Source organism: Sceloporus occidentalis, unplaced genomic scaffold (genome assembly GCF_023333645.1).
Source record: "Sceloporus occidentalis isolate IW3139 unplaced genomic scaffold, rSceOcc1.0.p SCAF_4, whole genome shotgun sequence".
Lineage (NCBI taxonomy): Eukaryota > Metazoa > Chordata > Lepidosauria > Squamata > Phrynosomatidae > Sceloporus > Sceloporus occidentalis.
Window position 1 is genome coordinate 1,433,605 of NW_028316984.1, and position 72,089 is coordinate 1,505,693.

The 72,089-nt window shown below is 39.9% G+C and overlaps 2 protein-coding genes across 5 annotated transcripts in view; both read right to left on the bottom strand.

Moving 5' to 3' along the window:
- Window positions 1-18,906: 18,906 nt before the first annotated feature.
- On the bottom strand, window positions 18,907-46,293 carry LOC149313401 (insulin receptor substrate 2-like). 3 transcript variants are annotated; one of them, XM_089519044.1, is made up of 3 exons: window positions 42,356-46,293; window positions 28,522-28,572; window positions 18,907-22,199 (listed from the first exon to the last, which is right to left on the bottom strand). In XM_089519044.1, the coding sequence occupies exons 1-2, from the start codon at window positions 45,588-45,590 to the stop codon at window positions 28,565-28,567; spliced, it is 3,243 nt and encodes a 1,080-aa protein (XP_089375170.1). In that variant the 5' UTR covers window positions 45,591-46,293; the 3' UTR covers window positions 18,907-22,199; window positions 28,522-28,564. The 3 variants fall into 3 exon arrangements, with proteins under 3 accessions (XP_089375170.1, XP_089375171.1, XP_089375172.1); XM_089519045.1 differs by having other exon boundaries at window positions 28,517-28,572; XM_089519046.1 differs by lacking the exon at window positions 28,522-28,572 and having other exon boundaries at window positions 42,356-46,292.
- Window positions 46,294-58,196: 11,903 nt separating this feature from the next.
- LOC149313402 (uncharacterized) overlaps window positions 58,197-72,089 on the bottom strand; it is a 162,781-nt gene continuing 148,888 nt past the window's right edge. For both annotated transcript variants that reach the window (XM_089519048.1, XM_089519050.1), the window contains 6 exons: window positions 70,364-70,462; window positions 68,755-68,967; window positions 64,728-64,905; window positions 62,923-63,037; window positions 60,215-60,387; window positions 58,197-59,354 (listed from right to left, as the gene is read on the bottom strand). In XM_089519048.1, coding sequence (XP_089375174.1) covers window positions 59,273-59,354; window positions 60,215-60,387; window positions 62,923-63,037; window positions 64,728-64,905; window positions 68,755-68,967; window positions 70,364-70,462 — 860 coding nt within the window. In that variant the 3' untranslated portion in view covers window positions 58,197-59,272. The remainder of the gene's footprint in view (window positions 59,355-60,214; window positions 60,388-62,922; window positions 63,038-64,727; window positions 64,906-68,754; window positions 68,968-70,363; window positions 70,463-72,089) is intronic.

Here is a 72,089-nt window from a genome sequence, read left to right on the forward strand (position 1 = left end):
GAACCTTGATCTGAATTGTTTTTCTGAACCTTGATCTGAATCCTTGGTGTTAACATTATCTGAATCCTTAAAATCAACCTTGATCTGAATCCATCTAATGAACCTTGATTTGAATCCGTGTTCTGCACCTTGATCTGAATCCTTGTTGTGAATCTTTATATGAATCCTTTGTATGAAATTTCATCTGAATCCTTGTTCTGAAATGTGATCTGTATCCTTGGAATGAACCTTGATCGGAATCCTTCGTCTGGATGTTGATCTGAATCCTTATTCTGAACCTTGAATTGTTTTTCTGAACCTTGATCTGAATCCTTGTTCTGAAACGTGATCTGAGTCCTTCGAATTAACATTTAAATGAATCCTGCGTCTGGACTTTGATCTCAATCCTTGGTCTGAACATTTATATTAATCTTTTCTATGAAACCTGATCTGAATCCTTGTTCTGAAACGTGATCTGAATCCTTGGAATGAACCTTGATCGGAATCCTGCGTCTGGATGTTGATCTGAATCCTTATTCTGAACCTTGAATTGTTTTTCTGAACCTTGATTTGAATCCTTGGTGTGTACATGATTTGAATGCTTGGAATGAACCTTGATCTAAATTGTTTTTCTGAACCTTGATCTGAATACTTGGTGTTAACATTATCTGAATCCTTCTAATGAACCTTGATCTGAATACGTCTAATGAACCTTGATCTGAATCCTTGGTCCGCACCTTGTTCTGAATCTTGGGTCTGAAACGTGATTTGAATCCTTGTTCTGAAACGTGATCTGAATCCTTGGAATTAACCTTTATATGAATCCTGCATCTGGACGTTGATCTGAACCTTCATCTAGACCTTGATCTCAATCTTTGGTCTGAACATTTATATGAATCCTTGGTCTGCACCTTGATTTGAATCATTGGTCTGAACCTTTATATGAATCTTTTCTATGAAACTTGATCTGAATCCTTGGAATGAACATTAATCTGAATTGTTTTTATGAACCTTGATCTGAATCCTTGGTGTTAACATTATCTGAATCCTTCTAATGAACCTTGATCTGAATCCTTGGTTTGCACCTTCATCTGAATCCTAGGTCTGAACCTTTACATGAATACTTTGTATGAAACTTGATTTGAATCCTTGGTGTTAACATTATCTGAATCCTTCTAATCAACCTTGATCTGAATCCGTCTAATGAACCTTGATCTGAATCCGTGGTCTGCACCTTGATCTGAATCCTAGGTCTGAATCTTTATATGAATCCTTTGTATGAAACTTGATCTGAATCCTTGTTCTGAAACGTGATCTGAATCCTAGGTCTGCAGTTTGATGTGAATCCTTGTTCTGAACCTTTGTATTAATCCTTTGTATGAAACTTGATCTGAATCCTTGTTCTGAAACGTGATCTGAATTCTCAGTCTGTTCCTAGATATGAATCCTTGGTCTGAACCTTTATCTGAATCCTAGGTCTGAACCTTTATATGAATCTTTTGTATGAAACTTGATTTGAATCCTTGGTGTTAACATTATCTGAATCCTTCTAATCAACCTTGATCTGAATCCGTCTAATGAACCTTGATCTGAATCCGTGGTCTGCACCTTGATCTGAATCCTAGGTCTGAATCTTTATATGAATCCTTCGTATGAAACTTGATCTGAATCCTTGTTCTGAAACGTGATCTGAATCCTAGGTCTGCACTTTGATGTGAATCCTTGTTCTGAACCTTTGTATTAATCCTTTGTATGAAACTTGATCTGAATCTTTGTTTTGAAACGTGATCTGAATCCTAGGTCTCCACCTTGATCTGAATCCGTGGTCTGAATCCTTGGTATGAACCTTGATGTGAATCCTTGGTTTGAATCTTTGTCTGAAACCTTGATTTGTGCATTGATCTGAATCCTTGGTCTGAAACTTTATCTGAATCCTTGGTACAAATCTTGATCTGAATCCTTCGTCTGAACTTTGATCTGAAACATGTGTCTGAATCTTGATATGAATCCTTCATCTGAACCATGATGTGAATCCTTGGTCGGAAAATTTATCTGAATTTTCTGAACCATTGTCAGAATGATCAAATCGATAAAGAAACAACTGGAATTGGAGGCATCAGACGAACTAAATAGAAGACTAATGATATCTAGACAAAAGTTCTTCGAACATGCAAATAAAACGGGAAAATGGCTAGCCTACAAATTGAAGAAAGAGAAAGAAAAAAAAGCTATCAACAGGATTAACCCAGCAAGAAGAAATTAAAGAAGTTTTTGTGAAATTTTATCAAGAACTCTATAAAGAAATCCAAACTGACCAGGAAGAAATTAAAAAGTATGTGACATCGTCAAATATAGGAGCCTTAACAGAGAACCAGACAGCACAATTAAATCAACCAATAACAATTCAGGAGATTTGGGATGCAATAGACTCGAGCAAATTAGGCAAATCACCAGGCAATGATGGATTATCGGCAAAGTTTTATAAAACATCCAAATCTGAATTGGGAATTATTTTACAAGAGGTTATGAATAAAGCTTTAGAGGAAACAATCCCAAATTCGTGGAGAGAGGTGGAGATAATAATGATCCCAAAAGAGGGAAAAGATACCCTGGATCCAACGAATTATCGCCCAATCTCACTTTTGAATAACGATTACAAAATCTTTGCCACAATCTTAGCAAACCGCTTAAAAGCCTGTTTCAAAGACCTAATTGATGTTGATCAAAGGGGATTCCTACCCCATAGATTTATGAGAGATAACTCAAGAATTCTATTAAATATCTTACAGTATTATGAACACCACAGTGACAAACAATTAGGCTTACTATTCGTTGATTTAGAGAAAGCCTTTGACTCTGTCAATTGGCATACCCTTGTAGAAGTACTAAATAAAATTCAAGTTGGACCAAATTTTCTTAATTGGATAACCAAAATCTATAAAGATCAAAAAGCTCAAATTAGAATAAACGGAGAAAAATCTAAATTTATCAATATAAGGAGAGGTACAAGACAGGGTTGCCCTCTCTCTCCCCTTTTGTTCTTACTAATTATAGAGTTGCTACTAAAAGAAATCAAATTTAAAGATCGAACTAAAGGGATAAAAATTAAGAACCGAAATTATAAAATTAGAGCGTTTGCCGATGATTTGATCCTCTTTCTGGAAAATCCAAACGAAAACATAGAGTTAGTAATGGAAACGTTAAAAAAATTTGGAGACATAGCAGGTTGTAAAATTAATAAAACCAAATCAGGTTTGATAACAAAGAATATGAGAGAGAGGGAACAGAAACAACTAGAAGAACAATCAGGTATCAAAATCGAAAAGAAAGTGAGATATCTGGGGCTGCAAATCTCAAATAAACTAAATAATTTATTTGAGATTAATTATAAAGCAACTTGGGCAAAAATAAAACAAGATTTGATCAAATGGAATAAATTAAACCTTTCGCTAACAGGAAGAGTGGCTACTATAAAAATGATGGTATTGCCACGAATCTTATTTTTGTTTCAAATGCTCGCAATAATTACATCAGACAAACCCTTTAGAGAATGGGACAAGGACCTAACTCAGTTTATTTGGAAAGGTAGGAGACCTAGAATTAAATATAATAACTTGCAAGATTCAAAGGAGAAGGGAGGATTAGGTTTACCAAATTTTAAATTATATTTCGAAGTTTGTGTCTTACTGTGGCTCAAAGAATGGATACTGCTAGAGAATTTAGATTTATTAGAGATTGAGGGTGATGGTAACAATTTTGGCTGGCACGCTTATTTGATTTATGAAAAAGATAGGTCTAACAAACGTTTTAAAGAGCACTGTATCAGAAATCCTCTTATGAGAATTTGGAACAAATATAAATCCAGAATCCAAGAAGCATTCTATAGGAAAGAGATGATAATAGATTTCGAATGGATTAGATATAGGGATATTTTAGAATTGAGAGGAGGTAAACTAAAACTAAAATCAAAGGAACAACTAAAAGAAGAGGGTTGGAATATTAATTGGTTCAATTATAATCAAATTCAGTCAAGATTTAAAGAAGATTCTAAAGGACAAAAATTATTACCCTCACAAGGGAATTCGGATTTAGGGAAACTCCTTTTGGGAGAGAATCCAAAATTAATTGGGAAAATTTACAAAATTCTGTTATCTTATGAGCTAGAACAGGAAGTGGTGAAAGAAAATATGATCAAATGGGCAAGACTGGCAGGTCACTCAATATCCATGCAACAATGGCAAAACTCTTGGAAAAACAACTACAAATTCACAGCATCTCAAAATTTGAGAGAAAATTATTATAAAATGTTTTATTTTTGGTATATGACTCCAGCCAAAATGGTGAAAATATATAAGTTAAGTAATAACCTTTGCTGGAAATGCAAAAAAGAATTAGGAACTTTCTATCACTGTTGGTGGGGATGGAAAGAGATAACAAACCAAACTGATCTCATTATGGGTAAGAAAATACAATGGAAACCGGAAACATTATTATTGGGCATCATAGATGATAGCTTAAAGGGCAATGAGGGGAAAATCCTATACTATTTAATTACGTTTGCCAGAGTAACCTTCACTCAAAAATGGAAAAATTCAAAATGTCCAACTATAGACGAATGGATTCTAAAATTATACGATGCTATTGTGATGGACAGACTAACACAGTCACTTAACAACAAAATCGAGACACAAAAAGAAAATAATTGGTCGAAGGTGATTAAATTTCTGGAAACGAATTGGGGTAAGATCGCCACAATATCATTTCCATAAGCTATCTAGACTTGGTTAGTATTATTTGTAATTGATACACTTTAAAGAAGAAAGGGAAATAGGATCCACTAAGAAACTAGAAATACGGAAAGTCACGAGTCAGTAGGTAAAATCAAAGAAGATAGAAGGAAGTCACTATAAGCATGTCTGTTGGAGTGCGAAGTGAGTATGTATAGAGAAAGAATGAGTGAAGGTATAAGTAGAAACTGAGAATAAGAAAGGTAAGATAGTCAAGAAAGTAGTCGAAGGAAGAAGCAAGTGTAGAAGGTGTGAGTAAGTAGTTATTGGGAAAGGGAGAGGAGAGGAAACCGAATGGAGGAAATAGGTAGAGATAGAGAGGATAGAGAGGATAGGGAAGAGAATATTATAGAATGGGAAAAGATGAGAGATAGACTATATGAAGAAACAAGAAATAGATGGCTTGATAGATAGGATGAGGGAGATATGAGAAAACAAAATTAATGAGGATTTGTATGAATTTGTATCGTAAACAATCGTAAATGGTTGTGAATATGTTATATGTTATTATTTGTTTGTGTTTTTGCTTTTCCTTCCGTTTTTTTCCCTTTTATATGTGAATATGTTTTTTTTTAATAATAATAAAAAATTAAAAAAAGAAAAGAAAAAATAAACAGGGAAAAAATAAATAAGTACAGATTGGAAAAATTACACAGGGAAAAAATAAATAAGTACAGATTGGAAAAATACACAGGGGAAAAATAAATAAGTTCATATCAGAAAATATAAACTGGGGGAAAATAAATAAATACACATCGGAAAAAATAAACAAGGGAAAAAATATAAATACACATTAGAAAAAACACACAGGGGAAAATAAATAAACACATATCAGAAAATATAAACTGGGGAAAAATAAATAAATACACATTGGAAAATTAAACAAGGGAAAATATATAAATACACATTGGAAAAAATACACAGGGGAAAATTAAATAAGTATACATGGGAAAAATACACAGGAGAAAAATAAATAAATACACATCAGAAAAAATACACAGGGGAATAGTAAATAAATACACATCAGAAAAAAAATAAACAGGTGAAAAGTAAATAAATATACATCAGAAAAAATAAACAGGGGAAAAATAAATAAAAACACATTGGAAAAAGTAAAAAGGGGAAATATAAATAAATACACATTGGAAAAAAAGAACTGGGGAAAAACAAATAGATACACATTGCAAAAACTAAACAGGGAAAAAAATAAATAAATACACATAAGAAAAAATAAACAGGGAAAAAATAAATAAGTACAGATTGGAAAAATACACAGGGGAAAAATAAATAAGTACAGATTGGAAAAATACACAGGGGGAAAATAAATAAGTTCATATCAGAAAATATAAACTGGGGAAAAATAAATAAATACACATCAGAAAAAATAAACAAGGGAAAATATATAAATACACATTGGAAAAAATACACAGGGGAAAAATAAATAAATACATATCAGAAAATATAAACTGGGGAAAAATAAATAAATACACATAGAAAAATATACACAGGGGAAAAATAAATAAATACACATTAGAAAAAACACACAGGGGAAAAATAAATAAGTATACATGGGAAAAATACACAGGAGAAAAATAAATAAATACACATAGAAAAATATACACAGGGGAAAAATAAATAAATACACATTAGAAAAAACACACAGGGGAAAAATAAATAAGTATACATTGGGAAAAATACACAGGAGAAAAATAAATAAATACACATCGGAAAAAATAAACAGGGGAAAAATAAATAAGTATACATAGGAAAAAATACACAGGGGAAAAATAAATAAATACATATCAGAAAATATAAACTGGGGAAAAATAAATAAATACACATCGGAAAAAATAAACAAGGGAAAATATATAAATACACATCGGAAAAAATAAACAGGGGAAAAATAAATAAGTATACATAGGAAAAAATACACAGGGGAAAAATAAATAAGTATACATCGGAAAAAATACACAGAAGAAAATTAAATAAGTACAGATTGGAAAAATACTTTGGGGAAAATTAAATAAATACACATCAGAAAAAATAAACAGGTTAAAAATAAATAAATACACATCAGAAAAAATAAAGAGGGGAAAAACAAATCAATACACATCAGAAAAAATAAACAGGGGAAAAATAAATAAATACAGATCAGAAAATATACACAGAGGAAAAATAAATAAGTATACATTGGAAAAAATACACAGGGGAAAAACAAATGAATACACATCAGAAAAAATAAACAGGGGAAAATAAATAAATACACATCGGAAAAAATAAACAGGGGAAAAATAAATAAGTATACATAGGAAAAAATACACAGAGGAAAAATAAATAAATACAGATTGGAAAAATACATTGGGGAAAAATAAATAAATACACATGAGAAAAAATAAACAGGGGAAAATAAATAAATACACATCAGAAAAAATAAACAGGGGAAAAATAAATAAATACACATTGGAAAAAATACACAGGGAAAAGTAAATAAGTACATATTGGAAAAAATACACAGGGGATAAATAAATAAGTAAATATTAGAAAAATACACAGGGGAAAAATAAATAAGAACATATTGGAAAAAAAGAACAGTTGAAAAATAAGTAAATACACATCAGAAAATAAACAGGGTAAAAAGTAAATAAATACACATCAGAAAAAATAAACAGGGGCAAAATAAATAAATACATATCAGAAAAGAAAAACAATGGAAAAATAAATAATACACATCATAAAAAAGAAACAAGTGAAAAATAAATAAATACACATCAGAAAAAATAAAGAGGGGAAAATAAATAAATACACATCAGAAAAAATAACTAGGGGAAAAATAAATAAATACACCTCAGAAAAGAAAAACAATGGAAAAAATTAATACACATCAGAAAAAATAAATAGGGAAAAATACATAAATGCACATTGGAATAAATAAACAGGGGCAAAATCAATAAGTATACACCAGAAAAAATACACAGGGGAAAAATAAATAAGTACAGATAGGAAAAAATACAGTGGTACCCCGGGATACGAATTGATCGCGTTACGAAATTTCCGGGGTACGAAAAAGTTAGATTGGAAAAAACTGTTCCGGGTAACGAAAGATTTTTCGGGTTACGAAATTCATTTCGGCGCGTTTCAGCGCGAAATTCAAATGCGAAGCGCGGCTAGCGGCTTTCCAGCGCTAACGGAAAGCCTTTTCGGGTTGCGAAATGTATCGGGTTACGAACGGCGCCGCGGAACGAATTAATTTCGTAACCCGAGGTAGCACTGTACACAGGGGAAAAATAAATAAATACACATCAGAAAAAATAAACAAGTTAAAAATAAATAAATATATATTGGCAAAAATAAAGAGGGGAAAATAAATAAATGCACATCAAAAAAAATAAACGGGGAAATAAATAAATACACATTGGAAAAACTAAACAGGGAAAAAGTAAATAAATACACATCAGAAAAAATACACAGGGGAAATATAAATAAATACACATCGGAAAAAAGGAACAGGGGAAAAATAAGTAAATAAACTTTGGAAAAAATAAACAGGGGAAAAATAAATAAATGCACACTACAAAAAATAAAGAGGGGAAAAATATTTAAACACACATCGGAAAAAATAATCAGTGGAAAAATAAATAAATACACATCGGAAAAAATAAACAGGGGCAAAATCAATAAGTACACACCGGAAAAAATACACAGGGGGAAAATAAATAAGTACACATTGAAAAAAATAGACATGGGAAAAAAAATACACATCAGAAAAAATAAACAGGTCAAAAATAAATAAATACAGATCAGAAAAAATACACATGGGAAAAATAAATACATACATATTGGAAAATATACACAGGGGAAAAATAAATAAATATACATTGGAAAAAAACACAGGGGAAAAACAAATAAATACACATCATAAAAAAATAAACAAGTGAAAAATAAATAAATACAATTCTGAAAATACAATCAGGGGAAAAATAAATAAGTACACATTGGAAAAAATACACAGGAGAAAAATAAATAAATACACATCGGGAAAAAATACAGAGGCGAAAAATAAATAAATACACTTCAGAAAAAATAAACAGGGGAAAAAGAAGTAAATACACATCAGAAAAAATAAACAGGGGAAAAATAATTAAGTATACATCGGAAAAAATACACAGGGGAAAAATAAATAAGTAGACATCAGAAAAAATACACAGGGGAAAAAAATAAGTACAGATGGGAAAAATACACTGGGTAAAATTAAATAAATACACATCAGAAAAAATAGGTTAAAAATAAATAAATACACATCGGAAAAAATAAACAGGGGAAAAATAAATAAATACACATCAGAAAAAATAAACAGGGGAAAAATAGATAAATGCACATCAGAAAAAAAGAAACAGTGGAAAAATAAATAAATACATATCGGAAAAAATAAACACGGGCAAAATAAATAAGTACACATCAAAAAAATAGACAGGGGAAAAATAAATAAATACACATCAGAAAAAATAAACAAGTGAAAAATAAATAAATACAGATCGGAAAAAATAAACATGGGAAAAATAAATACATACATATCGGAAAATATACACAGGGGAAAAATAAATAAATATACATTGGAAAAAATACACAGGGGAAAAACAAATAAATACACATCAGAAAAAATAAACAAGTGAAAAATAAATAAATACACTTCTGACAATATAATCAGGGGAAATATAAATAAGTACACATTGGAAAAAATACACAGGAGAAAAATAAATAAATACACATCGGAAAAAATACAGAGGCGAAAAATAAACAAATATGCTTCAGAAAAAATAAACAGCAGAAAAATAAATAAATACACCAGAAAAAATATACAGGGGAAAAATAAATAAATACACATTGGAAAAAATAAAGAGGGGAAAATAAATAATACACATCAGAAAAAATAAACAGGGGAAAAATAGATAAATGCACATCGGAATAAATAAACAGGGGCAAAATCAATAAGTATACACCAGAAAAAATACACAAGGGAAAAAGAAATAAGTACACATCGGAAAAAATACACAGGGGAAAATTAAATAAGTACAGATTGTAAAAAATACACAGGGGAAAAATAAATAAGTACAGATGGGAAAAATACACTGGGGAAAATTAAATAAATACACATCAGAAAAAATAAACAAGTTAAAAATAAATAATTATAGATTGGAAAAAATAAACAAATTAAAAATAAATAAATATACATCGGAAAAAATAAAGAGAGGAAAAATAAATAAACACAGATCAGAAAAAAATAAACAGGGGAAAAATAAATAAATACACACCGGAAAAAAATAAAAAGGGAAAATAAATAAATAAATACACATCAGAAAAAATAAACAGGGGAAAAATAAGTAAATAAACTTCGGAAAAAATAAACAGGGAAAAATAAATAAGTACAGATTGGAAAAAATACACAAGGGAAAAAAAAAGTACAGATGGGAAAAATACACTGGGAAAATTAAATAAATACAGAATGGAAAAATACACTGGTGAAAATTAAATAAATACACATCAGAAAAAATAAACAGGTGAAAAATAAATAAATACACATCAGAAAAAATAATCAGGGGAAAAATAAATAAATACACATCAGAAAAAATAAACAGGGGAAAAATAAATTAATACACATCGGAAAAAATAAAAAGAGGAAATATAAATAAATACACAATGGAAAAAAAGAACAGTTGAAAAATAAATAAATACTCATTGGAAAAAATACACAGGGGAAAAATAAATAAGTAAATAGTAGAAAAAATACACGGGGGAAAAATAAATAAATACATATCGGAAAAAATACAGAGGAGAAAAATAAATAAATACACATTGGAAAAAATACACAGGGGAAAAATAAATAAATACTCCTTGGAAAAATACACAGGGGATAAACAAAAAAGCAAATATTAGAAAAAATACACAGGGGATAAATAAAATACACATTGGAAAAAATACACAGGGGAAAAATAAATAAATACTCATTGGAAAAAATACACAGGGGAAAAATAAATAAGTAAATATTAGAAAAAATACAGAAGGGAAAAATAAATAAGTAAATATTAGAAAAAATACACACGGGAAAAATAAATTAGTACTTATTGGAAAAAATACACTGGAGAAAATAAATAAATGCACATCAGAAAAAATACAGAGGGGAAAATAAATAAATACACTTCAGAAAAAATAAACAGGGGAAAAATAAATAAATACACATGAGAAAAAAATAAACAGGGGAAAATAAATAAATACACATCGGAAAAAATAAACAGGGGAAAAATAAATAAATACAGATTGGAAAAATACATTGGGGAAAAATAAATAAATACACATGAGAAAAAATAAACGGGAAAATAAATAAGTACACATGAGAAAAAATAAACAGGGGAAAAATAAATAAATACACATTGGAAAAAATACACAGGGGAAAAATAAATAAATACTCATTGGAAAAAATACACAGGGGAAAAATAAATAAGTAAATATTAGAAAAAATACACAGGGGAAAAATAAATAAGTACATATTGGAAAAATACACAGGGGATAAATAAATAAGTAAATATTAGAAAAAATACATGGGGGAAAATAAATAAGTACATATTGGAAAAAAAGAACAGTTGAAAAATAAATAAAAACACATCAGAAAATAAACAGGGGAAAAAGTAAATAAATACACATCAGAAAAAATAAACAGGGGAAAAATAAATAAATACACATCGGAAAAAATAAACAGGGGAAAAATAAATACACCTTGGAAAAAATACACAGGGGAAAAATAAATAAATACACATCAGAAAAAAATAAACAAGTGAAAAATAAATAAATACACTTCTGAAAATATAATCAGGGGAAAAATAAATAAATGCACATTGGAAAAAATACAGAGGAGAAAAATAAATACACATCGGAAAAAATACAGAGGCAAAAAATAAATAAATACACATCAGAAAAAATAAACAGGGGAAAAATAAATAAGTACAGATTCGAAAAAATACACAGGGAAAAAAATAAATAAGTACAGACTGGAAAAATACACAGGGGAAAAATAAATAAATACACATCGGAAAAAATACACAGGGAAAAAATAAATAAATACACATCGGAAAAAACACACGGGTAATATAAATAAATATACATTGGAAAAAATACACAGGGGAAAAATAAATAAGTACACATTGGGAAAAATACACAGGGGAAAAAAGTAAAATAAAAAGAAGGGAAACTTGGATTTTAATAATACTAAAAATTAACAAAAAATAAAATAAAAAGAAGGGAAACTTGGATATTAATAATACTAAAAATAACAAAAAATAAAATAAAAAGCAAAACTTGGAAATTAATAATGCTAAAAATAACAAAAAATAAAATAAAAAGAAGGGAAACTTGGATATTAATAATGCTAAAAATAACAAAAAATAAAATAAAAAGAAGGGAAACTTGGATATTATTAATAATAAAATTTAACAAAAAATAAAATAAAAATGGGAAACTTGGATATTAATAATGCTAAAATAACAAAAAATAAAATAAAAAGAAGGGAAACTTGAATATTAATAATACTAAAAATAAAAAAATAATAAAAAATAAATGAACACAAACCACAGTGTCTCTCTTAAACAGGCCTGCCCTGAAAAAATAAATAAAAAACCAGGGAGGCCTGAAATGGCCACTCCCCTTCTCCTCCTGCTCCTGCTCTTCTTCCTGTTTGTATTTGGTGCCAAAGAGCCCTTTCCCCTCCCTCTGGCCCACAGTCCTCCTTCGCTCCGCCTCCTCAAGGGGACCAGCTCCCTTTTTAGGCCAGCAAGCGTGCCTGGGCAACTGCTTCCATGATCCTTGCGGAGGAGGAGGAGAAGGAGGCAGAGGAGGAGGTGGGTGGCCAGCCGGCCATATGAGTGGCCGTGCACGGCCATACAAAAGGAGCACACGGGGGCGGCAGTGGAGGAGGAGGAGGAGGCAGAGGGCCCGCCGGCTACATGAGCGGTCACGCGCGGCCATTCACAGGGAGCGCACAAGGGTGGAGGCGGAGGCGGAAGTGTGTGGCCGGCCGGATGCATGAGCGACCACGGCGATTAGGAGGGCGCGCGCGGGGGCGGAAGAGGAGGAGGAGGAGGGTGGCTGCGGGCAGGACAAATCCCGCTTTTGGCGCTAACTGGACCGGGAACGGGCCAGTACTGCCAAAAGCAGGATTGTCCCGCCTGCAGGCGGGTTATGGCATCCCTACTGGTACTAGAAGTGAAGTAGAGAATATTCACCTGCAAGACTAGGTCTGTCTTGACAACCTTTGGGATTAAGGAATACTCACATTTCTGGAAGCAAGGATCCCTCCCTGGTAATGAAGCCAACCAAACTGGTGGCTCTAATAGGTGCATAGCTTCAGCCGTTTATGTCTACCAGCCATGAGGAAGATTTCATGAAGCTTCACTTGATTTGAGTCTCTCTTAGTTATGCCAACCACCAAGCAAACCAGGCATCGTAGCTGGTTTGGAAGAAGTGAACTGAAAGGAAAGGAGTTGTGGTGGGAGAGATCACCAGGGTAATAAGAAAGAAGACAGTTTTGAAGAAACGTGGAAATGTGTTTTACTGGCCTGGATTCCAGTGAAAGCTAGACTGATGGCTATTGTTTATAACCATTCTGTTTCTTTGTTGTTTAGGATCCCTTGTATCTTGAAATCCAAGAAGATTTGGTATCTTGAAATCAGGGGTCACCATGTATTTTGCTGCCTGGCCAACAAGGTGACACTTGAACATTTTTCTCCTTCCATGGGGATCTGATGCAGCCAAACAGCTTCTGGGGAACATTGTCCAGGGTCCTGAAATATTCTGCTGCGACCAAACCTATGACTTCATCAGGCATGACAATCCAATGTCGGAACTCAGCCTGAACTCAACTGAGCTGGAACTAGGCATAGCCCTGCCAGAACTGCAGTGTGGGTCCCAGGAACCTGCTTCTTCCCCAAGAAAGTAAAGGAAGCCAGTCAAGGAACCTGCTTCTTCTACAGAACCAGGAAAGCATTCTACATACTTCTTTTTCACAACTGGCTTTTCCTCTAGGGCTGTATTCTGAAAATAGCACTTGAAGCTTTTTTTAAATTTTAAGTACATTGTTTTTTGGGTACAGACAGCTCTTCCCATCCTCTACTTCACCCACGGATCCAACCATCTACAGCTTGAAAATATTCCCAAAAGATATACATTCCCAAAAGCAAATCTTGATTTTACCATTTTATATAAAGGACACAATTTTACTATGCCATTGTACTTAATGGGACTTGAACAGCCACGGATTTTGGTATCCTATGGGGGGTTCTGGAACCAAACCCCAGTGGATACCAAGGGCCCAATGTAAGAGACAAGTTTGGGCATACTGTTGTGGAAGTCTATTATTAATTCCTGGGGTGGAACAGACAGGCAAAATAAAGCGGTTTCCAACTGCTGTGTAGGCAGGGCATTTAGATGGCACATCTCCAAAGCAGGCAGAAATCAAATCAAAGCCATGCTCTGGGGATGAAAAATGGAGCAAACAGAACCCAGATAGTCCGGCTTAACACAAAAGATGTACATCTTCATCCCTGTATATAAATGCCCTGGTGCAATTGTGGGGCTGTGGTAAAGCAAAGAAATGAAAGTGTGACAACTCCAATAGATGTAATTACAATATACACAAACCAAACAGTCCAATGGAGGCATGGGGTGAAGGGATGTGAAGGGGGCATGTATGCAGGGGGCTCTATGAATATGCTTTCCCAATGTATCGCTCACACACCGATGCTCCAATACCATGTACGGGAGGGAGCATTGTTCAAAGGGATGGCCATATAATGGGATGGCATCTGGTTGAACATGGGAGGTACTTGGGGGTGTTCATGCAATGGTGTACATGTATGGTGGGGAGGCAATAAAAAAAATACTCAGCAGCATGGCACGACACTATGCTGGATGGTCAGGCTGTGCACATTCAACCTGCCTTGCGAGTAGGCCAGGTGGGCAGCAAGGTTTTGACCCACTTTGAGAAAAAGTAGAATGGAGCCACTTTTTCCTGCCCATCTGTTCCAGGCCTTAGATATTTTTAAAATGTTGCTCATTTTGTGTGTGCATGCCCACTTTTTAAAATGCCCTAAATCCTGTTGCTAAGCCTGACAGACCCACAAATCAACTGGATTTGCTTATGTGTTGATTTACCATTCAAGATTTCAGCCAATATTCTTTGACACTACTGAGATTTGTCTTACACCATAGGCCAGGAGCTTGGAGCATTTTGGTGTTATTGTTTTTAAAATAACTAAAAATATATAGTATATGAATACTTGAGAGCTGGAAAAATAAATAGTTGCTTTTTTACAACATTAATTACTTTCACAAGGTTTTGGAATCATTAGTGTAACTAATTACATTTTTACAGTACTTGCACTAAGGCCTTAGGTGACACTTAATTAAATTAACTCTTCTCTCAGATGTGTGTGGAGTATTCAAGACATGAGTATGTACAATCATCTGCTGGAGAGAGGTTTACATAATGTTCCAGAACTGGGGAGCTTTCCATAATTAGCTCTGCAGCCCACCTCCATGTGATATTGTTGGGAGGAGCTGAGCAAGGATTGGGAAAGCTATAGGCTCATCATGTGTTTCGACAGCTGGGCCACAAAGATACCAGTGTTGTTCTTGTGCACTGGCTATCAGAATCTAGCCTATGGCAATCCTTCTCACTGGGCTGCCCACACTTGCCTTGGAGGAAGAGGAAAATATGGAGAGTCAGAGTAATTCTCAAATGTTTTTAAGGACCGGGGAAAAATGGGACAGGGCAGAACTGGTAAAATATCTCATATACATCAGATCCCAGTGTGCATTGGTGTCCGATGGGCATTGGTGCATTTTAAAATTGTTGTTTTATTGTTGTTGTTTTAAAGCTTTTGTGAGCTGCCTTGGATCCAAGTTGGAAGACAGGTGGCATACAAATAAAACAAATAAATACAATAAATAAACTGATGTTTTTAATGTTTAAATATCTTTAATCAATATTTTAGGGGAGGGAGGGAATAATTGGGATTGTTGTTCTATTGTATGGACTTTTATTGTAAGCCGCCTCGATCCTAAACGGAGAGCCTGGGTAAAAATAGTGTATTATTATTATTATTATTATTTGCATTGTGCACTAATACTGCATCAATACTCTTGGTAGCATTACACACCTTTGCAATTCAGTAGAGGGGTTTCCTAGCAGTGCTGCTACATGATTAGGTATATGTAAACTTATATTACAGGTCATATAGATTCCAGCGAGTCTTTAAAACATGAAAGTAAAGTATGAAAAGACTATAGCTGAATGAGTTTATTATGAAATGTGACTCATTGTCACTGAAGAAAGTATTACAACTGCAGCTGGAGTTGAACTCTCATGAAATAGTTTCTTTAAAAATCAAAGGGGTATATGAATATGTTGAGAACATTGAAATACAGACTGCACTTATATTTTAAAATTGCAATATCCCTCATGCAGGCATAATTCTCCTCTTCATCCCCGCCTCCACCTCAGTGCTAGGCAATCAAATCTGAACATAAATGCACTGTCAAATCAATAATCAGTCCAAGCATCCACTTGCTGTGTTCAGTGCTGTTTCACAGGAACTGTTAAGGAGGCCCTTCCGGCACCAATCCATTTGGCTCCATTTAGCATCTGAATACAGGAAGGTAGTTATTGTACAAAATTAGTTTCCTGTATGCTGCAAATTGGCAGCAGCAGAAAAACACCGGACTGATTTGTGAGACTGGGAGGTCAGCTAATGAAAGTCAAACCATGCCACTTAGTTGGCTAGATTCTTGATAGTCTCTCCATGAAGTTGAAATATTATTTGTATTGACTGCCTTATCACTGTCCTGGGACCTGACGCTAATTGTAGAAACGCCAGCACGCCAAGCCTGTATGTCTGTTGTATTGACACTGCAGCTTATTAAATCCAGCATATAAACACTGCTGCTACTACCATGAAAGGACATCTCTGTTTGCCATAGTATTTTAGATTCTATGGGCCTGAACAGAAGGGCAAAATAAAGCTGCTTTGGGTTACTTTGGAGGTATGCTATTTAAATGACACAGACATCTTAAGAAGCCAGAAGCTGTGCCAAAGCTGCACTCTAGTCCTTCGGACTGAAGTGTGGCTTTGGTGCGGCTTCCGGCCTATTAGGATACATGCATCATTTAAACAGCATACCCCCAAAGTAACCCGAAGCAGCTTTATTTTGGCCTGTCTGTTCAGACCCTATGTTCCCTTGTTCAATAAACTTGTACATTTGATCCAGCCATGTGAAGAAAGTAACATCTAACCTACTACATCCATAGGTATATTTGCAATTTCCTGAGAGCAATTCAAACTGGCTGAACAATGTCACACTACTTATACACAGATTTTTTATACATGGTTTCAAGCATCCAGTTTGAAAATGTTCAAAAAAGTATAAATTTCAAATATCAAACCTTGATTTTCCATTTTTTATGGGACACCATTTTGCTATGTCATTATATTTAATGGGACTTGAGCATACACGGATTTTGTTATCCACGGGGGATGTTGGAACCAAACCCCAGCATATAACAAGGGTCCACTGTATACTCATTCACCCAAATATGTTGCTGCCAGGTCTTACATTTCCACTCCCAGCCCTGCTTATTTTAAAACTCCACACCAAGTTGTTTCTAAAATGATGATGCAACCAGATAGGAAAATTATGCATTTAACAAGGTGTAAATTGCTATGGCTGTAATCTTCTACTGGTAATTACATCTCTCATTAGATTTGCAGGAGTGGATATTGAATCAAAGCAGCACTGTGTTCTTGTAAAAACAGAAGAAATCAGCCTGGAGTTACTGAAGAGTGTGTGTTAAGTTACTGCAATTATGATAATGTTCCCCACTGAAGGAGTAGTACAGTGTTTGCAACTGATGAGGCCCAGAAAGGGACAGTTTGTTTTTGCCAAAATGTGGACAGGTACACTTCTGGATATCTAATGTGTACACAGACTGGGATGGAATCTAAGGAATCAGTGAAGAGCCTGCTATTGCTAAGTACTTCCTCATGAAAGCCAATTGGCAACTCCTTGTCTTTTTATAAAAAAAGATTTGCTTGAACTGCATAGTGGGTTTAATGTAGGTGCACTACTACAACACATAGGTGCCTGCTTTGTTGCTGGAGTCACTAAAAGACTACAGCATGTGGCAGAACTGGTAAGTGGAAAGCACTCATGCAGATAAAAGATACTTCACATAAGAAGTATCATGAACTTAAACTTTATTTGGAGGAAGAATGTCAACTAAGGATAAAAGGGAGTGGGATGATGTCCTAGAAAGCATATCTTTATTTTAGATAAGGAGATACACAACAAAGTTCAAGAGAGGGCAACTTACAAAGCCATCTTTCTTTCTTTCATATGCACAGATGTGGCTTTGATGCAACCATACCTGTTTCTCTCTCTTTGAAAACCAAATGTTGGAGATAAACAAGGGAATGTTGTTGCTACCCATGCCATGAATCAAAACAGAAAAACACAACTTAGATCCCATTTTATATATATCTAAATATATTCCTCAAAACCAATTCTAAATATATTCCTCAAAATCAAACACTAGGCAAAAAGGAGGGAAGATTTTGTATATTGCTGATGCAGATATAGGGTTTTTTTTTTAAAAAAAACTTTTTTAAATACACATTTTAAATTGCTATAACAAATTTAAGTATTTTACTTGATTAAAAGAAACAGCTAAGATCTACACTGCTACATCTGCTGATGTCACTAGACAAAAACCTACCTCTTGAGCAAAGCAGCGCCTTAACCAAAGGGTTTCCAAGGTGCTGCAGATCACACCATTGGACACATCTGTGGGGCATTGAGATGGGCAGCTGGAGAGACCCCTTGATGTAGCTGCATGTTTTGGGGAGTCACATTCAGTCATTAACATTTGTAAATGTGAATCCCAAAAGTTACAAGATTGTAAATCCGGCTTGCAATCTCATAAATATTGAACAGGATGCTAGGTATTGTTTATTGATATGCTTTCCACATGGCTGACAGACTCAGAGTTTCTTTAAAGGAAAATGGAATAGATACGTTAGTAAACAAATACACAACTGACTTCCAAAGTACAAACTGGTTTAATTTAAGAAAAGACAAGAAGATTAAAAACCATGAAATCCATTCCTGGAGGCATCAAGGGTAAAAGTGATGGTGATAGTAGCTTAGTTGCCAAAATGTTGCAAGTCAGCAATGATTTCACTGAATTCATATCATTTTGATTTGGCTTGAAGGAGCATTTTCTTAATTATCTTCAAAGCAGCCCCACATTGAGCACACTGCAGTAACCTAACCTGAATGTTAAAATCCAGCCAATTTTCTTCTACTGACAGACTGTCCTTTAGTTGGCAGTTCCTATGGAGCAGGGAGCTTCAGGAGGAAGGGAAATGTCTGTTGCTTCTCTGCTTACAGAAACTTTCACCAGTAAATGCAAACTACGTTGACTTCACCCTATAAATACATAAATATGCGCGCGCGCACGCACACACACACATTAAAAACACTTCGTAATGTTTTTCCACTAGTAAAATTTATTGATAGCTGTATTATAAAGAATAAGCTAATAAACAAATAAATCTCTACAAAGAACAGGCTGTCGTGGATATGGCACTTATCACCAAAGGTGATTGCCATCAGTACCCGCACAATTCACAGAACTTTCCTGGCATAGCCTGGAAGGGCTTCAAAAGATTAGTTTGTCTTTAATCCAAGTAGAAAGGAAGCAATGGACTCCTAAACTTGACATATTCAGGTGGTAAGAGGTGAGACTGCGTGCTTTCCTTTGGTAACTGGTAAGGTTTCTCTCTCTCTGTTTAGCTGGGACAATTGGTGGATGGGAAGCTTGCTGTAGCTGCTTCTGTACAAGTGCTTCCTTTGTCTGTCTTTATTGGCATCCTATGCAAGCCTCTATTTTCAGCTTTGGCTTCATCCAAGAATGGGGAAATGGGCACACATATCTGGGGACTGGATGGTCTCATTGTGGAGGAAAGTCCCCCACAGTGGATAATTTCACAGTAGACTTGCTTTGTTATGAAAACTTGCTGCATCTACCCACCAATTAATATCCTTTTACACCAATGGCTTTGTCTCAACCAGATTACCCTCAGATCTGTTTTGATGTGGTAATCCTGATCAAATCCCCCACCCTCAGTGTTAACACATAGGCCCTCAAAGAAATTGTTCCATTAATAAATAACATTTTATTGCATATGGCTATTAAGGAGAGCAGCCAGGATCAATAAAAACTAAATACATACACTATTCTAGTTTCATTTTTCTCTTCCCTAGCAGCATCACTGATTATTCCTATATACATAGTGTACATTGGAAGACAGAGCAAGATAAGTTAAGAGTTTTGCCATATCACAATGGCAAGAAATATATTTAGTATCTTGATATCTAGGAACAATTATATATCTCTAAGAGAAAAAACTCTGCTTATAATCATAAATATATAGCAAAAAATATTCAAAATGTAAGGTAAAATCAGGCATTTTTATAGCAAACATCTATTATACATTTTGGTTGAACATTATAAATTAAGAATGTAAGAGGCATATGCCTCTTATGAAATGTGTAGTAAATATATATATATATTCGCCTTTATTTTAGATGCTATCTACCCAATTACTGTGGCATTAGGAACGAATAGCTTCCCTCATCTCATACAACAATTAACTTTTGATTTGAACAACTGTCATATTTAATTCTCTCATTGGCTGGGAGCATCATCACCTTCAATCAATTAACTGAGACAGAGAAGTTATGTTTTTAACATTACAGGATTTTTTTGTTGTCATCTCTGTAATTTTTACCAAGATATTCATTATGATATTCTCCTTTCGGGCCTTCAAAGCAACACTTAAAGGTGGACATTACATTCAGATATGTCTTGCTATACAATCTTCAATTCAAATGCTCAGCACGGAAGCAAAATGAGTTTGCACTAGAGCATTAGGGCACTAGTTCTTTTTAGTACCTTAATTAAAAATGTAAAGCATTTCTGATGACATGGTGCCGATTGCTTATTCATTGTATTTACATCCTGCCTTATCTTCAGTGGGTTCAAGGTGGAGTATATATTCCACTCCATCTTAGTAACTACCTTGTCAGGTAGGCTAGGCTGACAGAGGAAGCCTGACATAATGGCAACAGGCTTGGTTGCTCACCTGGGAATTGAACCTGGCTTTCCCAAGACCAGGTCCAACTCTAGTTACGCTTTCTTTTTTTTATTGTCACATGAAGATTAGGGGAGGCTCTTGAAAAAGTATTGCTTAAAAGCCTCTTTAATCAAATACAAGTTAGAAGCAACAAGATGAATATGGTCCAGGACAATGTAAGCTGTAATGTAAATGCAAAAAGAGCAGTTAGGATATTCATCTTCAAAATACTGAGCATGTACATGTACTTCTCAATAATTTTTGTTAGAATGACTGGGGTTTTTACTCTCTCCCCAAATTTTTGGTGTCCCTTTTATGGGAAATTTCATTCTTCTTGATGTAGTATTCTGTTCAAAACAACGGTTTTGGTCTGTACGCCTTTTATGACCCTTCCATTTCATGATGTTACTTTTGGTTACAAGAAATTCAATTAACAATTGCTGATAAATGCAAGCAGGAAACGTCTTTGCAATCTGAAGCATTTAAAAAACTATAGAGACAATTATATAAATATGTCAGAGGTAAACAATGACTTCCTAGTAAAAGTTAATGATACTAAGTTCTGTTGCTTGTTTTACAATGATCATAAATATATTCATAGGAATCTAAGCTTTCAAGTTTCTGTTTGTTTAAAATCTTTAATTTCTCATCCTCATCGCTACCTGATAAATTAACAGAGCAGCTAGTAACTAAGAAGCAAGTGACCAGCCCCATTCTGTTATTTTTGATACTGTAGGTTCCATAAGGTTGGTGACTGTACAGCATTCAGCAGTAAGATACAGAATAATGCTAGGCAATGCAATACAAATCCAGTTTCATTCTTATCTGAGGTAGTGCTGCAGAGGTTTAAAAGGACACCAGTAATTAAACACCATATTTCACTGCTGTAGCATGTGCAAGTGGAACATCCCACCATGCTGAAGAACATGTATAGTTCATCTGTGTTGAAAAGGTAATGGCCATAATCAATACACCAACTGAAGAGGTCCAAAGTTCTAAAAGAGCACCGTTTATGCAAACAGCAGCACAGTGTTGCAAAACAACCCGATGGTTCAGTTCCTATTCAATTTAATAAAGAACTGTTCTGAAAGCTACATAAAATGTAGTTTTAAGATTTAATCTTTTGGGGTGAAAATCTGCAAGCAGCTTCAAAAATGGACGTCGGGTTCATGATGGTGAAACATGCTTCTTCAATCTGAAAAGAAACAGAAACAACTGGCATCAGTTAGCTCTGTGCACAGGATAATAAAGGCAGTGTCTAATCTCCATAATGACTCATCAATGTTTCCTGCAGGCATTACTATTTACAGTTAGCAGAACCACTGGTGTAACAAACATTTCCTTCTCCCTTACTTGGGATGTAGATATAAAGGGTGTTCACATGTTATACTCAACACACGTACAATTTGTGTGCATAAGAACAAAATTGTAGAGCTGTACCCTGGCAGTTATTTACATATAAATAATCATCTCGGCCTCAGAGGGAGCCATCAGGCAGACCCAGCAACATCAGGGACTGCCTGAAGGAAGAGGCCCCTCCCTCCTCAACTGTCATCTCGGCCTCAGAGGGAGCCATCAGGCAGACCAGCAACATCTTGGACTGCCTGAAGGAAGAGGCTCCTCCCTCTTTAACTGTCATCTCGGCCTCAGAGGGAGCGATCAGGCAGACCCAGCAACATCAGCGACTGCCTGAAGGAAGAGGCCCCTCCCTCCTCAACTGTCATCTTGGCCTCAGAGGGAGCGATCAGGCAGACCCAGCAACATCAGGGACTGCCTGAAGGAAGAGGCCCCTCCCTCCTCAACTGTCATCTCGGCCTCAAAGGGAGCCATCAGGCAGACCAGCAACATCTTGGACTGCCTGAAGGAAGAGGCTCCTCCCTCTTTAACTGTCATCTCGGCCTCAGAGGGAGCCATCAGGCAGACCCAGCAACATCAGGGACTGCCTGAAGGAAGAGGCCCCTCCCTCCTCAACTGTCATCTCGGCCTCAGAGGGAGCCATCAGGCAGACCAGCAACATCTTGGACTGCCTGAAGGAAGAGGCTCCTCCCTCTTTAACTGTCATCTCGGCCTCAGAGGGAGCGATCAGGCAGACCCAGCAACATCAGGGACTGCCTGAAGGAAGAGGCCCCTCCCTCCTCAACTGTCATCTTGGCCTCAGAGGGAGCGATCAGGCAGACCCAGCAACATCAGGGACTGCCTGAAGGAAGAGGCCCCTCCCTCCTCAACTGTCATCTCGGCCTCAGAGGGAGCCATCAGGCAGACCAGCAACATCTTGGACTGCCTGAAGGAAGAGGCTCCTCCCTCTTTAACTGTCATCTCGGCCTCAGAGGGAGCCATCAGGCAGACCAGCAACATCTTGGACTGCCTGAAGGAATAGGCCCCTCCCTCCTCAACTGTCATCTCGGCCTCAGAGGGAGCAATCAGGCAGACCAGCAACATCTTGGACTGCCTGAAGGAAGAGGCCCCTCCCTCCTCAACTGTCATCTCGGCCTCAGAGGGAGCAATCAGGCAGACCCAGCAACATCTGGGACTGCCTGAAGGAAGAGGCCCCTCCCTCCTCAACTGTCATCTCGGCCTCAGAGGGAGCAATCAGGCAGACCCAGCAACATCAGGGACAGCCTGAAGGAAGAGGCCCCTCCCTCCTCAACTGTCATCTCGGCCTCAGAGGGAGCCATCAGGCAGACCCAGCAACATCAGGGACTGCCTGAAGGAAGAGGCCCCTCCCTCCTCAACTGTCATCTCGGCCTCAGAGGGAGCAATCAGGCAGACCCAGCAACATCAGGGACAGCCTGAAGGAAGAGGCCCCTCCCTCCTCAACTGTCATCTCGGCCTCAGAGGGAGCCATCAGGCAGACCCAGCAACATCAGGGACTGCCTGAAGGAAGAGGCCCCTCCCTCCTCAACTGTCATCTCGGCCTCAGAGGGAGCCATCAGGCAGACCCAGCAACATCAGGGACTGCCTGAAGGAAGAGGCCTCTCCCTCCTCAACTGTCATCTCGGCCTCAGAGGGAGCCATCAGGCAGACCAGCAACATCTTGGACTGCCTGAAGGAAGAGGCTCCTCCCTCTTTAACTGTCATATCGGCCTCAGAGGGAGCCGTCAGGCAGACCCAGCAACATCTTGGACTGCCTGAAGGAAGAGGCCCCTCCCTCCTCAACTGTCATCTCGGCCTCAGAGGGAGCCATCAGGCAGACCGAGCAACATCAGGGACTGCCTGAAGGACGAGACTTCTCCCTCCTTTAACTGTATTTTGTATTGTATTACGATTTTACTGTACACCGCTATGATCATCGCGGAATAGCGGTCTATAAATAAAACATATTATTATTATTATTATTATTATTATTACATGCTAATAATTAATTTTCAACTGCTGGTCTGTACTCTTATACAGTTGAGCCCTATTTAACTATTGAAAAGGGCTCAACTCCTGCCACTCTACAAAGAATTAAGTCAGAGCATATTCAGTGGTGCTTCCATAAAATTGTGGATTCTAGAAACATTGGCCAGAATCCTGTTGGAGACTTACACCTTTGTTAGTGGACTTATGCCTGCAGGAATTAGAATTGGGCAGTTCTGTAACATCCATATCCAGTAAATGGCTGCTATAACATCACTACACAGGGAAGCCACTGAAGTAACCAATGCATAATGGTGCTGATGCACACTAGGTCCAATGTACACTGGGACCAATGAACATAAATCCTGTTGTGCATCTGGAAACCAGCTAAGGAGTGTCAACATGCAGTGATGGGAATCTGATGTGCATTGGGAAACTCTTAACAGTGTTCCTACGCATCGTCACAATTCGCTAACAGAGTTTCTTAGCATCTCCACTATGTAGCTAAAGCCCGATACAAACGGGCCTTTCCGAAGCCCTCGTCACATGCTAAGGTTGCCTGGGGGGTTGAGCACCCACACGCCCCACAACCCTTGCACGTGATGAGGGTGTAATAATGGCGGCGCCCTGTATACATGGGCGCCACCATTGTTATGTAAGCGCTGTGCGGTGCTTACATAATGAGTGCATCACTGGCGCACTTGTTATGCCACCGCTGCGGCTTGAGAAGAACCTGCTTTTTATGGGTTCTTTTTCTGCTGGCAGGAAGCCACACAGTTTGGTGGCCGTGGCTTCCCTCTGGCGGAAAAATAGGTGCCGGGAGGCCACCCTTTTTGGGTGGTGTGTACTGTGCCTATACACAGTGCGCCCATGTCATTTGCGGGCGCGTTTTACGCAGCGTTCAGCATGCGCTGAAAGCTATGCGGGGAGGAAGGGGTGGCATGTCCCATAGGGACGAATGGTGTGTGCGCCTGTAGCACGCGCTGCTGCACCGCCGCATGCATGAGCCTCATTCATTTAAATGGGGCTTGAGCATACGTGTTATTTGTTTTACGTGGGGGAGTCCAGAACGGATTCCCCGCGTAAACAAAGGGTGCACTGTATACATAAAGTTACATGACGTATACCATGAGGATATATACTTATTTAATTTTTATGCCACCTTTCACCAGGGACGTAGACAGGAATTTGGGAAGGGGGAGGGGTCCAGACTAAGTGCCACCATTATAATGGGGCTTGGATGTGGTGGCATGGTGGCACATGCCATTCATTGTATCTAATGGAAGGGGGGGATCCAGACCCCACAGAACCCCCCCCCCCTGCTACGTCCCTGCTTTCACCCAGAAGGAGACCCAAGAAGGATTCTTCAAGGCTGCACAAATAAATCTGCACTGAAAAACACTCTGCTCTGAACAGACCTTCACTTTGAGATGGTATGCAGTCTTAGAGAATTCTGACTAGTGATTAGAGGGTTCATTGCTTCCTGCATGAGGTTAAGGTCGCTGTGAACAATTCAAGACAAACAACAGTATTTTCAAATTCTAGTTACATGTTCACTTGAATTTTGGCTTCCCTGGACGGGATCAGAACAAATTACAAGAGAAGAACCTTTATGGCTGCAACAGAGAACTTAGATTTTACGGCCTTCTTTTGATAAGGGTTGTCCCTGTTATTCCTTGATTTCTCTTTGTGGGGGAAGGTGGGGACTCAGCTTTCTGCTTGCATGAAAAATACTCACTGTAAAATCCCAAACTATAGGTGTAGACCTGTAGGCTTTTGTGTGAGTCCCTTTTGCCTGAAGAAGAGTATAATGAGCTTTGTAAGCCAGTGTAACGTTTTTGTGCCTGCTTGTTGGTCTCATAAAGGTATCACCAATGCCTGTTTTGCATTTTGTTTAACGGTCAACACGGCTTTTCCTGCAATTTTCAAATATTAGTTGGGCTGGAGTGCCATGTACAGCAATGTAAGGCTACTGAGTATTTCTGACGACTTATGGATCTGTAATTCTAGGTTACAAATCTGTAACTGTAATACTGAATGTCAGTCAAATATATCATTTTGTTTCCTATGGATGTCCTACATCCAGAATGATAGTCTTTTCTTGATTTGAAGTGGGTAGCCCTGTGCAGTAGGTGTAGGGAGAGTGTGGCCCCCCCGAATCCTTTTCACCCCAATGCTCTGATTATATCGTATTAAAAAAGGGCTTTCCCTGGACTTAAAAAAACTTGTCCAACCCCCTCCCTCCCAAAAAAAAAAAAAAAAAAAAAAAAGACATCTGCACATGGAAGTGACATTTAGGTGTTTGGTTGTCCTGATCTGAATTCTGGGCAGGATAACAAACGTTAACATTTAATATTTTACAAAGTAGATGCACAATTATGGATTCTAAGAAGCAAGGGAAAGGTAGATTAATTACCATGGTACGTATCCCATACTAGCAATTAAATTTTTGCTCTTTCTGTGCAACCCATGCAAATACACACACACACACACACACACACACACACAAATAATATAAACAAATATAAATATTACATTTCTCAACAATAAATTTAGCATCAGTAATATGGCTATTGAGATCCAGCAGTTATTACCGATTCAGCATAGCAATATGGCAACTAATCATGGTTGACTACGGCAGCACAAATGAAAAACCAGTCACTTGCATTAAGGGAATTAAGCATGACACATAATTAATTCCCTTGTGTGTGCCTGTTAACTTTTCTCTGTCTAGACTGAAAGCTCAATACGTTAAAAATAACCTATTGTTATCTTACAAGCAGCAGCCACCACAAACAGTATAGTCTCTGCTGAAGGCCCTAGTTCAAGATGTCACTAGTCACATGAAGCCAAAGTGCTTTGATTAACAACATTTTGTCACAGTGACAAACTCAAAAAAATATTAGTAAATCTCACCAGCACTAAAACTCACGTGTGGAAAGTAAGGATTGCAACGTACACTAATACATAACTAAAAGAAAGGTTCACTTCAGTCATTGAAAAAACACATATATTTTAACTTTATGCAGCTACATATAGCAGCTAGTGTTCATGACTCTTCCACAAGTACGTACTGTTAATATTAGAGCTCTGCATATAGCTCAGCCAAAGTCTGAATACTAGAGGAGATCACCCTGACACGGTCCTCTCCAGAATGGGTCCAGACTGAAATGTGTCAGATTGAAAGGATTCTGGAATGGGTTCCATTTGTGTGTGTGTGATTGTGACTGTGTGTGAAGCCTGGGAAGGTGTATTTTCCCTTTAATACAGGACACCATGGTGATGTGTTTGGGATGGGGTAGGGAGCAGTCAGAGTGGCAGTTCTAGATTAATAGAATCATAGAATCGTAGAGTTGGAAGAGACTACAAGGGCCATCCAGTCCAACTCCCTGTCATGAAAGAACTCTCTATCTAATTGTAATTTCCATTTCCATGTTTCATTTCCTGAAACTTGCAATCATTGCATTTGTGGGAAGAGTTTGTTTGTGATATCATAGTAATTATATATTTCCCTGTTTCCCTCAAAATCCTACTCTTTATTATCATTCAAATCCCTAAAGCATGACAATGCAAGAAGAACCTGAAGATTCCATTTCCCCAGTCCCTAAAGACACAGAGAATGCATGTTACCCTTGAAGGCTACCCCTTTTTGAACTACTTTTCCTGGAAGCCTCTCAGAGTTGCAAATTCACCTTTTAAATATGTTGTAGGGCTTGTCTGCACTGTTTAGCTTCAAGAAAACACTATTTTTCAAAACCAGCAGCAGATTTCCAGCCACATCCCGGATTTCTTTCTTTCTTTTTGACAGCCAGTTTGGCCTTGGTGGGTTCCAGGGAAGAAAACGGGTGCCTCCAAACCTGCTGAAACTGCCCACTCCTGTTTGTAGCTTATCTCTATTTTAACAACTCCCTTGTTTGGTTTCACATTTGCCATCAACAGCCCATCTATTCAATTTCTGAGTTTGTTCTCAGACATGAATTCCTGGGCTGAGGTTTATGGGCATGAGAAAGGGGGACACCCCCTCTAGAAAACAGAACAGCAACTGTTTGTCCCATAATAGTCCTCCCCCCTTCCTTTGGGAAAAAAACCATAAATTCACCTTTAAGTACACAGTATGTTTCCATAAAAATCTAGGTTTTCATAAACATAAACTAAGCTGATAAAAATCAGTACCTTACCAACTTTGTCTCTTGTTCGTTGGAATCAACATGGCAACAACTCTTAACAAACTGGAAAAAGAAAGGGGAAAAAAGTAAGCTTTGGGGTCCTACTTATTATGTTGAGCAGGGCAGGGAGACAAATATGTTGAAGTAGCGTTTTGCCACCACTTTTAGGCCTTTAGACTCATTTTAGGAGTCACTTTTGATTTATAAGCACTCTGCCCACAGTAGAAGGGAACAAAGTATGAGTTTTGTAATCGCTTAGTTCACTGCGCCTGCCCCAAATCTAGGGGATATAACGTCTTTTGCCCCCAAATGGACAACAGCACCCCCCAAACCTCCAAGGGGGTGCTTTTAGCCTGTTTGCCACAATCTGTGATGCCTGGTCACTGCCAGGATTAAAAAAGGCCTCTGAGACCCAATGGGATGAGGAGGGCTGAACATCCCCTAATGTGGAAAAATGACCAAGAGATCCCCCTCCTTCCCCAAACTTCCTGGTCCAGGCAGCCCAGTGGAGTCAGGGTCTCTCCAGCACTGGCAGAGCTCCCATTCAACTCAGAGTGCTGCAGGAGCAGAGGCCATGAAGACCAGAGTATCCCACAGAAGCAGAAGACCACCGGCTTTCTCTAATTCTGGCCAATGTTTTGATGGGCTTTTCTCTCACATAGAGAGAAGGTGGCCTGTACTTGCTTATGAGCAGTGGCCAACTTAAGCAAGTTATGCAGCAACAGATATGAACCTTATCACAGACCCAAATGTCAGTTTGAATCCTATTGGTGATACATGCTCATGTGTCCAAGGTTACATAACAGTATGTCCCTTTAATTTCATTGAACAAGGAGGCATTCAGTACCCACTTTCATAACCCTTCCACCCTTGTCAAACAGTTTTGCATTGCCAACATGCACTGCCATTTAACGGCAGGAGGAGAGTAAAGGGTGTTCAAGCAGGATTTGGCTACAGTGGTGCAACTAGGAGAAAAAGAGCAATGTTATCTGCCCAGATCACCAGCAAACATGCTGGAGGTGTGCACAGGTGCTGAGAAGCTGCATCAGACAGGACAGTGAGCATCATTCAGGATTATGACCTATGTTCTCAAGTCAGCTGTACCAACCAGTTGGGTCACTGCATGAAAAAGCTTTAATAGTTGTGTGCAAAAGGGAATTTCATAGAATCATAGAATCACAGAATCATAGAGTTGATGGCAAGGGCCATCAAGTCCAACCCCCTGCCATGCAGGAAAACTCAATCAAAGCAACCCTGACAGATGGCCATCCAGCCTCTGTTTAAAGACCTCTAAGGAAGGAGAATTTCAGCTGACGAAGCCTTCATGAAAAGCTGCATTCTTTTCACATGGGCTCATAATCCCACATCAAGTACAACACAAAAAGTTCATACTCCTCATCATTTTTCTAATTATTCTATTATTGGGATTCATACTCCTAATCATTATATGTTGACAATATGCAGCAAAGCCCTACTGCATTTTACAAAGCATCCAGACACTCTGGGGAGGAATGGAAATAAATATGACATTATAAATGCCAAATGTAAAAAACCAGTAGTGAAATATTTCAATCACTCAGCACCATTGTTTCTGACAAAGCTTCCTGCTTTGCATATAAAATCATCATTGAAAGACATAATCCAACAGGAAACATTTGACCAAGAATTCAAAAAGAGGTTCCGTTCTATTTGAACAGAATCTCTCTCTTGCCACACATATTAATCAGCTCAACAGTGCCAGCTTCTTTGTGATGCTACCCAATTACCGTTAAAGTACAATGGAGCATGGAATGTTTCCAGGACACAGGAAGGTTATTTGCTTGGATGACAGTTTGAAAAATTCTAGTGTGAGTGTGTGTGCGCGCACGCCTTCAAGTTGCCTGTTAACTTATGGTGGCCCATTGAATTTCATAGGGTTTTCTTAGGCAAGGTATATTTGGAGGTGATTTTGCCAGTTCCTTCCTCTGAAACAGAGTCTGTAGCATTGGGTATTCATTGGCAGTCTCTTATCCAAATATTAACCTGAGCCGACCCTGCTTAACTTCCAAGATTGGATGGGATCTGGTGTCTTTAGGTTTTTTTGGCCTCTTGCAACTAGTATAGCCATGGATATGTTGACTGGGAGATTCTAAGCATTTCAGCCCAAAATGTAAGTTTTCCAGGCTATGAGAAATTATCATTGTCTGTACTTGTGCATATGAAATCTCTCTGACCCAGTGATTGCAATCACCTAGTCTTTGTCCAAAAAAAGTCCTAGACTTTGTACAAGACAATCAGAGTATTGTAAAATTTAAGTGCAATTAAGATTGTTCATATTACAGTAAGACTACAGTTGGTCCTCCGTTTTTATGGGGGATTCGTTCTGGACCCCCCCCCCCCCAATGTAAACTGAGATTCAAGAATATTTTAGCCCCATAGTCTTGAATGGGGTGCATGCCCGCAAGCACGCACCCCATTGGAAATAACGGAGGTCACCCCTCCGTGAATATTGAAGACCGCAGACCTCAAGTCCCCGAGAAAGGAGGGGTGACTATACATGATCTTTGATTAATAGCTTTAATGAAGTACAAAAATCCTGCATTTCCAGACACAGGTAAAGAAGATTAAACAGAATTTATTAACTATACTTGAGTTAAATGCTTTTAAACAAGCAAGCCAGAAATCTTTCTCTTACCTACTATGTGCAAATCCTGTCACCGAGTCACAAAATTAAAGAATTATAACACCTAAAAATATTTTAAAATCACAATCTTCTAAGTCTACACAAGATCCAATGAATTCAGTCCCATATGACTGTAGCCTAAAGGCATGTTACTTTGTACTTTATCACACAAACCTTTGTTTTACCTGGAGTTACACTTCTTTTCAATATTGCAATGGGGCTTTTTGCACCATTGAAGGTACTCACACTTTCTCTTCCTCATTCCTCCTTAACCCCACCTCGCTGACAGTCTCCTCGTGAGGAGAGCCTGTATATCTTCTTTGGCAGGTCGGGTGGGAGGGAGAGAAGCCAACTTCTCCACCCTCCTGCCTGCCAAACAAGAAATGACAATCTCCTCACAAGGAGAGACTTCTATATCTGGTGGTGGGAGACAAAAGAAAGTTTAAAAAAACAGCCTGCTCTGGAATGGGGAAGGGAAGGGAGGATGGGAGAGAGGACACCACATGTCTGCTCAATACTGGAACTGCCATGTGAAGAAGTTATTACATTTTTAGAACAAATGCTACAGCTTCATGTTTGGAAGCCCCATCAATGAAAAGGGATCCCCTAACAGCAAAGCAGTGATGAAATGAAGACGACATGTAATAAGTATTGCCAGAGTTACTACTCTCTAGCTGTAATAGATTTAAAACCTTGTGTGATAAACTCATTTGTTTAAAATTGTCTGAATGTTCAACATAACACAGCTGTGATCCACTTGCTTTCTACAGAAGCAGAAACTCTCATGGTTATAATCACAAAAAAATGTATATTCAGTCCTTTCAAAGAAGGCTGTGTGTGTGTGTGTGTGTGTGTGTGTGTGTGTGTGTGTGTGTGTGTATGGTCTCAATGGAAGAACCCCTGCCCAAGTCAGTCTGTCTACATCTCTCAATGTCGCTAGATTTGACATTGTCCGAAGCTGTGGTTGGAGCTTCTCCAGCTGCAACTACACCTGAGGATCTTGCTGAAGTTCTCTATCTCACCTTCCACAACTAGGAATGTGCAAGGTGAGAAAGAAATGACATCTCTGGACCAGCGTCTGCTTCATTTCTGTGGTGCTTTGGGAAGGAAGCAGGAGGCAACCAGGAAACCCCCAAGTCTGGAACAGGCCTACAGGATCCTTTCCCCTGACTGTAGTCATTATGTTTATGACAAATGCTCATAATAACACCGCAACTCAATTAAAGGAATTTTAATGATTTGGGCTTCCTGGAGGTACCCCATGGGACTGAATTCTAACTAGATATTTATTGGACTCCACCTGAAGCATATATGTTTTAGCAAGTTATCTATTGTATTTACATACATACATACATACATTTCTGAAGCAATATTAAAATTGTCTTTCCTTTTTTTTGATGAAACACGCACCACAGATGACTCTTGGAATAGCTTTTCCATTGGTCCAAGGTTGAAGATACAGCGAAGGAGAATGAACAGTCATGCTACTGTACCTTGGGAGAGGGTCCAAGGGCATAAAGATATTTAATGGATGAACAACCTTCCTTGTATGTTAAATGTGTTTTAATTGTTTTAAATTGATATTTTAATTACATTGGTTTGGTTTTTTAATTTTTTTGGATTATACATTGTTTTAGCTATTTTGTTTTAGCTTACACTGTAAACTGCTTTGGGTTCCATATTTGGATGAAGGTGGGATAGCAAATAAATACATGAATAAAATAAATATGATTCCAGTGATTGCATCTGCAATGAAGAAATAATCCAGTTTGACACTACTTTAAATGCCGAGAGACAAGTAGCCTTCTCTGTCAGAGAGCTCTGGTGCCACAATAAACTACAATTCCCAGAATTCCATATCATTGAGCCATGGCAGTTAAAGTAGTGTCAAACTGGATTACAATACACTCTTGGTATCTGTTGGGGTTTGGCTCAAGCCCACCCATCCCTGGTGGATACCAAAATACATGAATGCTCAAGTCTCATTAATCACAATGGTGAAATGGTGACCCTCATATTAAACAGAAAAATCAAGATTTGCTTTTGGGATTTTTAAAATCTATTGGGAATATTTTCAAGGCATGGATGGTTGAATCTATGCATTAAAAATCTGTGGATATAGAGATCTGACTGCATTTCTGCAGTGCAGATCCAGCCTTTGTTAGATGAGATGGTTGATCTTGGCATGGAGGAAATTTCCATAATTCTACAGATTACTTCTGGTAGGGTTTAGATGAGTCAGCATGGTGTTGAGGCTTGAGTGTTGGACTAGGACTCGGGAGAACAGGGTCTGACTCCCCACTTGGCCATGTAAACCCACTGGGTAACCTTGGGCAAGTCACTCTCTCTCAGCCTCAGAGGAAGACAATGGCAAACTTCCTCTGAACTAATCTTGCCAAGATTGCCCCATGATAGGTTTGCTTTAGGGTTGCCATAATTTGAAAACAATTTGAAGGCATGCAACAATAACTGACAGCATTTTAGGATCACATAGAACATCCTGATGGTAGGCTGTCTGACAGCTGCTCATGACTTCCCCTCATTAGAGAGTTTTAAGAGAGAGACTAGGTTGTCACCTATCAGAATGCTAGGCTTTAGAGTTGGAAGAGACCACAAGGGCCATCCAGTCCAATCCCATTTTGCCATGCAGAAACTCTCAATCAACGCATGCCTGACAGACGGCCATCCAGCCTCTGTTTTTAGGATTTCTTGCCTTGGTAGGGGATGGGAATGCTTGTGGTCCCTTTCAATTCTTTACTTCTGTGATTAAACATCACAGGCTTAGTGCAGATGGATTTTCTATTAGAGCACTAAAAGGTATTTTGACTTGCATATTCCTTGAAATCATTAGAAAAGGATTCTATTAGAGCAGTAAAAAGTATTTTGACTTGCATATTCCTTGAAATCATTATAAAAAGATCTTCAAACATTTATCACAAATGCTAAATTTCCTGTTTGCATGAGCTAGATTTGAATTTTAAAAGTTGTTTCAGCATTTCAAGTGACTTCAGCTTCTTTAATTAAAAATAATGAATTAAAATAAATTATATTGCCCCACATATGATTCAATTCTTCTCCTGAAAAGGATAATACAACCTTATTGTTTCACCCTTTTTCAAAGATTTCTTTACATATTCACAACACAAAGAAAAAATCATGCAGTCAGTGGGGCAATGAATCTGCTCTACGTTTTAGTCCAAATTCTGGAAGAACCATGCAAGATGCTGAACCTACAAGCAAACCAAATTCAGCACTCTGATATCTTTTTTAAAATTGGACAAAAGCCTGGAATGGATTCACAACCCACCGATGGTGGAGCCACCAGCATCCACTGTGTTCCTCTCCATCACATCCTAAAACATGTAAGCAATCTAGTTACGGAACCTGGATCATCCTATGCCCTTCCTTGCACCATAAGACAGAGTTGAGCCATAATGCTTCATCATTCAACTTTCAGCTCATTTTAAATTAAGCATAAAAAGAGTACTGTGTACAAGAAATTACATCCAAAGCCACTTACAAATAAAAAAACCCCTCCTTTATAATTAACTTTCTATGAATGAGGAGCAAAATATTAAATATCAGTTTAGATTTATGGGATTTGTATTTCAAATTGTAACAACCTGCAGGTGGCCAAAACAGTGAACCTGATCAGACTCACTGCATTGCCAAAACAAACAATATTTCTAAAAATTAAAGCTCCAGATTAAAATACAAATATTCCATTACAATGTATCCTAAAAGAATATGTCCATTCCCCACCTCCCAGAAAATTATTACCTTTCAATAAACTGACAATTTATCTCTTCCTGTTGACATGGCTTGTGACCAGCTGCATGTTATACTTCTCTTAGTGATATATTTTAAAATTGTTTAGTTGTTTTTAACTGTGCATCTTAGAATCATAGAATCGTAGAGTTGGAAGAGACCACAAGGGCCATCCAGTCCAACCCCTGCCATGCAGGAACTCTCAGTCAAAGCATCCCCGACAGATGTCCACCCAGCCTCTGTTTAAAGACCTCTAAGGAGGGAGACTCCACCACTCTCCAAGGGAGTTTATTCCACTGTTGAACAGCCAATACTGTAAGGAAGTTCCTCCTAATGTTGAGGTAGAATCTTTTTTTCCTGTAGCTTACATCCATTGCTCTGGGTCCTGTTCTCTGGAGCAGCAGAAAACAAGCTTGTTTCCTCCTCAGTATGACATCCCTTCAAATATCTCATTTAATTATGTTTTAATAGTGTTTTTATTTTTTAAATTGTATTTTTCTATTATTTTATAAAAGAAGATGCCTTCTTTCATCTAATAAAAAAGGGATCAATCCCATTTTTGGGAGAAAGGAGGATATAAAACCAATAAATAATCTAGTAATTTGCCTACTTTACATTTCTATTTTACCATCTAAAGTAAGCTTATTACAGGTTTTTACCTTTACCTTTTGACCAAAGGTCAAAAACACACCGCAGAAACAATCCAGTTTGAGACCATTTTAACTGCCCTGGCTAAGTGCTAGGGAATTCTGGAAACTGTAGTTTATTGTGGCACCACAATTCTCTGACAGAGAAGGCTAAATGTCTCACAAAAGTACATTTCCCAGAACCCCTTAGCATTGAGCCAGGGCAGTTAAAGCAGTCTGAATCTGGATTATTTCTGCAGTGTGTTTTGGACCAAAATAAGCAAAAAAGAGAATGTGTTGAAAAAAAGGAAATTAGTAGTATATCACAGCAAATGTTTATTCTTTTCTATATGTTATTTTAAATTAAGCTAGATTGTAGGAATGGAAAACCTCAGGCACCTAGTTACTGCAGAAACTACAAATGTAATGGTGTGCTTAGGAATTTCGCATATTCAATCAGCTCCATGCCATCGGCCGCTAAAGACTGAAGGAATTTGAAATATTTTCCAGTCTTGCTGGCAAGTTATTGGATTCTCATGCTTCAGAGTCTCATGCTTTGGTGAACAAAAATTGTGTTGTTTATCTCCTAACTTCCAATGAACTAAAACAGGCAAAGACCCACAAAGTAGTTAAACTAGAATACTTAGATTTAAGCCGCTCTTTTAATTGTGCAACAACCATTCAGGCTTTTCCCCTACAGACCAAAAAGATAAACAGATACAAAACTAAACATTAAAAAAGGAATATGATAAATCAGTTGTACAAAAGAGAGTACAATACTACAATTAAATACTCAATTATTTAATTAAGTGGTTAACTAAAATGGCTCTAGGAGTCTACACTATGACCAGAAGGAATATAAGCTTTCTTCTCTAAGGCTAGGTTTCAACATTTTAAACAGCCTGCTTTTTCACACAGTAATTCCAATAAAAATACAGTTTTGTTTCAAAGTATATTATCCCTAATAACAATGGTGTTCAGGAGCACAAGCAAATTGGGATTCCACACCAGACCGATTCACAGTGAGATTGAACAGAGTCCCAACGCGAATCGCGCCAATCCCTTATTTAGTGCACTCGCCAAAACGCATCAAAATGAGGAGCCAGGGAGGATTCAGTTCGGAAGTCCCGCGGAAGGGGCTCACATTTAAAGCTACCAGGTATGAAAATACATTCTCGTTATCACGTGAATGCGAATGGCCCAATCCGCAGATGCCCCAGATCTGAGCTGCAAAGACCCCGTCTGATAAACACCTTAGATTTAAGGCAATTCTTTTTCCCTCCAGTGGGATCAAATGTTGTTTTTATCTAAATTAGTGTTTCTGAAACTATCCAATGTAAGGGACTAGCAATTACTGTACTGAAAGTCATTTGTATGTAAAACTCTTATATTTGCTGTGTTTATCTTTGCTTGGTAACTTTGCCTGCCCTTTTCTCTTGATACCTAAACTGTATTTTTCAATGCTCAGCTGAAGTTTTACCACAGCGCTATCAATTTTGTAACTGGAGGAAAATTTCATTTAAAGATAAAGATTGAACCTTTAATCTTTAATAGCCTTATTTTGCCTTCTTTGTGGCTGTAGCCCTGTGCCAATTTAAGGGGTTGAGTATTTAAGAAACAAGCCATTCCAGTTCTTACCAAGCACTTATATTTGATCAGCAAGGACTCTTAAAGGAAAGAACTATGGCCCGTTACAGACGGGCTCTTGAGGTGTGCCCATCACATGCTAGGGGTTGGCCAGGGACCTAGCGTCCACACCTGCCTCACCCCTAGCATGTGACAGGGGCATAATAATGGCAGCGCCCTATACACACAGGCGCCGCCATTATTATGTGCTGGACACATAGCGTCTGCACGTTGTGCGGCGCTTATGACGTCGTGAGTGCGCCATTGGTACCTCACGGTGTCATAACCATGCCGTGGGAAGATGCGCCATTTTGGGGCTTCTTTTTTGCTCCGCGCGGTTTGGCTGCTACGGCTCCCTCGCGGAGCAACCAGCAGCGCCGGCAGACCACCGCTTTTAGGCGGTCTGTAATGCGCCTATCTTTCTGACTAAAAGATTGTATGTACAGCGCTGTGTAAATTTACAGCGCTTTATAAATAAAGGTTAATAATAATAATAATAATAAATAATAACTATCTCCCCCTTTCATTGGCTCATTTATCCTGTCCAGTTTCAATATGATCAGAAGGTAAGCAAGATCACATCTTATATACATATAACTTTGGTGAAATGGAGGCAACATATAGAAATATTTGGCTATTATTTATTTACTCAGAAGTTTAAATCTTTCCTTTCAAGATACCAGTACCGTACTTATGAGGCTGCTTGTAACTAACACCAAAATACATTAACAACAAAACATAACACATTTTCAGGATCCGCTCCATGTAGGGATGCCATATCCTGGTGGCCCCCGGGATAAACCCGTTTTTGGGGCCCCCCTGCCTGCCCTGGTCCGGTTCCCCCCAACCCCAGCCTTTGTCCCGGCTCCGGGCCCCCGCTCATGCGGCCACTGCTGTGGCCGCTAATGCGGTTGGCCGCCAAACCACCTCCTCCTCCTCTTCTTGGGCAGCGCCGCCCTCCTGCTCCTGGGCAGCGCCACCTTCCTCCTCCTCGCCAGCACCGCCGCCGCGCCACCCGCGGTGGGGCTTTCCCACCCATGTGCGGGGCTATGACAGAGGAGCTCGTCCCCTTGGGCCAGCCGACCATTGGCCAGCTGGCCAAAGGGGACGGGCTCCTCTTCCCTTGCGCGCGCTGCCCCGGCTGCAGCATGGGCCAGCAGCAGCGCGCACGCATCCCCCACTTGCGCGCCCTCGCGTGGGGCTTCCCAAGGAGCCCTTGCGCCGAGGAGGAGGGGGAGGATGAAGAGGAGGAGATGGGGAGGATGAAGAGGAGGAGATGGGGGGATGAAGAGGAGGAGATGGGGGGATGAAGAGGAGGAGATAGATGGGGAGCATGAAAAGGAGGAGATGGGGAGGATGAAGAGGAGATGGGGAGGATGAAGAGGAGGAGGAGGTGGAAAAGTGAGTCTGTGGCCATTTCAGGTCTGCCTTGGGGTTTTTTTTTAATTACAGTAATTTTAAAAATATAAAATATTTTTTGTTTTTTTAATTTTATTAATTTTTATTATTGATTTTTATTTTATTTTATTTCATTGATTTTTATTATTGCTTTTTTATTTTATTTCATTGATTTTTATTATTCTTGTTTTTATTTTATTACATTAATTTTTATTATTAAATATATACACCCTTGCCTTGTTTTTTTTTATTTTTTCCCCATTATTTTTTATTATTAAATATATGCAAGTACATTTTCTGTTTATTTATGGCGCTTTGAATGCTAACAAATCTGCCTTTCTTGGACAATTATAGTGATGATGATGGTGGTGGTGATATTGATATCAACAAGTCTCTGAGGCACGGCCAATGTAATTTGCTGTGATTTTTACAAACTCATGCGCAGTGAAGAAAAGCCACAGTCCCTTGCCCAAGTACACACTTCTGAGAAGTACAGTTGAACCCGAGGGCAAGTCCATTTCTGCCATCTGTCTAGGAATAATGCCAAAATGTCCTCCATTTTGATCATGCCTAAAAAACATGCATGCATATTAACATTTTAAAAAGTCCTCCATTTTTTGCGTGTCCTCCATTTAAAAGTGTCCTACATTTGAAAATGTTGCCCTACATTTGTCCCACATTTGTCCCGGTTTGGAGGTCCTGACTTATGGCAACCCTAGCTCCATGGGACAACTGACCAAAAATGGATGGGGTGAAGATGTGGGTTTAAGCTGGAAGGGTACAAACCTGAAACAAGTCTGCTTTGCTGGCCTCTCCCTCCCCAGGGCACATGGCAATAGAAGCAGTCCAGCTGGAACTAGAACAAGTGCCTGCTGATCTTAGTGTGTGTGTTTGTGTGTATCTTAGTCTAAAGGCATTTCATACACAAGCAATTTCCTTAAGAAAATGTCATTATTTTCCATTGCCTATGTGGTGCCAGTATCAGTACAATCAAAATAAGGAAGATTTTTTTCTGACCAAATTGCAGAGAATGCACAGAAGTATTCAAACACTATGTTGCATCTTGTTCCCTGCATCAGACCTGCCAATACTAAAATGTTTGTTTTGTCTGAACAGGGCTACAAGAAAATCCACACAGGTATAGCGTTGTTTCAGACTGGCAGCCCTGTTTTTAAAATAAAAACATAGTGTTTTACTTGAAATCATTGTATTAATTGTATTACTTTGTTTAGAAGCCAGGTTAGAATTGGCATAGCTCTGGAAAAACATGACTGCTTTGTCCAATAAAGGTTGCTTGAAAAGCATTTGGAATTGGCAAAGTGAAGAACTCAATAATGATGTGAATAGCTGATAGCTTTATGAGGCTCTAGATTCAATGTATTAACTATTATCTGTAATCTTTTGGACTCTGCTTTCCTGCCAATAACTCATGTTGAATCATGGGACAATGTTTTGAACCTGACAAGGAAATAGTTTTACATATGGAAATGTTTCTCACATTTACATTGGGGCAATATAGAGGAAAATATATGTGCTCATAAAGGTTTCACTAGTACAAACTAATTACAATTATTTAGAAGTAACTGGGGAAAAATAGGCCACTGTGGAAATAAGGAATAACAATAACTAAACAACCCCCCCAAAAAAACATTATCTTCAGTCTCTATTTTCTTCAGGCCAGCAAGTACTACTGAATGTTACTATCATTCTCACTAACCTGTTCTTCTTGTTAAAATTCATCCTTTGCTCAGTCACCTAAATGAACAGGACTCCCATTTATACAGGGGCTAGGGAAAGTTGAAACAAAATACTGCAGCCTACCTCTATCTACTTTCCTCTTCTTGGGTACTATTGCCAGACTGGAACTGAAACCTTGCAGGCTACTCAGTGAGAAAGAAGGTTCAGGAGGAGAGAAAAGGAGGAAAAAAAGAATCTTTAGGGCTTCCCCTGATGGGGCTGAGGTTTGAAATCGTACAGAAAATGTAAAGCTCTGCATTTTTCCATTGTCGTTTCATTATTACAGATTAAAGAATAATGCTAGATATTTTTATCTCATCCATGGGACGAGATAGTACGGTACTCTGGCTGGGTACACACTATTTATAACATTATAAACATTAATTACAACATTAACTGTTAAAAATCATGTGCTTGATTGTGCTTGCTTATCTCATGTACACTATTTGGAAGCCTATCATGTTCTTAAAAGTCACCTTTTGTAGAACACTGGAGAAAAAACTGTTCTCTAAGACATCTGGCTGACTGAAGTAATAATATGCTCAAATTCCAAAGGCAGATGCTGGTGAGTTCAGCAATTTAATCTACTGCCACTTCATTCTGCATGATGCTAGGGACACCTACCTCCTCCCAAGTATTTAGACCTGCAAGAAATTATCTTTGCTATTTTCAGATTGCCAGTTGAGTACTGACCATTTCTTTCATGTTCCCTCTTTATCCTTACGTGAGTGTTAAGTACTGTATTTATTTGAAACCTCAGTCACAAATGCCAAATCTTGCATATTTTGTGTCAGAATAATTTAATAGTTTTACAACAGCAGTGCTTCATTTGGAGTAATCATGCATAGAGAAAAAAAGTCAGATGTGAGGTGAACAGACACATGACTGAGACTCTCACAGCAAAAGACACTCAGCGACAACAACAGTAATAACAATATACAAACACACTGAGTGTTCATCCTGCAAAGCTTTCTTAGGCATTTATTTACTCCTAGTAAGTGTGTGAAACATGCAGCCTAAAGGACCATGAAATTAGACCACGCTGGTAGCACTTTCATTACAAACTTGAAAATCTATATGAAAATTAAGAACAGATGCAACTTGGATTTCAAGAGGAGCATCTCTTTTTGGAGATTATCAGATGGGAGATGTGCCATCCTTTCCCTATCCTTCCCGCGCCATTGTGGGAAGGACTTTCACATGATGTCATGCTTATCTGGACATTGTCCCATCCAGAAAGTGTGACTGACTGCGATCAGGCGAAAGGCTTTCAGATGACGTTGCGCCTTTCCTGTCATTGTCCCATCACGGAAGTGGAATTGTCCTGGCATTTTGTATTAATGGGAGTTTGCATTAATACAATTTCACTTCAATGACAGGATAAGCTTGACATCTCTGAAATGTTTTCGTATGATCAGGACAAGGATGGGAGAAAGATGGAAGTGTGCTCTACTTCGCTCCCAACCTTGTCGCATCCCTGGCCTGATAATCTCCTTTGTCTTGCTAATGGAATTTTTTTTCCCCATTTCTTGGTGTACCCATAAAGCCAGGAGAAGGAGGAAAGGCTTTAAATTACCTGAAGTGAGAACAGCCACATCTTAACAAAATGCAGGCTTGTGACTAACAACATCATTTTCCCCCCTCCTGTATGATTTTAAACACTTTTTTGCCTGATGAAGAAACCAGTGGAGCCTCGAAAAATTGCAACATATATTTTGTGTACTTTGGTTGAACCAAAAAAGCTATCATTGTTTTGTTGATTTTGGATGTTATTGTACTATATGAAAATTACATAGTCTGCACTAATTCAGGAAACTCTGAGGTTCACACATATACATTTAGTTAATGTTAAACTAGCATTTACATTTTGGTTAATGTTAAACTAGCATCTGCCAGCAAGTTCTATAAAAGGTTTTTAATGAGTAGAGGCCCTCAATGTTGTCTTTTCTTTCTTACTACTTGGTCACTACTTCAAAAACCCATTAGTTATGAGTGGCATGGAGAAGAAAAGAAAGCTAAAGAAATATACCTTTTACTGAAGCTTCATTAAGACTGCAGGTCTGGAAATCTGTAGTGGTATAAGTACCATCAATACTCCCATTGAGAGGATGTGTGCCTTTGTGCTTGCCTTTATAAGCATTTGCCAGATGGTCTCCCTCTAATGCACCAAGAGCAATATGGTTGAGGCCTTGCTGGAAGCCAGCAGAGGTCTCCCGGCACATGGGGCTGCTGTTTTGTTCCTCCACTAAGCCTTCATTTTTCCTGAGGGACACATTTTCCACAGAGGCAGAGTTGTGTCGCTTGGGATTGTGTGCAAAAGAAGGAGAAACAGGGGTCACAGTGGTAGTGGAGGAGAACGTCTCTGAACTGTGTCTGCGGCGTCCCTGAGGGTCAGCACGGATGACTTTGGCTCCATGATTGGGATCAGGAGGAGGACTGGTAAAGATAAAGGTCTCCAACCCAGAAAGCGTAAGCCGCTTCAGTCCAGCAATTGGGCTGCTTACACGAACCGGTTCCGGCTTATGTGAGATGGGCTGGGGTGGAGCAGTGGCTGTTGTGAAAAGCATCTCTGTATAGTCACCAGCCTCTGAAAGTGGGCTGGAAAGGCAAGCCCCCTGTGTCCCTCCTACCTTTACATAAGGCTTGTCAAAGTGCCCTGGGCTAGGGCAGGCGTCTGGCAAAAGCACTTCCTCCAAGGACTCCACTGAAATGGCACCTGACCGTGACCCATCCGATTTAGTGTTTGTATAGCTGGAGTTAAGGGAGCTGCTGCGACCACTGGAGTTGGAGCCAAGCAAGAAGGTGGAGCTGTCACAGAGTGGTCCCTGAGAGTAGCTAATGTTGACATATTCCCCACTGGGACTCTGGGGTTCATTTAAAGTGGGGGGCTCATCCATGCTGGGCAGCAACAACCCCAGGGAATGATGACTGAGTTGGTCACTGCCTTCCTGCTGGTTGAGGAAATACTCTGTTCGGCTGTGGCGCAGGGGTAAAGGCATTGTGGTGTGGCTGACTTCTGCTTTGGGAATGTGGTTCAGTCTCCCTTCTGGGGAACTCATAAACACATATTGGTCACTGTTCTTTCTTTCACCCAGAGCATTTGGCTGGCTCCAGTAGGCTTGGGAAGGGCTACAGACGCAGCTGGACTGCTTTCCAGAGCCCTGTTTGTTGAAACCATCACATGAGGCAGAAGGAGAAGGTCTACACAAAGGAGGAAACAACAAGGGGGACATGTTGATATAGTCACCGCTGGCTGGCCTCCCATCTGGGCTCTCCCCAGACAGACCAGTGCCCGTGCCCCACATGTGCATGTAGCCGCTGTCATCTGAGGAGCTCTCACTGCTGATCCTGTAAGAGAGAGGGTACAAAACTTGTCCAGGTGGTGACACTCTAGCAGGACTCAGAGACAGGTAACTATCACAACCATCCTGCACTGGCAAAATTGATACTGCCTTGGGGGCCATGGGCATGTAGCCTTCCTCCTTACCCCCGCTGCAGCCAAGGTGTAAGCTGCTACTGCTGCTGGTGCCCCCAGATCCAATGTCCACATCACAGTAATCCTCATGATAAGGAGCAGAGGTTATCCTTGGGGAAGGGGAGGAGGACGCTTTGGTGGTTAATGTGGCCCGCATGAGCGTGTACTCATCCAGAGAGGCTGAGGAAAGCGGCACCAAACAATGGTGTGCTGGTGTCGTCAATGAGTAGGTACGCTTCCTGAGAGCCCTGTCTCTTCCGGCGCCCTCACAAAGGCAAGGGTGGTAATGGAAGTGTCCCCGTTCCATGGCCATGCAGTTGTCCAGCTCCTGGCCAGGAGGCGTCTCTGGGGTGTTGCTGGGGTTGCTACTGTTCATGGTCAAAGAGGAGCCCAGGTCATCCAAGGCCACGAAACCAGCAGGATCGCCAGGGGAGCCGGAGGCCGAGGCGCTGCAACTGGAAGTCTGCTGGCCCAGCCTGGACACTAAGGAGGGTGAGTGCCCCAAGGCCAGAGAGCGACTGGATTGCGTGGCTGATGGGCCAGGCAGGGGACAACAGGCCATAGCCAGAGAGTGTGAGTGGCTGAGGGGGGCTTGGGCAGCCTTGAGGCTCAAGGGGCTTCCAGAGAGCAAGCCAACTTTACAGCCATCCCCCTCGCTTGTCGTACGCCCTCGGTTGCCATTGCTGTTGGTGATGGTGGTCCTGGCAGTGGTGGTGGCCAAGATGTCAGTCCTTGACCGGCGGAGGAGGCCCGTCTGGCTAGGAGGCAGGTGGTGGTGGTTGTGGTGGTGGCGCCGAGGCCCCGGGACGGAGATGGGCCGGCTGCACATGAAGGCGAGCCCGGCTCCGGTGACAGTGGCAGGGAGGGCGCCCCCCGAGGAGGAAGAGGAAGCGGAGGACTGGCTCTTGCTCCTGGGCCGGAACTCGTGAGGCTCCCCCCGTAGGGCCTTCATGGCCTCCAGTATGGTCTCGTGGATGTTCTGGGCCACCACAGCATCGTCGGCCTGCATCCAGAGCTCCCCAGGCCCCGTGAAGGCTGAGCGGCCCAGCTCCATGAAAAAGAAGCTGTCCGAGTGGCCGCAGCGCCGAATGTTCATGAGTTGGAGGGAGGCGCTGGGGCGCCGGCAGTTGGGCCGCACCAGGGCCACTGTCTGCGTGGCCAGGCACAGGCGGTGAAGCCCTGAGAGCTGCCGGCTCTGGCCCAGGCCCTTTGCCCGCACTGACACCTGCCACACCTCGCTGTAGGAGCCTGGCTCGTCCTCCTCTTCCTCGCTGCGGTCCTCTGCTGGGGAGAGGGAGGCTGGAGCTCCGTGGCTGCGAAGGATCTGTGCGATGGCCTGGTACCAGGCCTCCTGCTCCTGCTCACTCTCCGCTGCCAAGGCCCAGTACTCCTCGTGGGTGTAGAGGGCGATCAGGTGCTTGTGCCGGGCGTCGGCACGCTTGTGTACCGCCAGGCATGATCCCAGCAACAGGCAACGCTTCGACGACGGCGACGAGGAGGCCGCCTTTCCCCTCCACTTCTTCTCGCTCTCGTAGTATTCAAGGCGGGCAGATGAGGAGGGCTCAGGAGGCACCCGCAGGACGAAGAAGCGCCGGTGGCCATGCTTGTTGTGCCGCCTCAAGTAGCCACTCTTCTGGACCCCAGGAGGAGGAGGCGGCACTGCCTCTTCAGTTGGCGGCGCAGGAGAAGCAGGAGCAGGGTTGTTATTGTTATTTTGGTGGTTGTTTTGGTGGTTGTTGTTGTGAGGCGGCGTCTCCGTCGTTGTCGTCGTCCCCGAGGGCCTGGCCATCCTTCCTCCGCACCGCCACAGCCTGCTCCAGGGCGGCACCTGTTCCTCAGCTTCCTTTCAGGACCACGGACGTCGCCTCCTCCTCCTCCTCAGGCTCCGCCGCCGAGAGCAAAACAACACGTGACCCAACGGCCGACCAGCCCCGCGCTACAGCGCGCGCGCGCTCCCCTCTCCTCTCAACGGACGCACTCACAAATACTCACTCGCTCGCTCCCCTCCTTCGCTTTCGTAAAAGACACCCGGCTCCACCAATAGATTGGCGGAGAGCCCCTCCTCCCGTCAAGGGTGCCAGCTGTGATTGGCTCGCCGCTTATGGCTCCTCTCCCTAGCCACGCCCACTTGGTCCCTTCTATTCCACCCCCCTTCAGGCTATCTGTCTCCCCTCCCTCGCTTTTCATCCTCTCGCCTCTGTAAAAGACATCCAGCTCCGCCAATAGACCGGAAGAGAGCCCCTCCTCCCGTCAAGGGCGCCGGCTGTCATTGGCCCACCTGGCGTTTCCCTCTCTCTAGCCACGCCCACTTGGTCCCGTCTATTCCTTCACCATCCCTTAGGCTACCTGTCTCCCTTTCCTCGCCTTTCATCCTCTCGCCTCCTTAAAAGACAACCGGCTCCACCAATAGTCCGGAAGAGAGCCCCTCCTTCCGACAAATACGCCGGCTATGGTTGGCTCGCCGCTTATGGCGTCTCTACCTAGCCACGCCCACTTCGTTCCTTCCCCTTCAGGCTACCTGTCTCCCCTCCCTCGCCTTTCATCCTCTCGCCTCGGCTGCCACCGTCTATGAAAGACACTCGGCTTCACCAATAGCCCGGAAGAGAGCCCCTCCTCCCCGGCTGTGATTGGCTCTCCCTAGGCACGCCCATTTGGTCCCGCCTATTCCATCTCCAACCTGTTACTTGTCTGTCCCTCCCTTCGCCAGTTCTCTCAGATGGCGTCCAGGCTAGCAGTCGTATATCTCCTCCTCTCCCGTTTACCGTTGAAACCCCTGCTCTGAGGGGACGCGGTTGTTGTGACAAAGCCTCTCTGTCGTGTGCTTAAAACACAAAATGTATTATTACTTTATTGAGCGGGGTATAAATATTCTAATAAATAAAACGTACACACCCCACATCACGCCATGGCGTCCTTGGGAGAAGGAAGAGCCGCCACAAGGCAAAAGCCGGTTGTTAGTGATGGTGGCGACGATGATGATTTTGCCCGCTCTGGGGCGCATCCCTTGAGGAGTGGGAGCTGGGGGGAGGCGGTTGTGTCCGTTGGCGTCGCCTTCCCTTCAACCTGTAAGCCTCACGGCAGGCGAAATCATCAGCAACGATAACAACAACCAGCTCCTATCACCTCAAGGACGAAAACAAATACAGTTTTAAGTTCTGGAAAGGAGGCCTCAATGGGCCGAAGGAACGCTGTGAGGAAAAATGGTGGAAGGAAGAAGAAATAAAAATGGCCTTCGGAAGAGATTCTCTTTGAATTTATTTATTTATTTTCCTATCTGGCTCCTGCTATCTGCATCTATACCTTCCATGTTTATATACACACACACACACACACTATATATATATATATCACACACACACACACACACACACTATATATGAGAATATATATTATATATATATTATAATATTACACACACACACACACACACACACTCACATATACATACATACAGTGGGCCCTTGTTATCCACTGGGGTTTGGTTCCAGGACCCGCTGTGGATACCAAAACCCATGGATGCTCAAGTCCCATTCAATCCAATGGCATAGTAAAATGGTGTCCCTTATATAAAATTGAAAATCAAGATTTGCTGTTTGAAATTTATGCTATTCTGAATATTTTCAAGCAGCGGATGCTTGAATCTGTGGATAAATAATCCAGGGATAAGGAGGGCCAACTATATAATATATATATATGTGTGTGTGTGTATTATATACATATTTATTATATTTATAAAATATATTTTGTTAGCATTTGTCCTTAATATTTTATTTTATTTTAAAAACTTTCTTCAGGTGGCATGCTGAAAAAAACCCTAACCTCCCTTATTGTTTCAGAAAAGGGTCTATTGAACTCTCCTCAAATAACCAGTTATATAGTTCGAAAAACCCACCAAAAACAACCAGTTATACTGTTTGCCTTTAGGAACTCCATTTAACTCCATATTAGTCTAACCACGTTAAAGATTGATTGATTGATTAGTCTAACCGCACCAGTATGGGAGAGGCGGGATAAAAATAAAAAATATTGTTGTTGTTGTTATTATTATTATTATAACTTTATTACAGCCATTTGGCCAGCACAATTACAAAATTCCAATTTAAAACATAACTTAGTTTTATACCATAGGTTCATATACAGGCAGATTGGAGAATATAAACAAATGATAGTTTATAAAAAGTAAGGATAAAAAGTAAGGATAGGATTGCACAATCAGGTAAACACACAACAATGAATAGGCTGCCATCACCTCGCAAACAACTCTATCATATTGTGTAGTAGAGCACCACATTCAAGACATATTAGTTCAAAACCACAGTCATATCCCCTGTCCAAGCAAGAGTTAAACTACAAAGTGCCATTAATCAGATGCAACTGGATGGGGTAACTTCATTAGACTTTAGTCCCCAACTAGGTTACTTTGATGGCATGGTAAAATACGGCCATATCTCCTCATTTACAAATTTTACCGTTAAATCAAGCCATCTATACAGATTTTGAGATTATATTATAACATATTACATCTGTTTAACAAACTTTTTACGATTTGCAATGGCAGCTGCAAAGAATTGTGCAACTGCTTGCGTTATACCTTCCTTCTGATCTGCAAGTAGAAAATTTGTATAAAATTTCTCTTGTCTGCCTGGAAACTGCAACACAATTGGTGTTATATATAAAGCACGTATTTCTGTGTACAAAGAACAAAGAGAACATGATTAATATTTTTGATTTCCTCCGAGCCACAAGGACAGTATCTGTTTTGAATCCCATTCTCCGTCTAGAAATAGGAATGCTATCTGTTGAGGCACGTGTATGGATACGCAAATTAAATTTATTATTATTATTAAAATACCCAAGCCAGGACTGGCAGGTTTAAATCTTGGTTTAAACCAAATGACCTCTTTAAAAAACAAACAAAAAACAATCCAGTTTTAAAAAAAGGATTATTCATATATTTTTTAAGAAGACTGGCTATTATTGCTATCGTTTGAATTTAAACATTTTAATTTTAAGTTTATTGACAGGTGTTCATTGTTAACACCAGAATCCAGTGTCAGTTGCATCCTCCCTCTTCCTTTCCTTTCCTTTCCTTTCCTTTGAGAAAGAATCAGGCTTTATTAAACTTCATATAAATAAATGTGCACAGCCTCAACAGAAAATGTGCCCCATTGCAAGTATGCATTCTGATTTTCATACAAAGGCAACAGAATATTCCTACTTTCCAAAATTTCCTGCCACACAAGGTATTGTGGGTCTTTGGTATCCGCTGGGGTTTGGTTCCAGGATCCCCCATGGATAACAATATCTGTGGATGCGCAAATCCCATCATATACAATGGCATAGTGAAATGATGTCCCTGATTTAAAAAAAAAAATCAAGGTTTGCTTTTTGGAATTTATACATAGAGATCTTGTAGCACCTTTGAGAATAACTGAAAGAAAGAAATTGGAAACCTGATCTCTCCTAGGCCTCAGTCTACTTCCTCAGATGCATTTGGACTTTTTTTGGAATTTATATATTTTTGGATATTTTCAAGATGTGGATGCTTGAATCCGTGGATAAAGAATCTGTGGATACAGAGGAACAACTGTAAATTATTGTCTTGTTGTACTGAGTAACAGAAGCCAACACTTGCCAGAGATCAGTACAAGAGGTAAAAAAAATGTGTTGGTTTTCAAAAATTAGATGTTCTGCCTGCTCTAAAGTGTAATCGTCTGAACATGAGATAGATGGCTAACAGACAGATAAATCCAGGCAAGGTTACAGAGGAAGACATTTTAAATACCCTAAAGGCATCAGATCTCCTCTGATCTTGGAAGCCAGTCAGAGTCAGCCTTGCTTAGTACTTGGATGGGAGACTGCCAGTGAATACCAGGTGCTGAAGGCTTATATTTCCGAGGAATGAACTGTCAAAATCACCTGAGCATTCCTTGCCTAAGAAAACCCTATGAAATTCTCTGATTCTAGTCAACAAGCGACTACCTGTTTGGTATGTAACATCTTGCCTGATGAAGAAGCCAGTGGAGCTTCAAAAGCTTGCAACAAGTATATTGTGCATTTCGGTTGGCCAATAAAGGTATCACTGGTGGATTTTTGTTTGAATTTACTAAATGGCCAACATAGCTTACCCCTGCATGTTTCATGGTCTCCAGAGTCATAGTCTCAAACTCAAACCACTATGCCATGGTATACTAATAGGGAAAAAAAGCCATTCCTGGAAGCGTTTTGGAAGAAGCCTTCAAGGGGTCTCTAGAAGGTTGAGAATATTTTTGTTACCTGACCTGGCTGTTTCGTTTCACATATGCATATAGTTAAGTTTGAACAAAAATTAAATAAAAAATAAATAATAAAACCTTTATTTATATCCAGCTCTTCTGTAGCAAGACAATCAGAGTGGCTGATTGCTGAAACTTTTTGTAGTGTAGGAAACTTTCCATGTTATTTCTGCTTCTAATACCAAATTTTATGTTAATCTGCTTCCTTAACAAATGCATCCCTTAACTGAAAACACTGTCCATCTTTTAAAAAGTGCCATCCCTGTGTTCCTGTACTCCTTTGGGGAGAAAAAAGATGGCCTGCATGGCATTTTTATCCAACAAAGGAAATAAGCCCAAGAATCAAGTTGGGAACAAGCTTGCACAAGAAATAAAACAATTCTGAGAATTCCATAGAAATTGTGACAGCAAAGAACTGAGCAGTATGTGAATGGAGCCAAAATCCTTGGATGAAGACTGGAGTAAAATTACATATTGCTCTCACAGCAGAAATGTTTATGCACTGAACTCTTTGCAGGACCAGCTGCAGGGCAGATTTTAACAATCTTAGTCACTTCATTGCAAAAAGAGCAAACATCCGTCGTGTTCTCCCTGATATATGTCTGGTTTTTTGATACTATATACTGACTCACTGTAGGACTGAAAGGAACGTGGGAGGCAGATCCTGGGCTTAAAAAAATTAAAATCTCTTTCACACTACACAGCTATAGTGCAATGATTCCATTTTAACTGCCATGGCACCATCCAATGGAATCCTGGGATTAGCAATTTAGAGAATGTTTCAGGCAGAGAACTCTTGTGCCTCACCAAACTCCTGTTTCCTTAGGATGCAGCCATGACAGTTAAGTGCAATGGTTATGCAGAGTGAAAGACATTGTCAATACTGGACTACTAATATGTCAAAAACCCTCTTCAGTGTTAAGAAGCATTACTGAAAATGATACATAGGTGGCACTGCACACTGCTTTGGTTTACTTTTAGTAATTCTCTCTTCCAATATGATGTTGATGTTGAGGGGGGAAAATCTTCATTTATAATTCTTTTCTCCTATGTTTGGGGAGCAGTAGGGTTGCCATAAGTGAGGACCTCCAAACTGGGACAAATGTAGGACAAATGCAGGACAACATTTTCAAATGTAGGACACATTTTTTAAAAATGGAGGACACGCAAAAAAATTGAGGCTTTTTTAGAAATGTTAATATAAATCCATGTTTCTTAGGCATGATCAAAATGGAGGACATTTTGACATTATTCGTAGACAGATCACGGAAATGTACTTCCTTTTCTGGCCACCCCCCTCTCCCCATTCCAAACAGCACATTTGAGCATTGAACATGGCTTTATTTTAACATTGCCTCTTGCATATTTCAGAGGCTTATTCCACAACCAAACCCTTTGGTCAAGGGACTTTGTTTTTTCTTCATTTTGACTTGTTTTGTCTGTATTCCTCCCCACTAAATAAAGGAGACATGAAATGGAGTTAATGGGTACAAGTTGTTAAACAAAAAAGTCTTGTGAGACTCTGTAGGCAAGAGGTGCACCATGTTAAGAACTGCATTAAGCACACTTAGGCTGCTGCCACACTGCTTTCACTCTCATCATCCTATGGAAATCCTGGGATTTGTAGTTTGTTGTGGTGCCAAGGCTGGGCTTTGAAATCTCAGGCATAAGAGAGGCAAAAGGCTTGGGCTGCATCTACACTGGAGAAATAATCTGGTTTGAGACCACTTTAACTGTCTTGGCTGAATGCTATGGAATTCTGGGAATGGTGGTTTGTTCCAGCACCACAGCAGAATGGCAGTTAACCCCTGGAAAGCTCTCTGACCAAGGTGACCAATGCCCTCACCCCAAAATGTAGGTCACCCAAGCAAAAAAATGTAGGACATGGCCAAAAATAAAAGCTAAAAACACCCATGTAATTATAAATCCATGCTTCTTAGCCATGATCCAAATGAGGACATTTTGAAATTTGACAGAAGAGGACATGTCCTGGAAAAGGAGGAGGATGCCTGGTCACCTTGTCTCTGGTCCAAAACACACTGCAGAAATAAAACAATGCTGGACTGAAATGCCCAGAGTTCCTCACCAAAGCTGCATCCACACTGAGGAAATAATCCAGTTTGAGAGTGACTTAACTGTCCTGGGTTAGTGCTGGGGAATGCTGGGAATTGTAGTACACTGTGGCCCCAGAGCTATCTCTGACAGGGAGTCCCATAACCCTCCAAATGTAGTTGAACTGCAGTGCCCAGAATTCCTCCCCAGGTGCATCCACACTGAGGAAATGGTCCAGTTTGAGACTGCTCAGTGCTGGGGAATCCTGGGAATTGTAGTCTATTGTGGCCTCAGAGCCATCACTGACAGAGAAGTCTCAATGTCTCCCAAACACTAGCATTCCCAGGATTCCCTAGCACTGAGTTAAAGCAGTCTCAAAGTGGGTTATTATTCCTGCAGTGTGTGTGAGAGATATAAAAGCTAGGGAGTGGATTCATTTGGAGGATCTCTGTGTCCAAAACACACTGCTTGGACTGCCAGGGCTCAGTGCTATGGAATCCTGGGAATTGTAGTTTATTGTGGCACCAGAGCTGTCTGACAGAGAAGGCCAAATGCCTCACAGACACCAGAATTCCAGAGCATTGAGCTTTGGCAGTTAAAGGGGTCTCAAAGTGCAGAGGGGGGGGGGGGGAGAGAAAAGCCAGGGAGAGTGAATGAGCTCTGAGAGGAGGAGGAGGAGGAGGAGGAGGGAGGGAGCCAAGGGAAGTGGCCAGGACCACCAGAGGAGCCTCTGCTTTTCCTCATCATCGCAGCCTTCTCACTGCTGGCAAGAGGCTCTGCCCCCAGCCAGGCAACGCCTCCATTCAGTCTCCTTTTGTCAAAAGAGCTCTGGTGCCACAAGAAACTACAATTCCCAGAATCCCATAGCACTGAGCCATGGATGTTTAGGGGGGGGGTCAAACTATTTCTGCAGCCTTTGCTACCCCAAAGCCTTCTATTATTTACCAGCAACTTGCAAGGCAAAATCTCTTCCTTCCAAGCCCTTGAAAACCAACCCAAGTGGAGGGCTGATTGCTTCTTTCTCATTGGTCAGCTTCGGGAGAAATTTGCATATTACAAGTAAAGGTGTTTAGGGCCTCAAAAACGACCCTGTGATAAAGAATTACAACAATACTGAGTGGTAGACATTTAAAAGATGAGGAGGCATTTAGACTCCCAGGGAAACAGGAACAATTGATGGCCTTTTTTTCTTTGCTCACTGTAACCTGAAAGTAATGCCTTTTGCAGGGTATATATACCAAGTGGGCTGGCAATAGCTCTGAGTGGCAGATGTCTTGAACACCTGCTCTCTAGGCTAAGCCAGGCAGGGAGGCGGGGAGGGTGGCACACAGCCATGGGGAGAGCTGGAGCTGCCTCCAGGGCCTTGCTGGGGGGGGAGGCCCTGGGGGAGGGGCCAAACCGGGCCAGGACCGTGTGGCCCCGCCCCAAACCGGGAAAGTCCCGCCCCCAGGCGGGATATGGCAAGCCTAGGGAGCAGGTTATTCAGTTCATCTCTCAAATGACAAGGTAAACTGTTAGGATGAAATGAGTGATCTTGTTAACAATTTTTATAGACTTAAAACTAAAACTTGAAACATAGCTCCTCAATAACCATGTTAATGACATGGTTGATGAAAGCTGCTAGGCTAGAAATAGTTGTTATGTGTGCCTTTACGTCATTTCTGACTTATGGCAACCCTGAGGTGAACCTATTATGGAATTTTCTTGGCAAGTTTTTTCAGAGGGGGGTTGCCATTGTCATCCACTAAAGCTGGGAGAATGTGATTTGCCCAAGGTCACCCAGTGGTTTTACATGGCCGAGCAGGGATTCAAATTCTGGTCTCCAGAGTCATAGTCCAATGCTCAAACCACTATGCCATGCTATTGTCTATTTCCTTCTTAGCCACCCTTCCAAGTCCTAGTTTTCTTCCGATTTCTTGACTGCAGTCTCCATTATTATTAAAGACTGAGAACCAAGGTATGGAAAATCTTGAACTGTTCCAACTGTAAATCTGCCTTTGCACTTTCTTCTTTGACTTTCTTCAGTCATCATTCCAAGTCTTTGCTATTTGTGAAGTCAAATGCTTTCATGTCCGGCATCCATAGTTTTTTGTGGGTTTTTCTGGCTATGTGGTCATGTTCTAGAAGAGTTTCTGATGTTTCGCCCACATCTGTGGCTGGCATCTTCAGAGAATACACAATACAGATGCCAGCAAAGCGTCAGGTATAAACTCTTCTAGAACATGGCCACATAGCCCAAAAAACCCACAAAAAACTATCTTTGCTATGTTCTGTTGGTATTATGGTGCCAACTGCATATCTTAAGTTTTGGTTGTTCCTTCCTCCAATTTTCACCCCTCTGCCCTTCCTCCAAAAAGAATACTGAATTACCTCTATGCTTAGTGTACAAGTGAAACAGACAGAGCAATAAAATGCAGCTTTGCCTAACCCCTTTCCCAATTGGAAAACATTATTTCTCTGTATTCTGTCTTGATAGAGGCCTTTTGTCCTGAGTACATGTTATGCATCAGGACAAATGTTGTGGCACAATGTAAGAGCAATCCATAGTTTTTTTTAAAAAAATAGTCTTTATTGAAATTATACAACCAAATAAAATCCCAATATTTATCTCTTACATTGTTTTGTTTTCATTCTTTACAACAACCCCCCCCCAGCTATTAAATGTCGGTTATGACTGATAATTCGCTGATAGCACTACATATTTGTGAACTATTTTTTGGCAATATTTACATCGTTACTGACACCTCGCATCTAGATGCGTTATATTCATAGATAAAGACCATGATATATGCACACTACGTCACTTTACAATGCACAAGATAGGCAAGAGAATAGACTCCCAAAAACCTTACTAGCCGTTAAGTATAGAGGAAGTTATTTGATCCTAAGAGAGGCGCCATCTTTTTTTACAGTACTCCCAGGAACGACTCCCATGTTTGTTTCTCTTCTTTAACGTCCTCCTTTAAGTCCATCATAATTCGATCCATTTCTATTATTGTAAAGGATTTCTGTAGCCACATATCAATTGTTGGTATTTCTTCCGAGCGCCAGTATTATGCAACGGTCATTCTAGCAGTAGTTAGCAAGTACAACACTTGCTTAAGATACTTCCTGATTTCTTGATTATCGACCATGTTCAGGAGAAACAGTTCCGGCTCCAATCTTATTTCGATGTTATAGATATTTTGAATTGTTTTTCTTACCGAATTCCAAAATTTCTTCAGCTTGGGACATAGCCACCACAACCAAAGACTTTGCTATAATCAATAAATCACAGACTAATTTTCTTCTGAAATTCTTTGGTGAGCAACCTTATCCAACACGTTTGTAATATTATTACTAGTGCCTCTCCCTTTCCTGAACCCAGCTTTAACATTTGGCATTTCTCGTTCCAAATTTCTCATTTTCATTCCATATCTTATTCTCATAAAAATCTTTGTTGTAGAATTTTGAGCATCACTTTGATTGCATGGGAGATTAACGCAATGGTCCCGAGGTTACTGCAATCCCTGGTGTCCTCTTTCTTGGGGACTGGATTGGATTGTATATCAAACTTTTCCATTCTGTGAGCCATTGTTTTGTTTTCCATATTTGTTGACAAATTTTAGTTAGAACTAGAGTACAGTGCACCCGCGTCATACGCGGACGAACCATATGTGGCTTTCAGCTGCCACGCACCGCACCATGCACGAGCCCCACGTTTTTTTACGCGGGAGAGTCCGGGATGGATCCCCCGTTTAAAAAAAGGGCGCACTGTAGATTCTTTCTCTGTCACTTGAACCAGCTCTACTCTAACGCCCCCCCTGTGTTCTGGACCACCCCCATGTAAAAAAAACACATATGCTCATGTCCCATTGAAAATAACGGGGCTCGTGCATGGCGCGGTGCATGGCGGCGGCACAGCAGTGCACGCGCGCCATGGGCACACATCCCATTGTTCTTAATGAGAGCTGCCACCCCTTGCACCCCACGCGCTCCCATGGCTCCCTTGCAGCTTTCAGCATATTACACCAAAGTGCGCTGAGTGCAACTTCACTTTTTAAAACTATAGGTTCATCTTCAAATGGACCTTTCTTGAATGAATCTATCTTTCTTTTATCTCTTTTTTGTAGTTTTTCAGTGTATTTCTAATGGCTTTTTATTTGTTATGTAATGTGTTTCCTCTGCTGGTTGTATACCATCCCCACTCTTTGTTTAAATTTCCCTTTGATTTCTTGGATCTTATTGAACAGGTCTCTTGTACTTCCATTTTTATTGTCATCTGCATTGGTGAATACAGTAGTTCTCCTTGTCCCTCTGCACAAATTACTAAACAGGTGCATTCAGGGTTCTGACCCTATTTCTATCACCGTTTTCTTTTGTTTCTCATCTCTCCTTAGCTACTTGAAATGTCCTATGTATTGAGGCTTCTCTTTCTGACTGCAGATTGTATCTTTTTTCATTCCTCTTTGACAACGTTCCTGGCTTCAGTCCAGAGTTCCTCTGGTTCTCACTCAGTTAGGCATAACAGTGCAAGTTTTTGTTTTAATTTTATCTTTAAATTCTTCAGATTGTATTTTGGCACAATTACTGATTTAATGTTCTTGAATTTTACTCTAATTGTTGATATTAGCAGTTTATGGTCTGTACCACAATGTGCCCCTGGTTTTGTTTTGCAGAGAGAATGGGGATTCTCTATAATCTGCTTTGGATTATGAGGTATATTTGATTTCTGTACTGCCCACCAGATGATGTCCATGTATATAGCTGCCCCTTGGGTTGCTTTAAGAATATGTTTACAGTGAACAAACTGTTACCCTCACAAATTTTTGGGCCTAAACAAAGGAACTGGGGTCAGGAGCTCTATGGCAAACAATACACCAGCTATTCTGCATGATAATCCCCTCTTGTCTGTGGAATGTGCATCTATAGCTCTCCAATTCAATACAGTTTCACTCCTTTATTCCTCATCTGGAAAACCGATTTCAAACCATGAAATCTTTTCAGCCCTTCGTATCTGCCCCCAAGTGAGATTTTTGGGTATAAATATTGGCCCTAGACTGGTCTTTGGCTCAGTCTAGTAGCAGGCAGAAACTTTGTCCATTTGCTTGGCTAAGCACTTACTACGCTCGCGCATCCCACATGCTATTGATCCCTCTCCCCTTATCCTGAACCCCCAGCAATTGGAACCAAGATCCATCTAGGTAAAGTATCACTGCTAGTGAAACCTCATCTCTAGTCTAACCTCCCACCTTTGATTTCCTTAGCCCTTGTGTGTGTGTGTATTCACTTGCATGAGTGTGTGTGCATTTAGTTCTCCATAATAAATTAATTCTTATTTGAAAATGCTTCTGGAGTTCTGTTTGAATTTGGACCCTGCACAGCTGGAATAGATCCCTAAGGCTGTGTTACCTCAGCCAGTTAAGACTCTCTTTGCGCTAATTATAAATTCTCCTAAATAAAATATTGTTTTGGGGTGTCTTCCCCAGACCCCAAGCATGTAGGGTAACACCACTATATAGGATCCTTGCTTTTCACAGTTCACTACTCGGATCCTGAAACACTTGTGTGCTGGAGGCTATGTATCTGAGTTGTATTCACGGTTGAAATGAGATAATTTCCAGTAGAGAAACACATACAAACAATGGGGAGAACCAACAATGCAGAAGCAGATCTCCAAAGGTGTCTCCATCCATGTTTACAATTTCCCCCCTTCCCCCAAAACAATGACTTTTTGAAATTTATGTGGACAGGCCATATATGTATGTGTGTGTGTGTGTGTATGTGCGCACGTGTGTGTGTGTATGTGCTTGCATCTGGCCTATAATATCACTTGTTGGGGTTTACACTCAGATATTGTATTCACCACTTCTAAACATTTTAAAGCATTACTCATACTGCTCACATATTTAAATACATGTTCACCAACAAACATTTGCAAGTAAATTGTGGTATACATTCTTAAAAATATCTGGAATACATAGCTGAAATACAGCTGAACTGATTTTATATCAGTTTCATGCAAGGACATTATTAAAAAGAAAATACAATTATTAAAAACAACGTTTTACACAAATAATTTTATTACAAATCTTAGTTTTTAAGAAGTACATAATCAAGGAATGACCTTTAAAAATATTTTATATTGGCTTGATTATATGGCAAAATCTTACATAAAGATTTTCCAAGATAGTGGCATGTTTTATAGAAATCCAATATAAACCTGCTTTTTTAAATTAAAAAAAAAAAGCCTGGACTAACCATCAAATCTTAAAGCTGCTTATCTGTTCAAAATCAAGTCATTCAGTGTATTAGTGCTTAAAACCCTGAAGATATTAAATACATGAAAAGGGAGTTCATAACATGTCATACATTTTTGAATGGACATTTACTTGAAGAAGTTGATTTCCCACTTCTTTTAAGGTGAGAGTGGTTATGGGGTGGAGGCAAAGCCACAATTAACGAACTGTTGCCATAAATACTAAATACACACATGCTTGCAAACACATTGGAGTGTTCTGTATTCCATTGGAAAACTGGCCATAGAAAGCTAAGAGGGTGACAGGTTTCATTGGGAAGAATTCTGTTTTCTTTTGTTGGAAGACTCATTTAAGGCAGCACACAATTAAAACAAGAGGGAAAGTTTGCATGTCGGTGCCTCCTTTGTTTCAATAAGAAATCTTGCTGTTCAGTCATACCTATTTCCAGAACTCTTATTTATATTAGTATAAATTTGTACAACAATCTTAAGTATAAATAGCCTGGGAATTCAAGATATGAAGGGATTACAAATTTTTTGATAAAGTTTTCCAATATATATAATACTTACAAATAGAAAAGGGGAGTTGCACACATGAAGCAGAGCACTATCCCTCTTAGCACCTTGGTTTATTTTAGTTCTTGATTTAGGGTGGTTATCAGTGCATCACATTGATATATAACGTATATATATCTGAAAATGCTGTTAAAAGCTTATCTTGATTGTAGCTTCTTTCTCTTCAGCAAGTAAAGGACCAGGAAAGCAGAGAGTTTAGTTAGGTAAGTTCTGGTAAGGCACGTGACTGTTTTCATACCTGGCAATGAGGTATGTAGGATACATGCCTAAACATCACTGCTGTTAACAGAATAGCACCATATTGTGACATTAGGTACACCTGGAAAGTCATTATGTTCTTCTCATACAGACTTGGCAACGGCTAACATTTGAGCGTAGTTCCCCTGCTTTCAGCGTGGAAGGAGTAGGTTTTCTGAAATTAAAATCAAAATAGCTATTAGTGCAGCAAAATGTTTTGAAGGCATAGTGTATTAATCCCTCTAATTTAAGAGCAGATTTAAAAAGGCTGACATTAATTGGCTTGAATTTTGTCTCCTTGCCTGATGAAAAACCAGTTTCTTTGAAGTTGTTTCCTACTGATTACTTTAAAGGGCAACAACAGGGCTCATTTGTTGCCATGTTATATTTGAGTAACGCTTCAGGATTATTGGAAGTGCTCGCACTGAAGCATTTGACTCCAATAGCATATGACTGGCCTTGAAATATTCAGTGGAAGAAACTGAGGAAGAGCTGAGAAAGAAAGAACTAATGAAATGCTGCAAGGCTAGAAGTTTACTTTTGTTGGTGACCCAAAAATGACTAATCCACTTATTGGAACTTTGAATGTGTGTGTCTGTGCCTTCAAGTCACTTGTTGACTTATGGTGACCTATCATTTCATAGGGGTTTCTTAGGCAAGGAATACTCAGAGGTTGTTTGCCAGTTCTTTCCTCTGAAACATAGCCTGCAGCACCTGGTGTTCATTAGTGGTCTCCATGCAAGGACTAACCAGAGCTGACCCTGACTAACTTTCAAGGTAGATGGGATCTGGTGCCTGAACATTCTCCAGTAAAGCATATAGATCATCTGTATTTGAACAGCAGCCTCTGTCAACTAGTGGACTGTTGCTGCTTGTATTTGACAGAGATAGAGTGGAGACACACAAAGAAAAGAAGCCATAAAGGATTTTTTTTTAATGTAAGAAAGTTCAGTGTGCTACTTTTAACCTTAAAAATCTAACCTCAAATCTTTTCATTTTCTATCAATTAGCAAGTATAAAATACACCCAACTTACTTGAACATTTCATTTCTCTCAATAGTGGCCAGCCAGAAACTGTAAGCATTGGCATAATAATTGCAGGTGCCTTTGCCATGGCATTCAATGAATGGAGCACTGCGGAACTCTTCAAGACAGGAACCAGGAGAGGCCAGGGCTTGCCCTGATCCTTCTGCACCAGCACTGGTATGCTGTCAATAAGTAAAGGTTATGCATTAATATATCCCAGAAAGTTTCTGCAGCTACATGTTCTTTTACTACATATCAGTCAGCAGCAAGTGCAGTATTTAACAACAATTCAGTGAGGTTACTCTTCAGAAAATATTAAAAACACTATAATATTCTATAAATGTAGACATGATATTTAATCTGCAAACATGGGGGAGGCATTAATACAGCAGTATATACTTCGTGTATTTTTCCATGCTTTTGCTAGAGAGTTTTACTTTGGACCATATAAACTTGTATTAACTTGCTCTTACTGTTCTCATTGTGTTTTGTGAAGTTTCCTTCATGCCTTCAAGTTGCTATACTTATTCCCATGCTTTTAAATTGATGCTGTCCTTTGAATAATGGGAGGGTCTGGAATCAGCACAGGAATGGCTGCGTTGGGCATCTCTTGCCGCATGGTCCCCTCTTTTTTTCTCCATGCTTCTTCTATCCCATCATGATGTCAAGGAACCTTGCAAGCATTGCACAATGGCAGCTTATTGCAACAACATTGCTGGTTGCTGCACAGATGTTAGGCAGTATGGGCCCGAACAGACAGGCCAAAATAAAGCTGTTTCGGGTCACTTTGGAGGTATGCTGTTTAAATGACACATGCATCTAAAGAGCCCAGAAGCGGTGCCAAAGCATGGCTTTGCCGTGGCTTCCGGCTTCTTAGGATACATGCATTATTTAAATAGCACATCTCCAAAGTGACCCGAACCAGCTTTATTTTGACGTGTCTCTTCGAGCTCTATGTGAAATATTTGCCCTGATTGGGTACTGCTTTATGTGTATCCAGTAATACCTATTTGTTAATGGCTTGGGCCCAGGGTACTTGGAGGACCGCCGCTCCCCATACATTCCGCCCCGCACACTCAGATCTGCTGGGAAGCAATTGTTACGTGTCCCAGAGGCAAGATATTCTACCACCATTCAGAGGGCCTTTTCTATCTCGGGCCCCATCCTCTGGAACTCGCTTCCGAATGAGCTCCGCTCAGCCACCTCCCTGGAACACTTCAAAAAGGGGCTTAAAACTTTTTTGTTCCAGCAGGCTGACCCCTAACATTCCATGTTGCCCCCTTCTCTCTCCTCATTGTTCTTGTAATCTTGTGCTAGCTGGAAATTTTTTTAACTGGATTTTAACTGTTGTAAGATATTGTGAGATTTTGTATTTTTTGTATTTTAATTTTTTGTATATTGATTGTATCATGTTTTTGGCTGTTGTGACCCGCCTTGATCCCAGGAAAGGCGGGCTAAAAATAAAGCTTTTATTTATTATTATTATTAAAAATCTCTACATGTTAAAAATCTCTACATAAAGGGCAATATGGTTTCATTTCTTTTAATTGACCGTTTAGAAGGAATAACTACACAACATAAATTATAATAGACTTGTTCTGTGTTTATATTTAATTTTTTCCATTTGAATATTGTTCGTAATAAAAAAAATCCCAATTAATTATTCACTAACAATTCCTCCTTCATATTTTAATATTTGAAGCTTTGTTCCATCAACCAAGGTGCATTTAGTTTGTTTTCCCAGTGACAATAATGCTTTTAGTGTTTTATTGCCACTCAGTTTTGGAGGCAGCCTTTAATGTCAACTTGAAAAAACCCCCCACCAAAAACTGAAGATCACTGGGGATCTGCAAAAGGGTTCAGGAGGGAGATGTTCCCCATGGACCACACATTGTCCACCAGTTTATGGCTTTATATACTAATATTAAACCTTGAATCTGTTCCATTAGCAAATTGGCAGGCACAGAAAATCATTCAGTACAGGTGTTATATGCCATCAACAGCCTACTCCAGGGAAGAGATAGGCAGGTGCATTCTGCATCAGCTGCAGCTTCCAAATCAGTCTCAAGGGTAGCCCCATGCAGGGTGTACTGAAGTAATCTCAAGGCTACCAGTGTCTAGTCCATTGTAGCTGGGCTATGCCAGTCCAGGAACATTAATCCTTAAGGTTCTTAAAATTCAACTAAGTGTGGGTGCGGGGTAGATACTTAGCAGCATTCCTAGATATCACATTGTACCTCCAGAAGAGCTTAAACAGGGTTGTGGTTTGTGAATGTAGGGTGGAGGTAGTTGTACACTGTTTCATTTTCCATGGGAACTTCTCCTAAAAGTACAGTTAGAGGCGATGACAGTGGATCTGGACTTTCCTATATCCAGGAAAGGACTGATTCTCTCTCAAATTACATCTGATGGAAAACAATCCTAGTAAAATGATTAACCACACATTCTGTCCTAAGATCTTAAATGACAAACACTATTTTGAAAAGGCAGTCTTCCCAGTGAAGACAACAAGATCCATTCAGTTGGTCCACTGGAAGGTGGCAACTGCTTCAAGTGACTCTGAGGTGATGGATTACTCTAAATATATCTGGGCTGTTAAAAGCTTGTGATATTTGCTCCTGTATCTATAAAAGAGGAAGGAAGAAAACTGTGGATGCTTTTAAATAAAAGATGGGCATAAGAACTGTGATAATTTAAAAATAACTTGGTGCATTTACCATCACAAAGGAATAGCCTATCCAAAGAGATCTCCAGCCTTCTGGACATGGTGGAATTTGAATAGTTTGACTGTGAACTGCCATCACCATAGCAGGAGCTTCACACACAGCACATCTGAGAAGAAATGACATAACAGTTTAGTTTTGAAAATCCCTAAATACCACTATTCTGGCAAGTGCAGAATTACTGTTATACAAGTATCAATGAAGTTTAAACTGGCAAGCCAAAGTGTTGAACATGTGTGTACATCAAATATTCAAAGTATGAGAAATAAAGGATATTAGGAAATGGTGGAAATATCAATGCAGGAACAATTCAATGTATGCAGTTGTAACGTTTGACAATTGTAAATGAATGAAGGTAAAAAGGAGGGAAAAAAATAAGTTCCACAGGGTAGAAAAGATGGGAGCAGACTTTTAAAGCCTGAAAGCTGCTGAATGGAACCAAATGGAGCTTTCCAGGCCCTTCGTTGGACTGACAGAAGCTGTTGCCCTGGGGTTAACCTTTCCTGGGTTAACCAGGGAGAGATGGGTCATAACTTGGTTTGACTGATTATTAAGCATGATCAACTCCTCACAGCAGTAGAAGACAAATGCTAAGCTTCATCCTTCTGGGGTTTGAAAGATGGATAATGTTCCCTTTTCTCTACCAGAGAAAATCATTCTAGGGGTGAGGGGAGGCAAGGCAGATCTGCTTTTTTTAGGCCGTAGCAGTTCAACATCTATCTTGTGAATTTTAGTGATGTTTGCAGTGGCAAGTTGCTGATGGCAAGTCTATTTCTGTTCCATGTCATATTCATGTGCTTTTACCAATATTTCTGTTGTTTTTCTGCATTAATACTTATTATTACCTGCAATCTTGGTTTCATCTTTGATTCTTCTCTGTCGTTTATCTCCCAGATCCAGGCCACGGCCATGGTCTGTAAATTCTTTCTTTACAACATTGCTAATATCTGTCCATTTCTTTCAGCCTCTACTGCCAAGACTCTGGTCCATGTCCTAGTGGTCTCGTGACTAGATTATTGTAATCTTCTTTGGACAGGGCTTCTCTCTCACACCTTCATCTTTTAATTTCTGTCCAGCATTCACTATTATTACATCCACTCGCCGCTTTGACCATGTTTCTTCTCTATTATCTTCCCTCCATCGGCTCCTCTTCGGCTTCCACATTCAGTATAAGCTTTTGTTGTTGACATTTAAAGCCCTGCACAGGCTGACCCCTCCTTATCTATTTGAATTTCTCTTGCCTTACATTCCTACTCGTTCCCTCCGTTCTGATAATCAAGGTCTCCTGTCCCAGCCTAGGATTTCCACTGCCCCATTCCGGATTCATCCTTTCTCACTCCTGGAACCTTCTTCCCCCACAAGTGCAGCTTCTCACTTCTCTAACCAGTTTTAAAACTGAATTAAAGACTATATTGTTCAGGGAGGCGTTTCCAGGTAGTGTGTGATTGTTTTTGTTTGACATCTGATATTTTACCCGATGTCTGTTATTTGATGTTTTTAACCTGTTGTTTGCTTATTTTATTCTAGCTTGTATTACTATCTACTGTTATATGCATTTGTTATTTTTAGATTGTACGCCACTGGGAGGTTTTATTATTTTTATCGATTTTATCCATTCTATGTACAGCGCTGTGCAAATTTACAGCACTTTATAAATAATAATAATAATAATAATAATAATAATAATAATGGATAGTAAACTACTGATGCACACTGAATATGAGAAGTACAGCTTAGGACATTTCATAGAGAGATTCACAGAGACTGCAGTGTATTTCTTAAGCAACCTCAATGCTTACCTACTGATAAAAGGCTTGATGCTTTCTCCTGTAATGGGAGCCATGCTCATTGGCATTGGCTCAGGGGTAGACAACCAGTAAGAATAATCATTTCTTGAGGCAAAATTGCAAACGTTGTTAATGTTACAAAACAGGAAAGGCATTGTGCTGAATTTACGCAGACAACTTCCTGCTGTACCTGAAAGAGAAAAAATTAAAGGTTGATTCACTTCTTTCTATTGGTGTAAATCTGTTCAGCCACAGAAACCCACTTGGTGACCGTGAGCATGTCACACTCTCTGAGCCTCAGCAGAAGGCAAAGGCAAACCATTTCTGAACAAATGTTGCCAAGAAAACCTTGTTGATAGTGTAGCTTTAGGATGGCCATAAATTGGAAATGATTTGAAGGCACACAACAATGAATCTGAGATATACCTCATGGGTTTTAGGATCCTCAGTGAACAGGTGCTTAAAGCCCATTGAGTCTGTGAGTCTTTCTTCCACTTGTCCCTTCCTCAAGTACAGGAGGATTGTGGCAGTAGGTGGAAACAAAACTAAAGACTCTCATTTACTTCCTTCTCTTCGTAAGCCAGGTTCGGGTAAAAAAATGATGCCCAGGGGCCAATTTTCCTTCTCCAAGGCCCACCACATTCCCTGCTCCCCAAAACTGAAATGGCTAAAAATCCACTTCTGGTTTTTATTTTTTCAACAAAACAAGGTGTGGGAGATTTGTTGCTTGTTGCCCAACTTAAGCTTTCATATTTCTCCATGGATTACAAAGCAAGACACCTTTAGAAAGGAGGGAAAATAAGGGTCTTCAAGTGGTTAGTTGGTTCTGGTTGGGAGCGGCAGCCCGGCAGATGCGCTTTCAGGCGTCTCTGAAACAGTCCTCCACAAGAACATTTTCTTCTCCGGAAAATTTCCAACATGGACGAAGAAAATCCTTAGGCATGGCATTGTCTAAGTGAAGAAGCTCTGCTTGCCCCGGTGTTGCCTGCTCTGTTGCCCCCCTGTCAAAACGGGGGGGGGGGGGAGCTGAAGAGTATCACCGTCCCTGTGGGAAGCCATAAGGCACAAGAGCTGCCCCCAATTTTAACAGAAGAAGAAGCAGAGGAGTTTAAAATTTCAGCAATAAAACCTCTGGTGACTGAAGAGATAAGATATCTTCAGTTAAAACTTCACTACGAGGAGAGAAGTTAACTATTTAAGTATAAAATTAACAAACAAAAATACTGATCTCTACCATAACAATTACGAAAAGGTATGGGGGAAAATTAAAGCAGACTTAAAGAATTGGGAGAATTTACAACTATCTCTTCTTGGGAAGGTTTCGGTAATACAAATGAATGTATTACTCAAAATCATGTTTTTGTTTCAAGCCATTCCTATTCTGCATTCCCTCAAACCCTTTAAAAATTGGCAGTCAGATATTCTAAAATTTGTTTGGAACGGAAAAAGGGCCAGAATCAATCAGAAGGTTATGTGTGATGATTGTAAAACTAGGGAGGGGGGGTTTGGGTCTTCCGAACCTGAAATTGTATTATTTTGCATCAGATCTAAGTTGGTTTTCAACCTGGATTTTGTTAAATGATGAAAAAGTTCTAGCCCTTGGGGGGGGGGGGGACATGAGATATGGGTGGCATGGTTATGTTTTCTATGGAAAGGATAAGATACATAAGGAATTTAAGAATCATATTGTGAAAAAAGCTTTAATTTTTGTATGGGAAAAGTTGAAAACAAGACTATGTAGATCAGAGGGAGCCATCAGGCAGACTCAGCAACATCGAGGACTGCCTGAAGGAAGAGGCCCCTCCCTCTTCAACTGTCATCTCGGCCTCAGAGGGAGCCATCAGGCAGACCCAGCAACATCAAGGTCTGCCTGAAGGAAGAGGCCCCTCCCTCCTCAACTGTCATCTCGGCCTCAGAGGGAGCCATCAGGCAGACCCAGCAACATCGGGGACTGCCTGAAGGAAGAGGCCCCTCCCTCCTCAACTGTCATCTCGGCCTCAGAGGGAGCCATCAGGCAGACCCAGCAACATCGAGGACTGCCTGAAGGAAGAGGCCCCTCCCTCCTCAACTGTCATCTCGGCCTCAGAGGGAGCCATCAGGCAGACCCAGCAACATCAGGGACTGCCTGAAGGAAGAGGCCCCTCCCTCCTCAACTGTCATCTCGGCCTCAGAGGGAGCCATCAGGCAGACCCAGCAACATCGGGGACTGCCTGAAGGAAGAGGCCCCTCCCTCTTCAACTGTCATCTCGGCCTCAGAGGGAGCCATCAGGCAGACCCAGCAACATCGGGGACTGCCTGAGAGCTGGTGGAGGACTACTTCTGCCGCTGCCCCCCCCCATGTCACCTGGGAAGAAGCTCCCCAGAACTGCGGAGGACTATCTTGCCGCTGTGGTGGCTTTTTACCAGGGGGGAGGGGTCAGTGAGAGAGGGGTGTTTTTATGTATTCTTAATTGTTTTATTGATATTTGCTGTGAACCGCCCTGATCTATGGAAGGGCGGTATAAAAATAAAAAATTTATTTATTATTTATTATTATTATTCCACGGTGGTGCTCACCACACAAAGCTTTTTTTTAGTAAAGAATGTATTGCTAAGCCTAAGTGGTTATGCTATTCAGATTTACTGATAGACACTGCAGAGGGTGAAGCAAAAATGAGATCCCAGGCAGAACTTAAAGAAATTGGTATAACATGCCATTGGTATCTACATAGACAATTATATGAAAAATGGAAAATTGATAAGAAGCTAAATGGGATAGAAAACCAAAAAACACAGTGGGAAGAGATTACAATGAAGGGGAAAACAAAATTGATCTCTAGATACTATAAGATGTTACAAGAAAGGGATACAGAAGAGGAAATAATTAGACACTTAATGATAAAATGGGCACAAAATGTTGGCCATAACTTGGACTATGAGGAATGGGTTAAAGTATGGACGAAGGGCTTAAAAATACGACCTCACAAGAACTAAAAGAAAATGTCTATAAAATGATCTATAGGTGGCACTTATCCCCCAAAAAACTATCTTATATGTATAAAAACACAAACCCCACCTGTTGAAAGTGCCAGGAAAAGACTGGGTCATATTTCCATATATGGTGGACATGTAAAATAGCTAAACAGTTTTGGGTTAAAATACACAAATGTTTAAGCATAGACCTAAAGATTCAAATTCCTTTTGCTCCGGAGGTATTTCTGTTAGGCATGATTAGTAATGACCTTGTTAAACAAAATGGTAAATTTCTATTCTATGCTTTAACTTGTGCAAGAATAACCTATGCAAAGCTCTGGAAAAATAATAATTATTTTAAAAAAGTGGTTACTTGGTTGCTTTTTGGTGGCAAATAATGTAAGGAACATCCTTTCCCAACACCCAGGAATTATAACCAAAATACAAGATTCCTAGCAGGAAACAGAATGTGGAGCTAGACAGATTTTGTGCAGTAGGAAGATAAAATGTGTAATAACAAATACTCCTACTCTCTGATGCCCATCTGAAGACACTTGTGCAAGCAGAAGAAAGGAGTCAAATAAAGATAAGAAGTAAGCAAAAATTGTGATCTTATGGGGTTCTGATGCAACCCTGCTGCTCAATGTTAGGTAGGGCAGGCCTGGCAAAGCAGGAGATCTCTCCTAAGAAAGCATCCATCATCCAGATGGGCCTGTCTGTCAGCTGGTTATGAGAGGGTTCTTGAGAATGAGTGTGCTCCTGCTTTCTCCAGCAAATCTGATTTATTAGGAAAGCAAAATGTCCTGCCCCTCCCAAGCTTACATTTATTACAATGTTCATATTTTGATTAAGCCTAATTTACCACATTCTCCAGGACACCATTTGTTAACACTTATCTTTGGCAGACTATGAATATGTCCATTTGCTCTTAGTTGTTGCATAAGTTCATAAAATACCATAGAAAGGCATAGTCTTCTACCATTTTTACTTAGAGCAACTGATTATAGCAAAGGTAAATACTTTTGATAAGCCATTGTACTAAAAAGCATACACATTCAAGTTGGATTTGTTGGGTTTAATCACTTACCCAAGTCCTGGCCATGGGCCCGTTCATTTCCTTGTATATAAAGCAAAGAATATCCATTGAACATTAGTCTCGTTCCAGAAGGACATGGTGGCTCTTCAATGGTTTGGCTGTGTCGGGTCACAAGGAAGCCATGAGCTACAGAGGGACTGCCTGGTGGACCCATAGACCCTGGCACACCTTCAGGACCGGGTGGACCGGGTAGGCCTCTTGGACCTGTAAGAAAGAAACCTCATGTTTAAGACAGTGATACTAGGAAAAGAAGTATATGTTTATGTTTAATGGCTCAGTTGCTAAGCCATTACTTTTTTCTTCAGTACTTTTATAAAGTCTCAGTTTTACCTTGAAAGATTATCTAACAGAGCAGGATGAATTGTAAATGCACACTAGCTTTTCTCTATTATTATATAAGAAAAGCAAGTGTTTTTGAAATTGTGAATTTAAGTTTTCTGAGGGTCCAAACAGAAAGGCTGAAATAAAGCTGCTTCGGGTCACTTTGGAAGTATGTTGTTTAAATGCTGCATGTGTCCTAAGAGGCTGGAAGCCATGCCAAAGCCACATTCCAGTCATAAGGACTAGAGCACAGCTTTGGTGCAGCTTCTGGCCTCTTAAGATGCCTGTGTCGTTTAAACAGCATATCTCCAAAGTGACCTGAAGCAGCTTTATTTTGGCCTGTCTGTTCATGCCCTGAGTCTCATAGGCTGTATTCTCCATCTTCAGGTGGCACCTCTTCCTGGAGCACACAGGCAATTTTCAGATTGTGATTAGCCTCACAATGTGCAGTGAGGGAGGAGCATCTATTTTCCAGATCAATGTGGAAAAACAAGACTGCTCCTTTAATCAATATTTTCCTGATAATAGTGGTGTGGGTGTTCCATTAAATATAATATGAACTGCTAATATGACAAACTTATATTTTTATGTTTGAGGAAGTTTTAGCTGAGACCCACATATGTACTGCAATCATAATTCCCCCAGGGCAATCTAATAAGTATGTATAGGATGAATGTCTTTTATCGCACTCAGAAAAGAGACATTCATGGACAGAAATTTCCACTTTCTCTTGACTTCAGTACTTAGTAACTACTTGAAAATGGAAGCAGGAAAAGGTACAAAGACAACTGCATGCTATGTTTTGGATTTTCCCTTCCATGATTCTTTCATGTAAGCTCTTGAGATCTTGAAGGAACAAGAAATCCATGGAAGACTTGAAATATCTAAGTTTAGCACATATGTATGGTCATGAAAATATAAAGCCCTCTTTTCATTGCTTCAAATACAGGTAGTGAATTGTGGAGAGGGACACTGAAGCAATTTTTCATAAAGGACAAAAAAGAAGGCTTGGGAAAACTTATCCTTGGGCTTTTATTTTTCTTGTCCCTCCACCTTTTTTTTAAATGTCCTGCAGTGAAACAAAGTTCTTCCCTCCACAATGCCCTAGATATTTATTCTTGTGAGGTAAGGACACATTTAGTTAATAAGAATAGTTTAAGAAAAAAAAGATTTCCCTAAAATTGTCTCCTAAATTCACCCCACTGTATTAATTTTAAAAGAAAGTTATGATAACTGCAGGCTCATACAAGACAAGGCAATAGAAGAAAAACAGACTTGCCTGGTGGGCCAACAGGGCCAGTTTCTCCTTTCTGACCAGGTGTTCCATCAAATCCTGGAAGTCCTGGGGAACCATTTAAACCAAAAGGGCCTGTCACACCTGTTGAAATGAAGATGTGCCATTACAATTTATTTAGAGATTCCCTTCTGTTTGTACAGTGTGCCCGCGCCATACGCGAGCGCGCCATACACGGACTTGAGCGTACGCGCTCAAGCCGTGGTGCGCACGCGGGGCGGAAGGGGCGGCGCGTCCCATTCAATTGAATGGGCGCATGCGCCCGTTGTGCCCTGTGCATGCCTGCGCCGCCGCGCACGAGCCCCATTGTTTCCAATGGGGCTCGAGCATAGGCGGAATTCGCCTTACGCGGAGGGATCCGGAACGGATCCCCCGCGTAAGGCGAGGATGGACTGTAATAAGGTACACATTGATTTAGACAAATTTGTGTGTTCTACATATTAGATACAAGAGGTACAAATCCGTCCTTAGTTCATTCAAGATGCTCTTTTTACACTGATTGGTATGAGTTTTCTGTATCATTATATATTGAACCTACGCTAGTACAGATTTTCCTGGAGCATCTCTAGACTTTAAATGGTGTATTATTACATTGGTGCAAACACTACTGGCATAGGATACCTTACCAGGTTCCCCCCCCTCTTGAATCTTCTTTGTTTTCTTTGTATTGTGCAGTCAAACACAACATTTACCATTGTTAGCTGTGTGTACACATGTGAGTGGCATAAGGCAATCTGAACCTGCATATTTTGGAGATTCTCAGTTGTTGGGCTCTCATTACCTGCACCAGAAGGATTCATTAAGTGAAAAATACTGTGAGGCCCCTGATCCTGGCAGGTTGTCATTTTCATGTGCACATAAGATCTTGGAGTCACTTCCCCACTGCCCAATATGGCACAGTCGTGCCTGTGCGTGGCTAATGCAGGAACACTGTAAGCATGCTGCTCCATAACTAGCAGTGCCAGTAGTGTTGCTATTGCCAAGGTGGGTGGGGGGAATGGCTGACTCTGTTAATATATATTTTATTTTTAATTGTGCTGCTGTTATTCTCTGCTATGCTGCTAGGAGCTGGTAGGATTCTGAACAGCAGCACATACATATCTAGTTTGTTAGAGTGAGCATAACTGCAATTGTGTTATTTTCTGCTTATTTCTTACATGCAAGCTCAAATTGTAAAGCAAATCGAACTTTAACAAAAGATCTTTATTTTACAGCGCTATATAAATAAAGCTTAATAATAATAATAATCTTCAGCCAATTGAAATGTAAACATCAGCTTTTAAAAGGAAATCCAAATGATCAGGAATTTGTACAACTACTGTAACGTAGGACACCAACCAAAGAAAAGGAAAGGAGTATGTTGATTGTTCAGTTGATTACTTTCCTGATTTTCCAAGTTCTTCTATGTTTCTGTATAAAGATACTTTTATGTGAAGATCTATATCAAGATGTGGTAAAGTATCTTCTTTCTTCTATGTTTCTGTATAAAGATACTTTTATGTGAAGATCTATATCAAGATGTGGTAAAGTATCTTCTATGTCAAGATCCATTTTTATAATAGTAAAATTTGAAATCTTCATTAAATTCTTAGTAATCTGCCAGAGTAATAACCCTGATATTCCTATAGATGATGCTGTCACTCCTGTTCAGAAAAGGTCTGAGCTGCACTAGTGGATACCGTTAGTGACTCATTAATGGCATGTATATGTG

Coding starts and splice junctions, on each gene's coding strand:
- LOC149313401 (XM_089519044.1), bottom strand. CDS start 45,590: ATGGCCAGGCCCTCGGGGACGACGACAACGACGGAGACGCCGCCTCAC.